General features: G+C 51.4%; 16 protein-coding genes across 16 annotated transcripts; 7 read left to right on the forward strand and 9 right to left on the reverse strand.

Annotated features, from left to right (window-relative positions):
- Positions 1-518: 518 nt before the first annotated feature.
- Positions 519-4026, forward strand: STEHIDRAFT_84651 (uncharacterized protein). The gene is made up of 15 exons (XM_007308363.1): positions 519-676; positions 751-977; positions 1042-1088; positions 1152-1250; positions 1304-1463; positions 1519-1618; positions 1672-1924; positions 1976-2141; positions 2205-2499; positions 2569-2740; positions 2806-2936; positions 3024-3243; positions 3307-3467; positions 3549-3582; positions 3672-4026. The coding sequence occupies exons 2-15, from the start codon at positions 833-835 to the stop codon at positions 3789-3791; spliced, it is 2103 nt and encodes a 700-aa protein (XP_007308425.1). The 5' UTR covers positions 519-676; positions 751-832; the 3' UTR covers positions 3792-4026.
- Positions 4027-5302: 1276 nt separating this feature from the next.
- Positions 5303-5737, forward strand: STEHIDRAFT_65046 (uncharacterized protein; the record flags this gene model as incomplete). The annotated part of the gene is made up of 2 exons (XM_007308286.1): positions 5303-5418; positions 5500-5737. Coding segments are annotated over 2 exons (354 nt in total), but the record flags the coding sequence as incomplete, so codon positions are not given.
- A 450-nt stretch (positions 5738-6187) lies between these two features.
- STEHIDRAFT_124464 (acid protease) lies at positions 6188-10104 on the forward strand. Its single transcript, XM_007308364.1, has 10 exons — positions 6188-6642; positions 6830-6849; positions 6941-6966; positions 7046-7085; positions 7156-7422; positions 7523-7579; positions 7910-7993; positions 8913-9076; positions 9146-9458; positions 9609-10104. Exons 1-10 carry the CDS (start codon positions 6446-6448, stop codon positions 9614-9616), a joined length of 1176 nt encoding a protein of 391 aa, XP_007308426.1. The 5' UTR covers positions 6188-6445; the 3' UTR covers positions 9617-10104.
- Positions 10105-12697: 2593 nt separating this feature from the next.
- Positions 12698-13220, forward strand: STEHIDRAFT_38526 (uncharacterized protein; the record flags this gene model as incomplete). Its single annotated transcript, XM_007308242.1, has 2 exons — positions 12698-13099; positions 13176-13220. Coding segments are annotated over 2 exons (447 nt in total), but the record flags the coding sequence as incomplete, so codon positions are not given.
- Positions 13221-15138: 1918 nt separating this feature from the next.
- On the reverse strand, positions 15139-19295 carry STEHIDRAFT_171257 (uncharacterized protein; the record flags this gene model as incomplete). The annotated part of the gene is made up of 10 exons (XM_007308365.1): positions 15139-15497; positions 15551-16278; positions 16338-16693; positions 16771-17188; positions 17614-17782; positions 17859-17946; positions 18001-18057; positions 18113-18154; positions 18213-18903; positions 18958-19295. The coding sequence occupies 10 exons, from the start codon at positions 19293-19295 to the stop codon at positions 15139-15141; spliced, it is 3246 nt and encodes a 1081-aa protein (XP_007308427.1).
- A 2820-nt stretch (positions 19296-22115) lies between these two features.
- STEHIDRAFT_149438 (uncharacterized protein) lies at positions 22116-22981 on the reverse strand (the record flags this gene model as incomplete). Its single annotated transcript, XM_007308366.1, has 2 exons — positions 22272-22981; positions 22116-22138 (listed from the first exon to the last, which is right to left on the reverse strand). The coding sequence occupies exons 1-2, from the start codon at positions 22855-22857 to the stop codon at positions 22116-22118; spliced, it is 609 nt and encodes a 202-aa protein (XP_007308428.1). The 5' UTR covers positions 22858-22981.
- A 4184-nt stretch (positions 22982-27165) lies between these two features.
- STEHIDRAFT_65259 (family S53 protease) lies at positions 27166-29658 on the forward strand (the record flags this gene model as incomplete). The annotated part of the gene is made up of 14 exons (XM_007308298.1): positions 27166-27354; positions 27449-27709; positions 27789-27938; positions 28005-28100; positions 28161-28274; positions 28336-28357; positions 28416-28471; positions 28536-28654; positions 28722-28789; positions 28843-28888; positions 28950-28970; positions 29032-29417; positions 29483-29538; positions 29602-29658. The coding sequence occupies 14 exons, from the start codon at positions 27166-27168 to the stop codon at positions 29656-29658; spliced, it is 1641 nt and encodes a 546-aa protein (XP_007308360.1).
- A 413-nt stretch (positions 29659-30071) lies between these two features.
- On the reverse strand, positions 30072-31064 carry STEHIDRAFT_160835 (uncharacterized protein; the record flags this gene model as incomplete). Its single annotated transcript, XM_007308367.1, has 2 exons — positions 30072-30774; positions 30832-31064. 2 exons carry the CDS (start codon positions 31062-31064, stop codon positions 30072-30074), a joined length of 936 nt encoding a protein of 311 aa, XP_007308429.1.
- Positions 31065-31625: 561 nt separating this feature from the next.
- STEHIDRAFT_124468 (uncharacterized protein) lies at positions 31626-34662 on the reverse strand. Its single transcript, XM_007308368.1, has 9 exons — positions 34603-34662; positions 34402-34518; positions 34109-34326; positions 33918-34047; positions 33294-33860; positions 33074-33163; positions 32581-33005; positions 32222-32520; positions 31626-32167 (listed from the first exon to the last, which is right to left on the reverse strand). Exons 2-9 carry the CDS (start codon positions 34513-34515, stop codon positions 31908-31910), a joined length of 2103 nt encoding a protein of 700 aa, XP_007308430.1. The 5' UTR covers positions 34516-34518; positions 34603-34662; the 3' UTR covers positions 31626-31907.
- Positions 34663-34920: 258 nt separating this feature from the next.
- On the reverse strand, positions 34921-39482 carry STEHIDRAFT_102773 (uncharacterized protein). The gene is made up of 7 exons (XM_007308369.1): positions 38978-39482; positions 37263-38222; positions 36905-37201; positions 36041-36847; positions 35685-35972; positions 35318-35625; positions 34921-35259 (listed from the first exon to the last, which is right to left on the reverse strand). Exons 1-7 carry the CDS (start codon positions 39410-39412, stop codon positions 35160-35162), a joined length of 3195 nt encoding a protein of 1064 aa, XP_007308431.1. The 5' UTR covers positions 39413-39482; the 3' UTR covers positions 34921-35159.
- Positions 39483-39807: 325 nt separating this feature from the next.
- Positions 39808-41119, forward strand: STEHIDRAFT_124471 (uncharacterized protein). The gene is made up of 4 exons (XM_007308370.1): positions 39808-40013; positions 40090-40319; positions 40398-40527; positions 40601-41119. Exons 1-4 carry the CDS (start codon positions 39915-39917, stop codon positions 40982-40984), a joined length of 843 nt encoding a protein of 280 aa, XP_007308432.1. The 5' UTR covers positions 39808-39914; the 3' UTR covers positions 40985-41119.
- Positions 41120-45327: 4208 nt separating this feature from the next.
- On the forward strand, positions 45328-48935 carry STEHIDRAFT_149445 (uncharacterized protein). The gene is made up of 8 exons (XM_007308371.1): positions 45328-45500; positions 45569-45622; positions 45685-45751; positions 45816-46416; positions 46481-46879; positions 46932-47376; positions 47429-47601; positions 47665-48935. Exons 1-8 carry the CDS (start codon positions 45404-45406, stop codon positions 48694-48696), a joined length of 2868 nt encoding a protein of 955 aa, XP_007308433.1. The 5' UTR covers positions 45328-45403; the 3' UTR covers positions 48697-48935.
- A 240-nt stretch (positions 48936-49175) lies between these two features.
- STEHIDRAFT_124473 (NAD-P-binding protein) lies at positions 49176-51156 on the reverse strand. The gene is made up of 5 exons (XM_007308372.1): positions 50492-51156; positions 50025-50269; positions 49845-49955; positions 49584-49762; positions 49176-49469 (listed from the first exon to the last, which is right to left on the reverse strand). The coding sequence occupies exons 1-5, from the start codon at positions 50808-50810 to the stop codon at positions 49295-49297; spliced, it is 1029 nt and encodes a 342-aa protein (XP_007308434.1). The 5' UTR covers positions 50811-51156; the 3' UTR covers positions 49176-49294.
- A 771-nt stretch (positions 51157-51927) lies between these two features.
- STEHIDRAFT_133948 (NAD-P-binding protein) lies at positions 51928-53283 on the reverse strand (the record flags this gene model as incomplete). The annotated part of the gene is made up of 5 exons (XM_007308373.1): positions 51928-52099; positions 52205-52383; positions 52459-52569; positions 52635-52879; positions 52926-53283. 5 exons carry the CDS (start codon positions 53281-53283, stop codon positions 51928-51930), a joined length of 1065 nt encoding a protein of 354 aa, XP_007308435.1.
- A 478-nt stretch (positions 53284-53761) lies between these two features.
- Positions 53762-56352, reverse strand: STEHIDRAFT_102776 (uncharacterized protein). The gene is made up of 14 exons (XM_007308374.1): positions 56029-56352; positions 55746-55772; positions 55648-55669; positions 55486-55563; positions 55320-55393; positions 55159-55247; positions 54726-55098; positions 54605-54650; positions 54484-54533; positions 54395-54414; positions 54248-54335; positions 54131-54164; positions 53964-54035; positions 53762-53900 (listed from the first exon to the last, which is right to left on the reverse strand). Exons 1-13 carry the CDS (start codon positions 56256-56258, stop codon positions 54024-54026), a joined length of 1143 nt encoding a protein of 380 aa, XP_007308436.1. The 5' UTR covers positions 56259-56352; the 3' UTR covers positions 53762-53900; positions 53964-54023.
- An 803-nt stretch (positions 56353-57155) lies between these two features.
- Positions 57156-58693, reverse strand: STEHIDRAFT_65015 (kinase-like protein; the record flags this gene model as incomplete). The annotated part of the gene is made up of 5 exons (XM_007308284.1): positions 57156-57368; positions 57465-57818; positions 57898-58051; positions 58104-58241; positions 58311-58693. The coding sequence occupies 5 exons, from the start codon at positions 58691-58693 to the stop codon at positions 57156-57158; spliced, it is 1242 nt and encodes a 413-aa protein (XP_007308346.1).
- Positions 58694-59313: the final 620 nt, after the last annotated feature.

Below are 59313 nucleotides of genomic sequence, written 5' to 3' on the forward strand. Positions count from 1 at the left end.
CGAGAACTAGGATATAGATCAAAAGTAATGCTACTGATATAGGGGAATTGGGGCTCTCATAAGATATACGCACCTTGACCTGGCTGGACATTAAATAACTGTTATGTATGAGCAGGATGAGCGACTCGGCGATACCTGTCGTCCACAATGCTCACGATGAGGGACGGAGAGCAGCACTGTCAACGTACCAGAAGTACCCGACCGGAAAATACGGGCCTTGCCGGACTCCTTTCCCTTGACTGCCAGCGTTGGCAACATTCTCGAGAAACAAGAAAGAGATGGGAAGAAAGTCGTGGTACGCAGCGTCGATGAACTTCAAAAAAGGTTTAGTGAAGGAGTCGTCTTTGCAGTGAGAGTCTGAGACACGAGCAAGAGATGGGTATGACGTCGGGAACCGCGCCACTACTGTTTGCCGAGCTCTGGAACGGGCAGCGTGGGAGATGCAAATTACCCCGTTTTGGAAGGCGAGTAGCGATTTCGTCCACGTCCACAACCTGCTCCTAAACGGACCAGGTATGGTATTTCGCCCGATTTTCAGGGGCCTCTTGGACACCGCCGTTGCCGCCTTCTTCTTTTGTTGCACCACCATTTCCGAAACTCAGTGGCGTATTATCGCCCAGTACTAGTCTTGCTCAGGCTGACCTGTATATTTCTAGTGGACTCTGTCAACTTTCTGGTTTGTCAATCTCGAGATATATCATGCTGGTGAAGTCTAACGACAAGAGACTGTCTATCAACTGTCCATTGCAGGAAAGTTCCACTTACGCCACCTGTCTTTTACCGCGACACGCTTCTATATCAATTAGTATCTATTCTACGGCACTTCCAATTAATGCCTTTAGAGAATGGAACGCTGAGTCAAGGGACCAACCGCCTCGGTGAAAAGCTCGAAACTTCGAGTACTGGGATATTCCCTCGACATGTCCAGGGAGAAGTCTTAGGGCCCATTCCGGAGAGTGGCGTCGTGCGTGACCTCGGTAGGCTTTTTGTCTCACAAGAATCGCGCGTATTTTGTTCTCATAGTTTATTTTCATGGCCAAGATGATAATGCTGCCCCTCCTTCATTCGCACAAAGCGAGTTTCAAACCGTACGACACGCCCGCTATTATCCAAACTCCACTATGCGTTTATTGACGACCCTTCATTCATAGATAGTTCGAAGGCAACGCCACGGAAACGATCCTGACGGTCTCAAAATTCGGCATCATCCTTCTCGCTCGCCGCACTTGAACAACGACTGGGAGTTCGCTGTGCGTGATGCCTATCTTCTGCCACACCGCTTGTCTTACCTTCATAATAACAGGGATGGGGTTCAATGAGCTATCTTGACGTGTCTCTACCGTCTGCAGAGACTCTCAAACGGCCGCACAAATACTTTGGACAGCTCAAGGCGACGTCTGTAGCTGGCAACGGTCTAGCTGGTGGTGTATTCTACACTTTTCCGGCAGTTATAGCAGTCGCAGGTGACCCGCATTTAGTTTACTCCCTGTGTGGCCCGCTCTAATCACCCTTGCATAGGTACCTATGCCCCGATATGTCTGGTCTTTGCGGCCTCTCTTTTGTTATTTCTCCGTCCTCTACTGCTCGAGCTCGCCTCTGCTGTTCGCCTGAACGGAGCGTATGTGAATAATGCAATGTCTCGCTATACTGTGTTGATCCTGCCTACTACAGGAATTACATCTACCTCCTGCAATTCTCCGGGAAGACGTTCTCTATCATTGGAGCGACAGCTACTCTCCTCGATGCAATCGCAACGGCCACAGTATCGTCAGCCACAGCAAGCACATACCTCTACGATGAATTTACCTCCTTCCCACTGTCTACCGGCGTTCTCACTATCATTTTTCTGGTGGTAATAGGCGTGGTTGTTGGCGTTGGCGGAAAGGAGAGCGCAGTCGTTAGCGCCTCCGTGTTTGTCTTTCATGTATGTCTCTATATTTTCCTCCTGCGAAAATGTGTCTGACAACATCCATAGCTTGCTACTATGGCCGCGCTCATTCTCGCCAGTATCGTTCATTGGGCACGCATGGATCCAAATTCGTCAGTTCTGCGGGAGAATTGGGCCTTGCGGCCTGAGGGTGTCATTAATACACTCAAGGCTCTTTTCTATGGCACTTGCGTCGCTTTCCTCGGCGTCACTGGTACATTATGATTTTACACCACACCACACTATGACTACTAACTGACCGGCACTCCACACTTAGGCTTCGAATGTACTCCCACTTATATTGAACACATGCAACCGAAGACCTACGCCTCTGTCCTTCGTAATCTTATCATCATAGCGGCCAGTCTAGGTGGCACGCTTTGTCTTCTCTGTTTTGCGGTCTTACCATACAGCGACGTAACGGGAGGAAACGTCCTTTCATTACTCGGAGAGACGATTGCGGGTGGGAGGTGGATGAGAATCTGGGTGGTCATTGATGCGGTCTGTGTGCTAATGGGAGGAGTATTGGCTGGTTTCGTCACCTGTGGGGGACTAATTGATCGACTGGCCAGGTCAGTCCTTGCGACGTCGTCCACATTGAAAAATATAATTACTTGTTTCCACTCATTCGTTCACTATAGGGATTGTGTACTGCCACAAGTCTTCCTGGCCACAACACCCCTCACGAATGGCGCATACGTCGCGACTGCATTCTCCGTCTTGTTGGCAATCTTACTATGGCTTGCTTCGGGTATGAACGTGAATACTGCCTCTGGCATGTTTTCTGTAGCGTTCTTGTTTGTAATGCTCCTTGTACGTCCGCATTTATCATCTCCCTGAAAACCAACACTGATAGCGTTTCGTTGTCTTTATTGTAGTTTGCCACCTCAAACTTCGTCCTCAAGTATAATCGCCCTACTCTCCCTCGAACGTACCGCGCGGGATTATGGGCCCTCACGGGCGCTCTTCTCTCCCTTTCTATAACTTGGGCAGGGAACATTGCCTTGGCGTGAGTACAATATTCTTAGTGCCCTGCGCCACCCATCACGCCACTCCGTTGAACGTGCACTCAATTTACTCATTTTTCATGAGATAGTCCCTCGACCCTCAAGCTATTCGCACCGTCATTTATCCTCATCGGTCTCGCCTTCTTCGTCTTAGGCTCTCAACCCCGAATCGCCCGCCTAGCCCTTCGATTCTTCGAGCCGTCTCCCCGCGGTAGCTGGAAGATAACGAGGCTGCTTAATCGGTACCTTGTGAAATGGTACAAACGGACGCGCGATGCAAAAGTTTGCGTCTGGATCAAACATGACGATGTGTGTTTCCTTGTTCCTTTCATGCCAACGATTTCTCCCACTTTGGTACTGATGTCGTACCAGATTCATATGATGCTACGGGCCCTCCTATCCGTCCAAGCCAATACTCCAGAGGCCTGTACCGTCGTGTTCGTACATGCGTACCCCACCGCTGAAGATATCCCGACTGAACTGGAGCCGAATACGAGGATATTGGACGAGGCGTTTCCTATGGTCACGATTGAGTGCGTGTTGCGTTACATCTCATCTTCCTCGACTATTATTGACGTATGCATATGGTGTTTGTTTGATTGTGGCTCATCCAGCTTGGCATTCGTCAAGGGGACGTTCTCTCCATGCGTAAGCCTTCCATTTCCATCCCCCGTGTCTCTCATCCTCGTGCTCGTTTTCATCCTCCTCATATTTGAATCGTGTATTTGTGCACCCAGCTCGTTCACGCCGCTTCTGAAGCACTCGATGTCCCTACGAGCAGAATGTGCGTACTTCGTCTCGGGAGCGAACATATGTGGGCTTTGGGCGATTACGACGGCGTGAGGGTTATGGGATGAAGCATTTCACTTTCGCAGATTATGTAGCATAAGTTCATGGTTTGGTAGAGATGGTTAAGTTTGAAGTAGTTGTTGTGCGGATGTGATACCCCGGAACGAGTAGTATCCCCGCTTGTGTAGGATAGTTTACGATTACGGTTACGATTATGATCAGTGATGATTTTATGGGTTACATGGTTTCCTTTTAGCGCACACTTGTAGATTACGAGCCTACTTAATGTAGCCTTCATCTCCAAGGAGACGGTGTCCAGTGATCTGCAGGTTGTTCCAGAAGCAGAGACGTCTATGTTTAGTCCCTTCATCTCATCCCAACGAAGGTGGCACTCGTGCCTCGGTGCCACCGTGTCACAAAACAGTTGAAAACATCGCGGTCACGTGCCATGACAACAACCGTGTCAGATTTAAAGATCGTCTGTTTTAGTTTTGATCCTGACCTCCATGGCACCGCGTCCGACACCGACACCTTGACGTGCCAGAGGGCCCCAAAGATCTGACACGCTTTGTATATAGTCAAGAATCAACACATCCTCTCTTTCTTTCCACTCTTTCGTTCTGCCCAAATCTCTACGCCCCAAGCTTCAGTCTACAGTCTCGAACTCGGGCTACATTCACATCATACACCAGCCATCTGTTGTCTTGGTCTTAGTCGTTTCGTTGTCGACTTGTTATGGACGCGTTCGTCGTCGTCACGACACCTTCGACGAGCTCGAAACGCGCCGCTGCGAGCGGCGGTAAACAAGACTCAGGCTCGAAGACTTCTTCCAGCTCTCGATACGCTCCTTATTCTACAGCTACGAATCGCGCAATGACGTCGGACGGGTACGCATTCTATCCCCTTCTCCTCCTTCTCTATCTCCATCTCCGTCTTCATCTCCACCTCCATTTCCGTCCGCGTCCTCGTCTTCGCTCGTCAAAATCATCCGAAACACAAACGCGCCACAGCTAACACTCGTACTCATTCATACAGCATCTCGACCCAGAAGCCTATACCCGCGAAGAAGAAGAGAAAGCCGCTGCTCACAGCGGACGGAAAGACGCCCTCCGCATCCGCGATCCGTAAACACCTCTTCAGCACGCTTCACGAGGAGACGAACCCGATCACGCATTCGGATGTGTATGCGAGGACTGGTACGTCTCCACGCATCTCTTCCTCCTTCAAAACACTCATGATATTTCTCTTGCTCGCCCTCTCCTGACTGTGCCTACCGACCATTCGATGAAAAGATCACGTAACCTCGACAGCAACGGGCCATCAGCGCTCAGATGGGCGGAACGCAGGTTCGACCGCTGAGTATCTCACTCGGCGGAAGGAGAAGCTCGAGGGGCAGTTAGCAGAGGCACGACGGGAGGCTGAACGATCGACATCGCAAGAGGCTGGACAGTCGACGACGCAAGAAGCTGGACGGTCGACGACGCAAGAGGCTGCACGGTCGACGACGCAAGAGGCTGCACGATCGACGACGCAAGAAGCTGGGCCGTCGTCGAATTTGGCTTCACAGGAGCAGGCGGGTAATACTACCAACACGAACGTGCTGAGGAACGTGAAGGCGTACATCGACGGGTTCCTCGAGAATACGACAGACATTGAGATGAAGAAGATCATCACGGAGGCGGGTGGGGAGGTCCTGTATGTGCTTTCTCTCTCTGTCCCTCTCCTACCTTCTATTCGAACCCGACTTACTCACTTCCCCCGCTCCCGCTCCTACAGGTACTCCGCCTCAAACGCCACACACATCCTGACCTCACAACAGCTCAGCGGAAGCAAGACGCACCGACTCCTCACGCAGAAGAAGATGAAGGTCCGGCCGCATGTCGTCAGGCCGGAGTGGGTGTTTGATAGTCTGGATAGGGGGAGGAGGGTGCCGGAGAGGGAGTATTCGGTGTTGAAGGATGGGGGGAATAAGGGGTTGGTTGAGATGTTTGGGGTGGGGAAGGATGCGAAGTGATTTGTGGGTGTTGTTGAGGTGGGTGATGTATTTTTCGGGTTAGGGGTGTAGATGTAAATCTCCGACCTTCACAGCGTATCTATTGATAGGAATTCGACGTATATCACGGACGACCGTCGATAACCCATATACTTGTAGCTTTGTAGAGTCTGGTCAACCTGTAGCTCGTAGTATCCGTATTCTGCGGACCCTCATACATTTATGTGCAGCTTTTAGTCGACAGGTAGCGAATTGATGGCCTCTGCGTGTACTTACTGCCACTTTGATTATTGCCCCTGATTTACTGGACTCACTGCATTTCACTCGTAGTTCAAGTCCGGCGTCTTCCCATCCACGCGCTCGACCCTGCGAACCGCCCCCGCCACCGACTTTCCTTCCCGATCGGGGTTTGGAACCACATTATTTCCTGATGGCGGGCCACACCCATACGCGAAGTCCACCTCCGTATAACCTGCCCGTACCAGACCACATGGATATCCCTCTTCGATTTTCTCCGCCAAGTGCTTCTCCTAGGCCTGTGCGTCGCTAGGTTCAATTGTGGACCGTGGTATAAATACGACCTTGCTTGCTGGCAGCTGGGGTTTTTCCACCCGTCGCGTCCCACACATACTGCGTTTACTAGTTCAGGCTCGCACGACCATAGCGAACTGAGAAGACTACGCTCTTTCTCTTGACTTCCACGTTCACGTCCGTTAACTTCAAACCACCATGCTACTGAAGACATCCACCGTCGGCTTCAGCGCCCTCCTCTCCGCCTCCATCGCACTAGCCGCAGAACCAGCGAAGATCTCCCTGTCGTCCAGAAAGGTAACCACGAGGTCGCCGAGGTCCGTCAAGAACCAGAGGAGAGCGGTGGACAATATCACAGTTCCGTTGGATGATCAGTTTTTGGGGACGGATCTGCAGTGAGTTGTTTGTTCTTTGGTCGTTTCGTATGGAGGTTTGTGGGTCCTCGTTGTGTGGGGTGGGGAGGAGATCGTGTGAGTGGCTTACGAGAGGGAGAGAGAGAGGAAGAGTGAACGCGCGGACGTGGCGATTGGTTGTGAATAGAACGATTGAAGCTGACTGAATTTTTTGGACGACGTGTCATAGGTGGTTTGGCAACATCACCAGTTGAGTCCTCCCAGCGTCCTCCTCGACGACACATCATGATGCATGATCGCTGACCGAGCCGTCCAACGCCGATCTATGTGCACGATACAGTCGGGACACCACCACAAACCCTTCCGGTCAGTCGTCCGGAGCCCCTATCCGCATCCATTCATCTGAATATTGCTGACTGCTAAATGTCTTCCTGTTCTGATTCAGACCGTGTTCGACACAGGAAGCGTAACCCTCGAAGTAACCAGTGCGTCTCTTTCTCCACTCTCTCCAATTCCCCTCTAACCTTCCCTCCTTTGATCATCCTACTCCCCCAGGCACCCTCTGCGCATCCACCTGCCCCAACCAGACCCAATTCAACGCCTCCGCCTCCTCCACCTTCGTCGACGGCGGCTCCGAATCCACCATCGTCTTCGCCACCGGCGGCGGCGTCAACCCTGCCATCGGAGACGAATACACGCTCACGTTGAGGAGCGCGACGGATACGGTGGGTATTGGGGGCGTGTTCGTGAGCGATGTCGAGTTTTTTCAGGTGACGGAACAGACGGCGGCGTTTGGGCCGGATCCGTATAGCGGGATTCAAGGTGCGTTGCAGTCGGTTTGTGGGCGGATGAGAGTTGGAATTTGCACGGGGAGGCGGAGGAGGAGATGGACAGTAATGATGCTGACATCGATTGCGTCTAGGTTTGTCGGCAGATGCGGGCGGATTATTTGCGGGATTGGTAGCGCAGGGATTGCCTTGTACGTTCTTGATCCTCACTCATTGTCATCGCATAACTTCGATTTATCCTATCCTACTCCTATATTTATTTCACTTCTCTCCTATCTCCCCATTCATAATAATATGGCAGTTCTGCTGGCACGCTCTTCTCTATGCATTCACTAATTTTATTTTACGTTCTTAAACTCTATACCCTCGATGCTCGCTCGACGTGGCACTCTCCCTCTCTCCGCACCACCCGACTGGACTCGGAATCGACAATTATCCACCCATCCCATGACGGTGACGGTGACGGAAACACGCTCGAAACTTTGACTCTGGCCCCGACGTTTGGACATCATATCATCAAGCCCTCTTCAGTATGCTCCTCACGCCTGAAGCGGACGGGGGCGCGGAGTTGCTGCTCGGCGGGATCGACTCTTCGAAGTTCAAAGGTACGTGTTCTAGATCTGTTTCTTTCCGAGTCAGTATCAGTATCTTTCGGTGTTTCTTCGATTCCTGTGGACTCAGTCTGCGTTATGTTATCGTATATGTCACTAGTCGGTGCCCGTACTTCGCGGGACAGACGGGCAGAGTTCATGTTCATGCTGTCAGAGAAGTAGTGGAAACCTCCGTGGACTCTGGAGATCTCGCGGGCCACCTACGCTCGTCGGCGAGTGGTCAACTGGACAGTGCACGGTCTATACATGAACAAAGGTCTCAATACGAGTGACCCGGAACATCTCAGACGCGTACGGCGATGCATATGGCATCGCCACCAGTGGCTCATTGGCCTCAAATGTCGAGCGGATGAGATAGCCCAGTTGACTACTCGTTGGAAATGGGGCCCCGTAACACTGAGCTCCTTTGTAATGTTGACTAGCGGGAGCCCTTGCTTTGCAGGGCAAACGGACACATTCGTTATTGTCAGAGTTGTCGAAACCTCCACGGAGGTCTTACGGGCCACTCCCCGCCGAGCTACGTATACGCTCGTCCACGAGTGGTCAATAGGATGACTGCAGCTTCAGGGTCACAGGTCCAGCACAAGGTCCACAAAAGAACCAAGATCTCGACGCAAGTGAGCTGGAACATCCACCGTGGTGTGGCCCAGCTGAGGCTGGAACAAGGAGTCAGACGGCGATGCATGTGGCATCCCCGTCAGTGGCCCACTGGCGTTGACGCTCCAATCCCCGTTCGAGTATCCAGCGAATCAGACGGACCAGTTATGTTGGTTGATTATGGGTGCAAGAACGCTGACCGTTTCTGCTTTCTCGTGTTCGCTCATGTTTGATGTGGCGGTGGCCCGTTCTTTCTGTCCTCTGGTCCTTTCTCCATCGTCTGCTGTGAACTTAAATTAACTTTTACACCACCCAGGCGACCTAATCAACGCGACCCTCCCCGGCTCCGGCCGTACCTGGGAACTTCCCTCCCCCTCCATCTTCGTGAACGGCCAAACGACACCTCTGCTGAACTCGGAGCGGACGGTGATATTTGATAGTGGGACGAGTAATGTTTTGTTTAGTACGAACACGACCGAGGTGCGTCTGATTTGCAAAGTCGCGATTTGTACTCCTTCACGTATTTATGATCCCGAAAATGTACTCCAGGCAATCTACGCCCTCATCTCGCCCCTCATCCAACCACACGCCTCCGAACCCGGCACCTACGGCCTCCCCTGTTCCCTCATCCCCACGCTCCCCGCCTCAATCTCTATCACCTTCACCTCGACGTCCAACGAGCCGTTCAACCTCACCATCCCGTCCGAAGAACTAAGCGTGGGCCCGTTCGCGGATAATGCGACGGAGTGCCAGACGCTGATTAATGCGTTCGACGGGCTGGAATTGGTCGGCGGGAGTTTGTTGAAGCATTATTATACGGTGTATGATGTGGGGGCAAGGACGATTGGGTTTGCGGAGAATGGTGCGTCTGCTGGTTCTTTGGGTTCTGGTTCTGGTTCTTCGAGTTCGAAAGGGAGCTCGTGTTCGGTCGGGGAGGCGGGCGTATCAAGATCGTCGAAGGGAGCGCTGATGTTCTTGTCCGTGGGTGTGTTGTTGGCGATATGTGTTCTAGGCTTTTGACCCGTGCAAGTGGTTCGTTGAAGATCTAGACGTCGAAGAACTCCATGGATCCAAGGGAAGTTATCAGTACTCAGGGCATATATGTAGCGATGGTCATCGTCGCTCCACCGGGGGATGCAAAAGTTGACATCGATACAGATACGCCCGAGTGGGATGGGAACACGAAAACGCGAGCTTGCGTCTATTGGTTCCACATGCTTCTGCAACCGATGTGTATGTGCGGGACGCGCTTTTCTTCTTTCCATGACTGGACGAATATAGATGCTTTTCTCTCTGGACGTGATGTTCCTGGAACCTAATATGCCTATGTTCGGCCTTAATAGTGCTTGTTGCATCCTGCACCCTGAGTAGGGTGGGGTTCTTGAAACGCATAGTCTAACATCCCCGCATCGTCATCGTCCGCGAACCGTACGCGTCCAAACCATAAAACTTCTTCTGATTATTATAGCAGCCCTTGTACGTCAACTCACAGGTGGCTCCGAATCACATACGTGAACCTTTTTCCAATCCTTTTATGAGACCGTTTTCCCAACCAGGCCAAACAGCTGTCGCCGCTACAGCGACAGAGCAAGTCGACGCAGGCGCTTCGTTTGCTTCACGCATGGTCAATGGCCTGTCCCTCCAAGAAACATATTCCAAACACATTTTTGACCACTGAGATGCGTATACATCAAGCACAGTGTACTGCATATGCCCCATTTTTCCGGTTTTTCTTACAGGAGGCGCCGTGAAGGCGGCCATCAGGAGCATCTGGCAGTGGGAGGCGCTGTTAGGCTCGCTCCAAACAGAGCTCTGGAAATCTCGACAGATCCAGCAGCGCAACGGCTGTCGCACTCGACAGCGAAAACACTGTATTGGTATAAGCCTCGTTCAGAGTTGGGGGCGAAAGAGTGTTCAAACACTCTTTCGACGGTCGTTGAACGGGTTCTCGACCCTTGGCGTCAAAATACTCTGATGGCCAAGAGAGAGTATTCGTTCGGCAACTCTCTCGTTTGGCTCACGAAGGAGTGTTTCGACCGCCAAGACTCGGATACGTTCAACGACCGTCGGAAGTGTTTAAAGACTCTTTCGCCCCCAACTCTGAAGGAGGCTTGTGGCTCGCTTTCCTTATGCGGGGTGCGAAACACCTAGTTTACTGGTTCATGAAGCCATCCACGAGAAAACTACCCTCCAGCGCTTGTGCGTGTCCAGACATGGATACGCGCTTTTGATTTGCACTTCCATCCCTCGTCGCTTCCTTTTCCGTGCTGTATTTTCTCGTGTACACGTTCAAGCCAGCGCCAGCTGTCGCCCCATGCGAACCGGGACAAGGGACAATGTGTGTGTTGATATCCGTACCCAAGTACAGTGATCTACTGGTAGTCGTGAGTCACCACGGCTTGATAAACCACCTTCTGTTTTGCAGTCTCGATGATTCAAGAGCATTACGGCACCGTGCCTCAAACTTCGAACCGGGAGCACTCCAGGTAAGTGGTTCCAAATGCCAAGGGCCTCGAACGGCAGTGGTGTCCTCGGTGGGAATTGTTGCCAACTAGATGAGCACCAAGCACTTGATGCGTGCTTTCCATAAGTAATCTTTTGCCTACACGTTGCAAAATGGAACGGCTAGATTGGTGAGCCAAACACCTTCCTTCGGAGTATGAACTTCATGAACCGTACCCTGACCAGCAATCCACGGCCGGTAAGCCGTACTCTTCTTGCTCTCAGCTAGCTCTGAGCCACTGCTCGCAGCTGGAATCATGCGTGCAGCGTGTTTCGAACACCCAAACCCCAAACGCGTCTAACGGAATGACCTGTGGCTTTTCGCGACCTATTCTTGTCGGTGACCATGACCTTCTCTGCTTCTTGGGTTGCTCCCAAATACGACACAGACGGGCGCCGATGTCTAACGCCACCATAGGATCGTGTCCATGGTGTATCTCAATTTAGTCGTGGCAACCCGCATATGCTCGACTTCCTCTCATCGTGCAGACATCAAAGGTCGAGTTTCATGTACATTAAAAGCATCCTTGGACAATGGAAACACATCGTTCACGTTCACAGTTACCGGATCTACCACGTTCCTGACTGCATGCAAGACAGCACCAGCGACCATTCCATTGAAGAGACCAGATCGAGACGGTCACTTCTCTACTTTTGGGGTGTTTTTGGGAAACACTCGCCGGAATTGAGGCTTGGACAGCTCGTATCAGGTTCTGAAAACCTAGAGAGCCGGTAAGACCTGTGTTTCAGCCTCGGCGGCAATCTGCAGCATATCAATGCTTGCGATTCTCGTGCGACCTACAGAACTTGAGAAGGGCAGAGGAAAAAAAGCCCCTCTCTGCCATGTTCCAATCGCGGAAGTCTCTTTCCTCCGCGAAACTGTTTTCGTGGGGATATGCTCCTCATGACTTTCCTTGCTTGAAATTTTTGGAAGAGATCACACCAGTAAGTAAGTTGTCCGGAGTTTATGTCACCGGCCTTTTCGGCACTGTTCGAGAGGTCGACTAGTTAGGACTAGGTAGCGTACGACTCGATATACTCACTAAGAAGTGTTCCCTAGGATAATGCGCGTCAACTCTACCCTCATCAATCCCTCAAGGGTAAATTTCCACCATCTTCAGGCGGACCGCCGCCCCCAACCTCTTATATCCTTACGAACATGAACATCTGATGATACCCACGGTTGACTTACTACTTCTCCCCACCGACGTTCAGACCTCTCGAACTAGCAAAACTGTCATCGATGCAGAGAGTGAAAAGGATCCTGGATTTTTGGACATGTAAGTGCCTTTCTCGTCAATCTTGATAAATTTAATCACCCGTTGGTGATGTTCATTCTTATTGACGTGCGTATTGGGCAGTATGCATATGTCCAGGGGGACTCAGAGTACTTGCAGCTCTCAAGAATGCTTGGGGACGTTTGTCACAATGGTATACCGGTGCCAAAGGACTTCCCGGTCCCATGAGAAGGAATCGAGGGTCGGATTCAGGCTCAGATTCAGGCTCGAATGCAGTGCCAATTGACATGTCAGTTTTCTTTCACTCCAGTCTATACCCTGCTGTTAAAATTGCCATTCCAGAGACCCAGCCGCATTTCACGCGCTACTCATTGGAATTAACAAGTACCAGCACCTAAACCCTTGGAAAAACCTGAACTATTCTATCGCCGACGTCGAGGCAGTCTACACCTTCCTCACCGAAGACCTTAAGGTGCCGCCCTCTAATATAAAGCGCCTGACGGCCAGTGACGCCACAAGAGCCGCCATTCTCCACGAACTCGAAGCTCTCGCTTTGAATCAATCCATCAAACACGACGATCCGATCCTCATTTATTATGCCGGCCACGGATCCAGGGGTCCTCCTCCGGCGGAGTGGAACGTCCACGATGCGAAAATCGAATACATCGTCCCTTACGATTGCTCAAAGGACACGCCGGCAATACCGGATAGGACGATCGCTGCGTGTTTGGACGGCATCGCTAAATTGAAAGGAAATAACATTGTCTGTCACTTCCTTTCACCTTGCGGCTCTGCACTGACTCGCTGGGGAACTTACGAACATTGTTTGGAACTAATAGACCGTCATCCTCGACTGCTGCAATTCCGGCTCCGGCACTCGCGGTTCAAGTGACGGCCGGCGCATCCGCTACGTTGATCTTCCTACCGATTCTATCCCTCTGACGCTCGACAAGAAGATCTGGGGTCCTGGAGCGGTCGCCACTGGCAGTCTGTCTCGAGGCTCAACTTATGCACCGGGTTTTTGCCAGACAGGTCTCGCATCCCATGTCCTTCTCGCAGCGTGCGGCTCGCGCCATATTGCGTCGGATGGGGTCTTCACGCGTGAATTAATCAGTGCGCTCAGTGCGCTCAGGCAGAAGATGGGACACCGGATCTCATACACGATGTTGATGAGTGCGATACCGAAATTGTCGAAATCGTATATTTTCTCTGCTTCCAGTGTATCATTTACCAAACCTGACTATTCTACTCTTGAACGTCTAGTCAAAGTCCCCAGTGCGAAGGCATCCACAAGAACCGTTATCTATTCACCACGACAGCGACACCACCTCGTGAAGCTCGTCTGTATGGAAATCTATACTCGGTGGTGTTCAACATCATGCCGAACAGACGTATCGTGGTCGGCTCACGCGGAAGCGTTCGATTCGAGGCAGAAAAACGTGACATTAGCATACAAATCAACGAAGGAATAGACGATGTAACAGAGAAGTTACTCGTGAGTCTACCCGATCGTCAATATATTGTCGAAGAAGATTCAGCACAATCCTCGACACCTCGCAACGATCCCGATCTAGTTGTCTCTCTCAGCGACTCCGACTATACATTCGACTCTATTTCTGAAGCCCACTCCAACTTCGGCTTCAAACGGCTTCCACACACCATCCCGCACAACGAGTCCGGTCGTCTCAAATACGTTTTCTCCGCAGCCTCGAGTTTCTATTTTCACCTCTACCAGAAACCCCAGCGCAGGGACACCGTGGCCAACATATCGACAAAAGTTGTTCAGGTTGAATTCACGGAACTCAAAGTAATGGCCACAGATAAGGAGCAGGCAACGGAATTCAGACCGTCTAGTGGGAATATGGTCATGGATGGATGGATGGATGGATGGAAGGTGTATGATGGTAATATGATCAAGCTAAAGGTAGATGGCGAGCACGACAGCAAGATTTATGGGATAAAGATTAAAAACGTATCTGGCTCGGATTTATATCCTGCGCTTTTCTACTTCGACAATAGTGATTTCAGTATTCGTAAGTCTTCCTCTCTGTCACCATTTCATGTGCTGACTTCGCCAAAACATAGAGAGCTACTTTCTTCCACCTTCATCCACTCAAGACGGCAAGCCCGATCCACCTCTTCGAGCTGGAGAGTCGCTCAATATTGGCTACGGATCAGGTGGTACGCCTCCGTTCCAATACTCACTTCGTAAAGGGCAGGATATAGACCTGGGATTCCTGAAGTTATTTCTTACAAGTGATTACGTGGATCTATCGAGTATTGTGCAAGACTCTCCGTTTCCGCCGTCGAAGAATAGAGACCGCGGGGCAGAGGAAGAGGACGATGATGTAGACGATAATGCAGCGGGAGAGATATCGCCACTCATCCTATGGCATGAACTTACAATTCCCATTGTACAGACTTTAGAATCAGCGTCTTCATTTACATAGTTCGTAGGACGTAAATGTATTTACATCTCGGTGCCCATCTCGCAACTCAGGATTGAAAGAGACCACAATTTTCTTTTACGACGTCAACCCTTTCTCATCGCCTTCTTTGCTCACTACATCTGGCGTATGACCGCGTTTGGACCATCGGTCCATACCTTCCGAGGGGCACGGTCGTGAGTGGACCTTTATTTCAAAGTTGGACTGGCATCGTTTACTGTGATGAATCATTGATACCGATTGCAGTATCCTTGAGATCGGGTAACATACACGATAAAACTGGCACAATCTAAGTTTTGCGTGTCAAAATGGTTGCTCCATCACAGGAGAAATGTGTTAGGCGTTACCATTCAAACTACATTGGTGAAGATACGCGCTTCTGTACGACAGGAATCGTGACTTGATCCCAGGCCGACGACAGCGGCATCTGAGCCACTGTCTTATTCTCTATAATACTTTGCACATCTCGACCACCACCACCACCACCACGCTGCACCAGAAATGGTGACTCTTGCGCAATACTCGAAAGATCGACGTACGCTCTCGTAAGAAACAACTTCAAGAATCCCAGGTCCATCTTCTGCCCTTCACGAAGGAAGTATTGGAACGGAGGTACACCACCTGATCCGTAACCAATGTTGAGCGACTCCCCAGCTCGAAGAGGTGGATCGGGTTTGCCACCCTGAGTGGATGAAGGTGGAAGAAAGTAGCTCTCTGTTTGGTGAAGGACATCAGCGCATGAGTTGATGACAGAGAGGAAGACTCACGAATACTGAAATCACTATTGTCGAAGTAGAAAAGCGCAGGATATAAATCCGAGGTAGAGTTGTTTGTAATTCTTATCCCATATTGCTTCTCGATCGTGCTGCATATGTCGAGGTACACTTCATTGTCCTCGTTAATGAGGTTCTTGCTCGACGGTCTGAAATTCTGCACCGCCAGATCCTCGTCTGCGGCAATTTCTTCGAGTTCCGTGAATTCGAGAACGACATCCCTCGAGATAACACTGCGCTGGGGTTGGCGGCGGAGGTGGAAATAGAAATTGGTAGCTACGGATAGCACGAAGTTGAGATGATCAGAATTGTGTGCGACGGTGCATGGAAGCCGTTTGAAGCCGAGCTTGGAATGAGTTTCGGAAATAGCGTCGAATGTAATGTCGTGGCCGCCAAGAGAAACGAGTAGATCGTTCGAAATTGTTGAAGCCGGCGCTGGATCTTGTTCAACAGTACATTGATTGTCACGATCCAGGGCCTCTCTAAACTTCTCTGCCTCCTCATTCAAGCCCTCGCCAAACTCTAGACCAAATTGTTGCCCGGTCTCCTTCCGACTGGCATCCCCGCGTAAACGTCCGCGTCCCATAGAAACACGGCGGTTTGGCGCAGTGATAGCCACCGAGAAGGTATTACTGCGAACGGCGGCGAGAAGAGAGACTGGAGCTACTATAGTCGTGAATATTTGACGGCTCTGATTTATGCCTTCACATTGGGGATGTTGACTGTACAGCGAGAAGTAAGACATTCATCTGCGACGATGACAGAGAAAGAGATGTTTTACTTAGAAATTTCTGGGATGACCATCATTAACTCCTTGTATGTGACCCCGTTCCTCCAGTTCTCCTGGAGTGCCTTGATCAATGCACGCGTGAAGACTCCCCTCTCGTCTTCTGCCGCAGATTCACGCGAGCCGCATGCTGCGAGAAGGATATGGGAACCGAGACCTGTCTGGCGAAACCCAGGTGCAAGAGTCGAGCCTCGGGCAAGCTTGCCAGGGGCGGCCGCTTCAGGACCGCAGATCTCCTTGTCGAGCGTCGGAGAGATAGTATCGATAGGAAGATCAACGTAGCGTATGCGCTGGACGCCACTTGAGTCGCGAGTGCCGGAGCCGGAATGGCAGCAGTCGAGGATGACGGTCTGTTGGTTCCAAACAAGGTTTCGTGAGTTCCCCAGCGAATCAGTGCAGAGCCGCAAGGTGAAAAGAAGTGACAGACAATGTTATCTCCTTTCGACTTAGCGATGTTATCCAAACACGCAGCGATCGTCCTATCCGGTATTGCCGGCGTGGCCTTTGAGCAATCGTAAGGGACGATGTATTCAATTTTCGCATCATCGACGTTCCACTCCGCTGGGGGAGGACCCGAGGATCCATGGCCGGCATAATAGATGAGTATCGGACTGTCGGGTTTGATGGATGGATTTGAAGCGAGAGCTTTGAGTTCGCGAAGAATGGCGGCTCTTGTGGCGTCACTGGCGGTTAGGCGCTTTATGTTCGAGGGCGGCACCCCAAGGTCTTCGGTGAGGAAGGTGTAGACTGCGTGGACGTCGATGATAGCGCCTTGTAGTGTAACATGTTTAAGGCTCGGGTACGCGTTGATCCCGATGAGTAGAGCGTGGAATGCGGCAGGGTCTCTGAAATGGTAACATCAATAAGAAGGAGCGCAGTTGGACTACTGTGTTTCTTCGACCAAGTGTTAGCCCAATTAGGAGACTCTAATGGTTTGGGTTGGCCGACAAGCTTCGATTCCTAATCGAAGCTCATCGGTCCCTGATTTGCCAGACAGTGATGCGAGGCGAGCAATTGGTCGAAAAAGTACGATAAAACTGACATAGTTGGGGTCATTCCTCGCAGTCTCTGTCGTCGAGGTAAGTGAGGTCCTTCAGCACGGAGTGGCAAAAGTGAGCCCAATGTTGCAAAGGCGCGATTAATTATTGCAGGTAGATTGAGGCCTTAAATGATACGTAATTCACTGTGAATAATAGTGGACGGTGAAGAGTGGCACGATAAGCAGAGCGTATGCTTACGTTGGTGCAAACATGACTGTAGCATTACTGACAACCACAGCGATAGAGAGATGACAGTGCTGAACATATACCATATAATTCTTGTGTCGGGCGGATCCTGCACCGCGAGCTCTTGTTCCTGTTGTAGAGAGCTTGTGATTGGCTGCCTATGGTGTCTTCGATCCAGTATGCGGTGTTTTCGTTCACTTGATAACGTTCCGACTAGGTACATTACCCGGGCATAGCGTCGAAACAGTTCAGCAATACACAACTGACAGTTACAACTGTCAGCACATACCTCTCTGCGAAAAGCCCGTTGATTGCATATCTATGGACAGGCTGCCACTTGAAAGCTCACGACGGATGCCGGATGGGGTGCATACAGCCTAGCAATAGTTTTGAGCACAGAGATCCGTCGACACATAACCGGTATGACCTACATCATCGAACAGTTCGAAATCTTTGTCGTGTACAATGGCTATGGAAGCATCGGACTTCTACTTGGAATTCAGCAAGGATAGAACTGACAGCACGACGAAAGGAAAGATGTACCTCGAGAATATAATCCAACAACGAGACAACCAGCGGTTTGTACTGGGATTAACACTGAGAGTGAATTGAAGCGGGATCAACTATAAAATCTAATACGCACACCACTATTTTTCGCAATCGGGCTGACTTCGAACACGTCTTCTTCGTTTTGCGTTTCGTTTATTGAAGGAATGGCAGCGTCACTATTGCCATCTCGTTCTTCGGGTAGGTCGGAAGGCCCAGCCATTGCGCGAATCTTCTTGACGGTTCGAAACACTCTGCGTTTCACACGATACCCTCTAAGGAATATACATTGGTCTCGCGTCGAAGACTCCGTCTGCCCATCCCCACTACTGGATGTCGTCTCGTGATTTTCCATCAAAGTCCTATCCTGGGAAAGAGGTGAGAGCGTCGCTTCGATAGAAGTTAGAAGACCTGGTCGTGGGCCCCAGTTATGCTCCGCATTGCACTCGTTCTTCCAAGAGACGTGCATCCCTGCACCGCCCGCTCCGATAGCAGTGTTCACCTGGAGCTCTATTGCCGCGTCAGCCTCATTGTGCATGAATGCAGCAACAGCCCAGGATGAAGCCAGATCGTAACCCGTCACAAGAATAAGATCCTCCATTTCGAGCTCGAGCCCTGAACCTGGCCCGTTTGCGAAAGCAAGCCAGCTCTCGCAGTTTTTTAGGATATACGTCTTGTAATCTAGTAGGGAATGGGCGTCTGTGCGAATTGCTTCTTTAGGGATCACTTGAACGGCGCCTTGCGTCTTATGGCAGCTGAATGAGGCTTGTCCTGTCAGAGGAGCGAGGCTTGAAGTCCCCAAACTTGAGTATGATGCTGTGAAAGGACCGTAGAGAACTCACCCCAGTGGGAGTTTGACATCCATACCCCCGACGCGAACCGTCCGAGAGAACCGTATTCCTTTGTCTAGCCAGTCCGTACGTATGTATCGCGGCTTCGGTATGTGTTCAAAATCTTCTGGGAAGTAACGAGACTGCAGTGGATCGTCGGAGGGGAGATGGACGTTGAATAAAGGGGTGAAGCCGCCGTCACGGACGAATCCTACGTCTCCGAGAGATACTGGCAATCGTTGATGGTAATAACGACCTTGCACCTCTCTAGGTACAGGATCTGGTCTCCAGAGAGCGTAGCCCCACTTCCGGCAAGCGAGCTCGTCGGAGTAGACTTCGTGACAAGCCATAATCTCAATGTACAGTGCTGGACGTGTGGAAGAAGTGTGGATGCTGGAAGCTGCCCTACAGCTGTGTGCATGCTGGACGCTGCACGTACTTGTGCGGATGTATAAGGCGCCCACAGCAGTGTGGGAATTCGGCCACGCTGCGTTTCTCATGAGATACAAGTAGGTTACCTTTCGTATTCGTTGTGTGTATGATCGTATATACAACGGTGCTGATATAAACGGGCTGCGCAATATGATGCCCACTATCATTAGCAACATAATGGGATAGTGGTCCAAGCCCAGTCGCAAAGACGTTAAGGCCCAGAGAAATGAGGCGAGGAAACTGGCAAAGGGTAATTCCACAAGGGAAGCAACGTGAATCAGAAGCAGTATCATGTTCAACGCTCAGGTCCCATGCGGCAACCCCAGCCACTGGTCAAACGATAGTATTCTTGTAGCAGGCATTCATGCACTGCACCGGAAGGGGGAGTATTTTCTCCATACCAAAAAGACCGAGTATGCGGTGATACGCACAGGGGTGAGCGGTGCGCCCACTAGAATTTCTATTAGATTGAGAAACCGATCGCTGGGCTAGGGGATATCGCTTCATGTTGGCCAGAAGACCTCAGAGTCTCGTTAGAGATAATACGCACAGGAACGGACTCGAGGAGTGCAGCTTTGACAATAGAGTGTACATGATAAAGGACGAAAAACAGCGAGAAAAACGCCGATTTCCGGTCGTCGACGGCATTACCCGAAAGCTGGGTGGCGTCACGTCCTGCTCGCCACACACACACTCGTACTTCTCCTTCCTCGGCGTTCACAGACCAAAGCCCTCCGGGCATTGCCTGATACTATCCAGCGCAGTATGGTGCTCCGTTCTATGAGCATACTCAGACTGGTGTGCTGGAAGTGAGCATGGAGTACAAAACAAGGGCTGCTAAGTAGTAGCCATTCCCCGAGCCTTCAACTGCAGTGTGCCTGTTCTCGAAACAACATTACCTTTTCTCTATCTGGCAAAAATGTTGACACCCTATGTTTTATTCTCTGTTGCATCAGCTGCCAGCACCTTGCAAAGTTCCGATGATCTGAAAGGAATAGGTACTTCTTTCAGAGGATATATGGCCAGGACTTCCAGTGTTCTCGTAAGCGTAGATGGGCAGAACTCAATCCAGTGGGGGAATCAAGCTTGTGCAAGTACCGGTGGCATGACCCATGAGTAGATGACTGACTCGAAGGCGATATATGGCTGTTCGAATGGTGACTTGAGTAATATGGCCACTGATTCAGAACCCGCGACTGAAGTTAGTACATGGCAGCGCCCGTTTTTGTGTCAGTCACTTCGCTCGGGCAGAAACGAATAGAAGCAGGGTTCTGTTCATTCTGCACGCTCAAAATCCTCCAGGAAAAATTAAGCGTGCATTCTGTACCGACAGAATGCGCTGTGATATTGTCTGATGAGCCCGGTACACAAGAACACTGTGATTAAAAGCCGTGAATGATAGCTGGCTCATCCCCTACTCTATTGTCGAGTTCCACAGTATTTACCAACTCCCTCTCGTACTGTAGATAGTTGACTAGTACCGATACGTTCAGCGCCCCTGGCTTTCGCCGGCGCTATACAAATACAATTGATTTTAAAAAAAAATGATAGCTGGCCATGGTGTGTATCACATGCTATGGCTCATGCAAGCTCTCGCAGACTTTGCGCATTTCGACGAAGGGCCTACATCTCTATCTAACTTACTCAGACTCTGTAATAAACACTCACCACTATTCACCTATGGGCAGCCATTATATACAGAAGCAGCCTATTTTCTTTCGTTCGTCAGCATCAAACTACTGAAGCTCGGTGTTGTTGCTCAAATGCAGAGATGCAGAGAGGTATCATATACTATAAAGATGATTGAATAGAATGTATTGAAGTCAAATGCGCAGCGGAGTGCAGCGCGGAGGGGTAAAGCGGACCACAATTGTCACCACATTTCCAAGCCAAGTATGCACAGCACATGCAGTCCGCCAAGAACTAGACACAGATACGAGGGAGCTCGAGAAAACTGCACTTGTGGTTTGAGGAGCGGGTTGTGGTGGCGAGAAGGAACACGTCGCTGAGCCGACTTCCGGGATATCGACGTCATCGACAAGCCACGGTCACCGGCAAGGCCTCGACCCGAGAGCCAGGCCCGTGTGGCGTCGTTCTCACTGCTCGCCACACACCCATTCCTCCCCCTTCGTTTACAAAACCAATTCGACTTCAGACGCACGACGCGCGATGCACAATGCAGCGGCCATGACAATGATGACAATAAGAAAAACCAAATCGTTCATATAAGTTTATGCAACTGAACCAGTAACCCGTAACTTGTGACAAGGATAAGGATTGTATGGATTGTATGATACGGATATAGGTATGTATGTATAGCGTGCGTGCGTTCGTGCGTTTGATGGGTTCGATGGGTGAGGGTGAGTGAGGTGAGTTAGTGAGGTGAGTACTAGAACAGAGGAATCAGGAATCAGGATGGACCAAGAGACGAAAAGACGAGAGATTATGCAAGGTTTTGAGGGATGAGGGATGAGGGATGACGGTGTGGGCGTGGATGTGGGTGACGGTGGATAAAGAGGGGATGGTACGAAGTACAATGTAACAGACAAACCAAACCAGAACAGACCAGGCGAAACAGAACAAAAAAGGAAGAGAAGAATGCAAGACGAGAGAAGCGAGAACGAGAAGTTGAGAGGAGAGGAGAGGCGATTATGTGTGAGTACAGGAGCGCTCCGTAGACCATAGATGGGAGGAACGAGCGAATCGAATAGAGGTACACGATATGACGACGCGGTGATTTAGGGCGGCGGAGGGTCCGAACCTGGAGTAATAGCCTGTGGGCTACTAGTCGCAGATAGTTTTACGCGTTCACTGTACAACGGACAACAACATCGACCAGTCAGCCTTCATTCCCAACAACGCGTCACCTCGACGAAGAAACAAACTACACATACCTTCAACAACACCAACCTTCTCCATCTCACCCCCCACCAACTCCACCCCTCCTTCCCCATCCGCTCCCTCCTCAGCAACCACAACACACGACGAAAGCCCACTCCTCACATACTGCCTCGGCCCAAAATACGTCCTCCGTCTCCTTCCGCTCAGGCCCGCCCTGTTGAGCAACAGCACAGCAACGGCTTTCGCGCGTGCTTCGCGTTGTTCTTGGGCTAGCGTGGTCGAGGGGGAGAGGAGTTGAGAGGGCGCGGTGGAAGTGGAGGTTATGGAGGTTCGGCCCGGAGGGGAAGCGGAGGCGGAGGAAGAGGGAGAGGCTGCGCTGGCGTACGACATCACGGGGGCGGTTCGTCGACCGGACCTAGCACCTCCATAGCCGGATGCGTAGGACGAGTAGGTAGCAGCAGACGAAGACGATGACGTGGAGGTGGAGGTGGAAGTGAGGGGTGCTTGGGAGGGAACGGTGAGGAGGGGGAGCGGGACCCGTTTCGGCGTCTGACGAACGGGCATGCTGATCGTCCTGCTCGGACGAATCATGGAGATATTGTGCCTCGGCATGAGCGATACGGCGGACGACATCGACATGTTGCTATTATTGTTGTTGTGAGTGAGCGAGGTGGTGTGTTGTATCCTGGAAGCGGAGGCTAGGAAGGGTACGTTTGACGCTCTGCGCGATGGGGCGGGGAGGTCTGTGTAGTATATGGTTGGGATACGGGGGAAGGAGGAGGAGATGGTCGACATCGCGCAGTTTATGTATGATGCAAGGGGGTGGAATGACTAGGACAGGATAAGGAAAGGCAAGGTCCGAATGTGACGAGTGACCCGGAAGGGAGAGGGTTGCGGTTTGATGGCGCGGTTTGACAGAAGTGATGGGAAAGAGTTTTGGAACGACGGTGAGGTGATCAACAGGCGAGGCGAGAACAAGGAAGAGGCTGGGAACGTGCGACACCGTGCGGATGGAGATTGGGAATAGCTTCCTGTGGCGATGGAGTCGAGTGGGGCGAGGTGGGGCGAGGTCCTGTCTTCTGACTGCCTCACAAATGATCCCGTCCTTCCTCTGAGAAAACCTTGAAGCTTTCTGTTTCTTTTGGCACGAATGATGATAGAGATGTCGAGAACAATACGGAGTATAAGGAAGGTAGGGTTTATATGGATAGAAAAGGAGCGGTGCTGTTGCTGTGAAGGACGGGTAGTGTGGCGACCGACGGAACGTAAGATGCCGTAAAGTGACGAAATCGGCGATTCTCCGTGATCGGGTCTAGGTCGTTCAATTCTGTCACGGCCGACGCCGGGCGCAATGCTCGACCCTTTTCGGACACGCTCGCCTCTCACACCTTCGCTCCCTCCTCCATTTGTTCTCGATATCGACGGCGAGGGCGACTGTCACCTCATAATAAAGACGAGAGGTGCTCTACTCTGCGACGACCTGCTTCCTTCACGACTGTCACCCTTCTGTACGACCGAAAAAAGTGACGGCCCTTGCCATGTCAATCCATTTCGATGAACTTCCATACCTGGCCTTGATATCGATCCTACGTTCCTCGCCTAATCATATGCACGCAACGCCAACGGTTCTCCAGCGCTCTTCCTTTTCTGTCGTGCTTGACTTTGTGCTCATTCCTGCACAAATGTACATAACAAGAAAAGCACGCGTCCTGCGTCCACACCCACGCCAATGCTATCTTTACGCCCTGAGCTTGTGCCCCCAATGTTAACCTCTTTGGCCTCCTGACGAGTCTTACTCAGCCCACGAGTTCCTTCGAGTTCTTCCGACTCTCTTCCCTCCTGTGCTTGCTTCTTGATACAGTAGAGGACCAGTGTCCTTTTGTTGTCATTCTCGTTCTCGAGGTACTGTGCTCTAGGTGAGATCTGGGGGGCTCGAGGATCTATCCTTGCTGTAGTGCAGTGCTCTCTCACTGCGTACGTACGTACCCGGTATACCTTCGATTCATTCTATATCTGTTGAACGACAACGACAACTCGAACATGAATACGATGGAACAGAACAATGCGGTCATCACACATCCCTGTGCTCGCGCAGATGTCGGCATCCTCACATCTACTTGAACCCAAATCTACATCTCACTCTGACCCGCTCCTGTGCTCGTGCTCACACACTTGTACATATAATGTTCCGTCACCAACCCTATATGTATCTGATTTTCCGCCATTCGAACCTTATATCTGATGTGACTCTGCGGTGTACCACCACCACCACCACTGTTGTTCTGCTGTGTTGTGTGCTCTCGCACGTTACCTCGGAGTTTCCACCAACTGAATTCGAAGTGATGAACCGTTGAAGGTCTAGGTTGCAAGCTTGACGGGATATCCTCATACGGTACTCTTCAGTTCCTTTCTGAATCTGCTGTGCTCACTCACGTTAATGTCGTGCGTATCCATCTCGGGCCCGAATTCCTGCTCCACTCATCCTTCCGCAGAACATCCACTACTTATACGTCAGGAACGAACGGAATTGATGTTGGATGTGTGTGGGGTTGTCGCTGTATCCTGGTATCGCTATTGGACTCGTTCTTGTTTTCTGCAGTCCGAAGAGGATTTCTACGACCGTCCAACGTTGAACGCCCAACGCGAGCGAGCGATGATTCAAACGCATTGAAGTTGGAGTCGGAGTGGTTTCGCGTTCGGATCGAAGACGTGTCTACCTTCTGAATCCACTGGCATAAGAGTTCTCATTATCCAGCTTCTGGATGCGTCTCGTTCTCTTTCTTTGTCCATCCGTCCTTCGCTAGAAGTTTGTGCATGCTCACACCACGCCATCTTATCTCTAGAGCTCTAGTATCAATCACTCGAAGATCAATACCGTGACGGTGTTTGAGCGGCTTTATTAATATCAGACTGTCGGTGTGCATACTTACAGTGAGCCGCAGAAATGTAGGCTGAAAAGCTCGCATGCATGGTATGGGCTATCATGCCTCTAGCGTCGCAGTCGGAAGTCTTACTGTGCGATATTCTCCTCTACACGCCCTTCCCTCTTGCGCCAAATAGTACTGTGTTGACTAGTCAGTATCCTCTGCACGGAACAGAGTCGAGGAGGACGTCGATACGAAGAATGTGGCACTTATGGCCAGGACGCCACCCGAGGGCCGACATGATTCCGTGAATCGGCGAAATTCGTGGATGTCATGGTCATTCTCTGAGTCGACTCTTCGGATCTCTTCCGAACGGCGCGTGGACTTCTCCTTTTCGTCTCTTCCTCTTCGAACTCCCTGCTTCCCTCTACAAACAAACTAAATAGCGAACCTCTGTTTTCTTCCTCCTCAGATCGTTGTTCGCGGCAAAGTTTTATTTCACGGGATTTACTACGACTAGATCTGCACACACGAGCGACCGAATGGGACAATCATAACGTCGGCTGAGTGTAACGCATCGCGGAACGAGAAGATGAATATTCCAGTATGGATGGTGAGGTCGTGCTGCTATGCCCGATATCGTGTAGGTGCACCAGAGAGTTCAGAGCGAACTGTCGTTGAATGAGTTGGTAGAGATTGAAGCGCGAAGGTTCGACACTTGGAGGTGCGAGAAAACGGCAGGCTGGAGTCCTTGAGCTTGATACCAGTGGTGACATGTTTGATGCTGAAATAATGGGTAGGCCAAAGAAAATAGTGCTATGTAGGGACGAAGAACCTGGGCGATGGGTGCACTGAATACTTATATCTTCTCCCTTTCGTGGTGCCAGTGATGGAACCCCACAAATTTAAAGTACTTACCGGTTCTACCTCCACCGTTTTGCTGAATGAGTTCATCCTTAAATTGTGTAAATCGAAGTAAACCCTTGCTCGTCGTCGAGCCACACCATGTAAACTGTGCCACCCCGGCGGTTCATTATGAGCCGAGTCGACCACGTGGCTCGGCATGGCCACCGTTTCTATTGCTTGGCGCCGAGACCTTGGCTCGGGTGCTTCGACCGTGGCTTCCAACAACTTGACGACCTCCATCGACTGCTGCATCTGCGCAGCCAACAGCTGTTTCTCTCTCCATCGACGAATCGCAGCGAGCTCAAGGTTGGTATGTACGACGATTGAGAACGAAACAGGCCATCATCCTCCCGAGGACCCATGCCTAACCAGTCTTTCTGTCGCTGAAGAACACTGGAGAGCATCGCCAGCCTGATATTTTGCTGTTCGAAGTGCCCGAGGGTCGCTCAGGCTTGGCTCAGTGGCCTGGGCGAACCCGAGACGCGGCCAGCATGACTGATTGACGCTTTCCGGAAAATATCCTGTCTTGGCTACTTGTGATGTTCTGACTGCGCTTTCTACCAGACAAACGGTACGGGATAACATCGCAGCCTGGTCATTTGACTGATTCCAAGATACGCAGTCCTATCCTTTACACTATTGCAGGAAGAAAGGTGCAAGGAGGATACCTCTGGCTCCCACTGTAACCAACCGTTCAGCGATACTTTGCTGCGTTTGGCTTCAAAATTTAACCATTTTGTCTGTAGGCGCGCCATCACCCCGCATGACCTTACATAAAATGACTTCTGTCGGCCAAGCCTGTTCATCTGTCGAGCACGTTGCAGCGAGACCGCCGTGCCTCGCTCACGCAGCGTCGTCGGTCACGGTCGCTATGGTGTTCTCGATCTCATTGCCGCGCGAAGGTCAACAGCCCTGAGATTCCTATTGGCTTACCCCGCACTCCTCCCACCTCCCATATAAGAATCGCGTTCATGTCGGATCCAACTCTCTCCCTCGAGTGTCTCTTCCCTTTTTTCCTTTCTTTTTTGGCACTTCCTCTGTCATCTGGCACGGTCCAATGGCTAGAACGCTCGTTTTTATTCTTCTTGCCTCTCTTCTCTCGACTTTGGCAGGCTCCAGTCCCCTTGCTACTAGATCGTCCTCTTCGTCTTCTGGGTCTATTCTCGCCCGCCATGCCATGCGAGTCCACGAACGTCGTAATGCAGCCCCCGGTGGGTTCGTGAAGAATGGAGCGGCAGATTCGGCGCATATGCTCAACCTCCGGCTTGCATTGAAGCAGAACAACATCACGGGGTTGCAGCAGCAGTTGTTGGCGGTCAGCACGCCTGGTAATGCGCAGTACAGGCAGTTCCTTTCGAAAGCGGAGGTACGTCAATCCCCTTTGAGCCTTCCTAATACCGATTGTTATTGTATGGTTCTATCTCTGTGGCGACGGCTGACGTTCGTCTGCGTGCTCATAGGTGGAAGCGATGGTTGCGCCCTCGAACGAGTCTGTAGCTGCTGTTCAAGCTTGGCTCACGAAGAACAACATCAGCTCGCAAACGCTGTCCCCTGCTGGAGACTGGATCGGAATCAACATCTCAGTCCAACAAGCCAACACTCTCATGGCCGCGGAATTCACGAACTATACCCACTCGACCACGGGTCTGAACGCCGTCCGAACGCTCAATTATTCGATCCCTTCGACGTTAACTGAGCATCTTAATTTCATTCATCCCACTGTCGGGTTCGTCTTTTTCCCGCGATGTTGCGCTAATCGCAACTTATGCTTACTTTTGTTGCCTCAGCTTCCCCCTCCAGGCGACTAGCCATGCCCCCGTTCTGATTGCTCCCATGCCCGCAAAGAGGAAGAACAAGAACAAGGCCGCAGGAACTGGTACCGGCACCGCTACAACTTCATCTGTCACCGGCTGTGACCCAGCTGCCATCGATCCTACCTGCTTGCAGAACGTAAGTTTGGAGTACTTTAGATACTTGGTAACCTGAGTAGTTTGACTTATCCGTGGTTTAATTCAGTTGTATGGAATTCCAACGACATCAGCTACGCAATCGACGAACACGCTCGCTGTATCCGGGTTCATCAACGAGTTTGCGAACGAGGCTGATCTTGCTGTGAGTCCCTGTGTTGTGCTTTAGAGACGGTACTATTGCTGATCGACTCGATCGATGAAGTCGTTTATCACGGAGTTTAGGACTGACCTGTCAGCGACCAATGCGACGTTCACGGCTGCGTCTGTCGATGGAGGGAAGAATACTCAGACCCTCAAGTTGGCAGGCGTGGAAGCTGTAAGCCCTTTATTATTCGTCCATCCGTATCGGATCCTGACATCGTCTTCTTTGAATACAGGGGCTCGACATCCAGTACACTGGTGAGGGTCACTTTTGCTCGTCGTAGTGTCTAACGACTTACGAGTGTTTATTCATCAGTCGGCATCGCCTCTGGAGTCCCTACTACTTTCGTCTCTGTTGGAAGCAACAATGCGGTATGTGACTTTCGGCTTTCTTCTCCTTGCAGTTGACCGAAGTAGGCTCATTCGCATCATACAGGACGGTGTTGGTGGATTCCTTGACATCATCCAGGCCTTGCTCGCTGAGGATAGCCCGCCAAACGTATTGACCACCTCCTACGGCTTCAACGAGGAGGATTTCACTGTATCTGTCGCTGAGTACGCTATCTTATAAATCCAGCACGTACCCCATTTGCATAGATGCTCATGTAAATTATCATTGCAGTACCATGTGCAATGCCTACGCCCAGCTCGGTGCGCGTGGGACCTCGATATTCTTCAGTAGTGGCGATGGTACATAGTTTTCCTCGCTGGTTAATGGAGCTATGCTCACCCTTCTACGATAGGTGGTGTGGCAGGCAACGCGGATACATGCGATACTTTCGTTCCGACGTGGGTGTCTTTCTCTTAACTGCGGATTGCATCACGAACTCACGAGCCCTTACGATTACAGCTTCCCTTCGACATGCCCCTAGTAGGTATCTTTCCTCTGTGCTCACGCTGGCGCACCACTGACGAATCATCGTCGTCCCCAGTGTAACCTCCGTAGGCTCCACCACTGGCATTGGCCCCGAAACCGCAGCCGACTTCTCCTCCGGTGGTTTCTCCAACTTCTTCGGTATCCCAGACTACCAAGCCGACGCCGTCTCCACCTTCCTCACTGCTAACGGCAACACCAACGACGGACTGTTCAACTCTTCCGGCCGCGCGTTCCCCGATCTGAGCGCACAGGGAACGAACTTCCAGATCTTCGTGGAGGGACAGCAGACGAGTGTCGATGGGACTAGCGCGAGCAGTCCGTTGGTGGCGGCGATGGTCAGTTTGTTGAACGATGAGTTGATCGCCGCGGGGCAGAGTCCGGTGGGTTTCATGAACCCGTTGATCTATAGCAATGCGGACGCGTTTACGGATGTCACTGCTGGTACGTCGTGGATGGTTGTTGTAACAATGGGACGAAGTATGGTACTGACAAGTCGGGCTTCATAGGTGATAACCCTGGGTGCGGCACGAACGGTTTCACCGCTGTTGCAGGATTCGACCCTGTAGGAGCAATTCCTTGTTTTGTATCTGTTACGCTATCCTCTAACGCTACGCATTTTCCATAGGTCACAGGCATGGGGACACCGCTTTATGCTTCGCTCAGGACCGCTCTGGGCCTCTAATCTGCCACGGTTCAAGACAAAAGGTGGCGACTGCTCGACTGATCTAGTGTATTGTATTTTCGTATTTATTCGTCTTGTTCGCTCTGAGGGTTTGTGCGGGTGCTAGAGGGGATCTGAGGTGCTGTACTTGGTATCGTTTCGAAAATTCATTCTGCTTTATCGCATGGTCTCTTTCCATAGATCAGTGTACCAGCTGTCGAATGAATCGGGATGCGTTGACCAACCTCCTCCTTAGACCGTGTCCCTGAGACAAAACCCGATCACTGATGCACTGCAAGATAGGTGATCGTAATAGTACAAGATCGAGCCCCGGCCGTTACCTGAGCCTATATACCCGCTGCCTCACCACTCCTTGCACTGCTCCTCGACGCGCTACACTACCAGCTCTGCAAGGCTCCGACGCAAAGACTATTTCAAACCTCCAAGGGAAGGTTGAATGTCGCCCGCAGGTTATTCCAAATCTTCTGCCTCCCTTCTCGATGTAACTTCTTCCAATGGGCAACGCAATCTCTACAAGCCTTGTCCTCCACCGAGGCATCGATGAAATCGTCCAGACTATCTAACGCCCGTGGATTTCCCACATTCATACGCAACGTCTGAGAAAACTCCTTCATAGTCCTCCAAGCCTGCTCGCAGCGGTCTGGGCTGGCGCACAGAGGAGTGGTAATGCGTGGCCCAGGTATAAGGAAACCTAGCGAATCCTCGGCCCTTTGTTCCACCAGGGAAGAACGTCCTTCATAGCATTTCGCAAAGATGGCTTCCCGAACTTCCGAAGAGGAAGCAGAAGCGTCACCGGTATCGGGTGTGTTCATGTGTTCGAGAAGATTGTGGGGAGAATGTGCACAACATTCGTATAGGGCGACAGGAAGAATATCTGTGAGGTTGTACTCGAGGGCGAGACGCGCGACTTGATAATCCTGGTCTGGCGACCATCGTATGCGTCGAAGAGAGCTATCGGATTCCTCGATTTTATCGTATCCTGAAAGGGTGTCCGGATAACAGGCGCGAAGACGTGACTGGGCCTCGCCGAGGAGATACTCCATGTCATATCGTGTGCCCATTCGAAGGAGTGACAGTACGGTGTCGAACGGGAGTTGTACTGCTTGGGAGTAACGTCTGAGGCGCAGATACCTGTCAGTATTCACTCATCGCAAATAATAGAAAGTTGAATACCTGTTATCATAAATACTGTACAGCATGTGAGCGATGTCGTCGGTGGAAATCCCGTCGAAAGTGACAGTAGGGCAGCCGTCGATTTCGCCGTCCGACGCGATGATGTCTAGCTCCATTACATGGGAATGACGCTTGAGAAGGCTGCGATGAACCTTGAATGGTGCATGATCACTTGGAAAAATCATGACGTTCCCGTCGTCGAAATAGAGGTCAGGGTGGTGTCGGTCTGCCATATTGCCTATATACCAGGGATGTTGGCAAGATTTTGGTACTCGAAGTTCACAAGGTTTAGACTGATTCAATTTTTGAACAATCAGATTCGCCCGTCAGTCTTCCTCATAAGTAAGTAAGCAACTAACTGACCGTGAAGAAGTCTGATACAAGCTGCTGTACTAGCAGACGAAGAGGTGAAGGCTGGGTTAAAAAGCCTGCGTTAAAACGAACAGAAAGGTGATAGCTTGCATTCCCTCACATATACAGGTATCGTTAGTCGGACAACTCTCAATTGTGTTTTCAGCTAGTACTGCAAGGGTGAAATGATTGACGAGAGCTAAGGCAAGAAAGGAGAGCGCTCGAGTTTAGAATTTGAACACGCGTCGCGACACGCGTCCGATCACGTCCCTTCGAGGGTGTGGCGAGATACGCATGGGTGCCACACCCGCACTGAGACTGCACTCCACAAGCCAGGACCAACATCGTCAGGTCAAAGCTTCCGGAATGATTCGTTGACAAGCCTTTTCTGTAGTCAAGAGATCGGGAACACAACAGATGATACACCAAAGATCCAAAGAGCGGAGAAATCATTGGCCATGAAGAATAAACATGCTTGAGAGGCTAAATACATCTACTCAACCTTCCTTAGAGGAATCATTATAACATGATCCTACCGGTTTCACCTTCCCCGACCGGTCCTCCGTGATCCAAGCTTCGCAGCACGCGCACCCGGCGCATATGTGTAAGACTTCCGTTCCCCTTCCTCGACTCCGACCAATCCGTCCTCTTCTACGCACTCTCTTGTATTCGGCGACGGCACATCAGAGGATGCACCATCGTTCCTGACAACGTTATTGCTATTCTTAGCGTCCATCCGTTCCTGAGGTAGCACTTGAACGTCTAATAGTGGTGGCCATTTTGGTGTACGGAAGAGCGGAAGATATCCCTCGTTCATCATGGATGGGCGACGACAATACATCGCGGATCAGAGTCTTGGAATCGGGAAGATATTCTTCATCAGATTCGTCGAGAGGAGAGACAGGGGGAAGACGCGTGCTGGTGGAGAGGCGGTGCGAAGTCTGGAGGTCATCGTCGCTCAGAGACAGTGATTGCTGTCTTTCAGCTAGTCAACCTCCATGAGTATGGGAATGAAGATATAGAAAGAATTCTGAGTTACCGTTAGGTCCATCAATTATCCCGTGAACCTCGTCAGAGTCGTCCTCAGAACCAATGTCCTCGGCCTGTCCTTCCAACCCATTCTCGTCGATAGGCTGCATTTTCGCCACCACATCAGTTGACTTGCCGGAATGTGCTGTCTGCTGAACGGTGGGTTCGACTGAATGGGAACGAGAGCGAGTGTTGCGATAGGGTGGCTCCGCGTCGACAACATTGGCGAAACGTGAACGATGGGACTTAGCACGTCCTTTGCCCTTCTTCTCGACGACGACCTCGACTTGAGCTGCAGCACGCCGACGACTATTTACGAGATATAAGCTATCGGGTCGTTCAATGTAGAAAATCAAAAAGGAAACATACGAAGCAGCTGTCACTTGCACAACCTGTTCTGGCTCCTCTTCAATCTCTTCATGGTCATCCTGTTCGATCTCTTCCTGATCATACATCTCTTGGTCTTCAATCGGCAACTGACCATCGAGCATGGCGGCGATCTGATCCATGTTGGCGTCGTGATCTTCGGCCACTTGGTAGAATGGCTCCTCTGCTCCATCATCCCCTGACTCGAATACAACGTTTTCGTCGTACTCGCCTGGTCCATCGTCGTCCATGTCCTGGTCGTCATCGGCGAGCTCGTCTTCCTCGTCTTCCTCGTCAATGTAAGGAGTCTGGAGTCCTTGACCGGGCCCCAGTTCGAACTCGTGAGCGATATGATCGGTCTGTCCATCATCTTGATCCTTCTCGTTCTTACTCTGAGGGGGAGTCTCGTGGGCCATCGGCTGTGACACCTATCGCAAAATGAAAATGGCAACTGGTCAGCGGTTTCGAACCTGGTAGCAAAGTAGCAGACAACTACCCTGCGTCGTTTCTCGGGCGGGGCACCAGCATCGTCCCGCAGATCAACGTGGGCATACTGAGGCCTCCGGGGCTGTTCGCCGTCGCTCCGCTATTGAATAAGAATGAGTATATGAAAACGCATACATTGGGACAGAAAGTTCACCTGTTGTGGGTAAGAGGGACGTATGAGCAGTCAATTTAAACCAGGCCGTGGTAGGAAAGTATAGAAATCGACTAACCTCGGATCCCCTTGCACGACGCTTAAGGGAGGCCTGCACCGGTGCCTGCTCGTGCTCGTGCTCTGCCTCGTGCTCCTCATTCTGCTCGTACTCCTCATCTTGGTCGTGTTCCTCCACTTGTTCGGACTCTTGCCCTTCTTCCTGCCCTTCCACTTCCACTTCCTGTTCACGCCCTTCCTGTTCCTGCTCTTCCTGTTCCTGTTCCTCTTCTTCTTCCGCCTCTGGCATCGTATCGTTGTGACGGCCATTGCGATTGTCCCGTGGCGCTATGTGCTGCCTGCGGCTTGGTCGTTGCCTTGTGTGAGGCTGTGGCTCATTCTCGGTTGCCATGGTGTTATCGTAAACTCCTTCGATGTATTCCTCATCCGACTCGCGGTGCAGTTCCCGCCGGCCCCTCCTGGACCGCCCCTTCTGACCCGTCATCGGAGCCATACCTTTCGCGTGTGTGTCGGGTGGATATTTCGCGACCACATCAGCGATATCCTGATCCAGCCTTTCTTGATGAGCTCTATAGCGTTCACGCCACGAGCGCCAAGGATGCCTTTTGGCCCACTGATTATGATTGGTCTGAAGGAGGCAGTGATGCTTCAGTACAGATAGATAATTAGGAGACAAAGTACCCACGGACGCATATTTGCAGAGATCTTGATATTCCTTGTCACCCATGCGGGGGTGCTCAGGATATGGCATTCTAAGAGCTATCCAATTGACGAGATTTCTCTCGTCCTCCGGGGTAAAGGCCACGCGCGTAGACCTATTGTTGCCATGAATTTCATGCCTCGAATAAAGACGAGTGAAACTGAATAGATACTTACTGGTCATTGGCGTAGTCTGGGGCATGCTTGTACTTCCTAGTCTGGATACAATAATCCACGAAGTTGGACATTTCGGCCCATACGTTGCAGGAGGAATTGTACAGGCGTTTCATTGCCGGTAACTGATCATGCTCCACGAGTACGACGTATGCCTTCTTGAAGTCCCTATAAATATTGCCAGGACTTGGCTGCGTAGGGATGATACGCCCTCCATGCTCCTGAAACACCAAGAAAGGGGTTGAAAGATGCGAGATAAGTGACAGACGGTGAAGTTGCGAAAGCATGATATTGACCTCGATCTTCCGCCGAAGGTCATCGCGCTTGTCCTCGGCGACTTTGCCTAGATAAAACCGGACGCGGTGTTCCTCCGGCGGGTTACCCCTAACACTGGTGAACAACGTCGACATATCCTAGTAGTATAGCAAGCATGAGTAGCTGCTTATCTAGAAATGGTGCAGCATATAACAAGCGAGAAAACCCATCACCGTACGCACCGGTACTTCTTCGTCATAGTCGGATTCCGAATCTTCCTCTGGGGAACTAGTCCTCTGTTCTCGAGCGGTACGGGCCATTGTATGCTCAAGGATTCAACGGCGGTTCGTTTAACAAAAAGATTACTTTGGTCAGCTTTCCATAGAAGCGAAATGCAGTTCGAGGGAAAGTTTAAGTGCGTGTTCGGTGTCAAGACGAACCAAAGTCGCGTCCAAGTTCGTTTCAACGCGACGTTAACGGTGGTCCGGCAAACGCCGGGTGGCGCCATTCGATGTGGCACCATCGTTGCAACGACGTCGATCTCTCTCCATCGAGTGAGTAGAATTTCATTCAAGAACGTTCAATCGTTATATTACAGGCGTCAACGTAAGTGCATAAGCAAATCATGAGAACCGTTCCGGGGTATAATTATAAAGACATAGACATATGCTCGAGCAACTAGCATTACAGAAGCAGACCCGTGGAGTGGAATGAAGAAGCCGTGGTTGCCAGCAATCATGGAGGACAGGGAGAAGGGCGAAGTGAAGTACAAGGAAGAAATGCAACAAATTGAACACAATCATCGCATAGTTGGAGATCTCGGACTCCTAACATTGTTCTCGATGTCCGAGATTTGTTGGATCCGTTTATCAGCCAGCTCTCGCTGCCGTTGCAACGACCTACACGATCTCTTCGTCAGAAAAAAAATGCTTGCACGGTAGGAAAGGAGAGACATACTTGATCTGTGTCTCTAACTCGACGATCCGCTCCTTGTATCCTTGCTTCTCCCGCTTCACCTTCTCCTCCGCGGCCCGCAGACGCGTCTCGTACTCCTTCACCCGGGCCTCCCATTTGTTGTCCGCTACCGTCGTCTTCTGGTTCATGTTCGCCATCTTCTCCTCTGCGGAGGCAAGTTGGTTTTGAGCATTGGTTAGGCGACGTTCAGCGTTGGTAGCTCGGGCCTGCAGCGCTCGGATCTCGTTCGAGTCTCCAACTCCTGGACGGCGCATACTCGAAAGCTGAGCCGTGAGCTCTGCGTTCGATGCCTAATCAACCAGCGATTCAGTACCCAGACAACATTGGGAAGTAAAATGACAGAACGCACCCGAATCGCCTCTATCTCCCCATCCTTGGCGTTCATTTTCCTCCTCCAAGTCGACTTGGTATCAGCGTACGTCTTCAAGCTGCCCTCGAACTTGTCGATCTGCTTCCACCTATTATCCAGCTGCTTCTTGATATCGCCCAGCTTCTCGGCGTATCGGGTCTCTGCGTCCTTCACGCGTTGGTCAAACTGAAGCTGTATCTGACTGAGCGACTTGAGCCGGGTGATCAGGTTGTCGTGGAAGACGCTGAAGTTCGTGAATGGCTTCGTCTCCGCCTGGCCGCCCTTCTTCTGTTGAACAACCAGATGGACGTAAGTAGATGCATGAAAAATGACGTGTGTTGGATAATCGTACGCACCGGTGTCTTGTCAACGCCCAAGATCTTATCCATATACTGGTAGATCGTCAACAGAAGAGTGTTCCTCTCCGTCAACTGATCCCTGTACTGACTCTCCGCTACCAACAACGACCTCTGGTCCTTCGACAGCCTCTGCTCCAAGTCATGCGTCTTCGACCTCAAGCTCGCAAGCTCCGTCTCCGAAGCCGTCAAGCTCGCCTTCGTCGAGTCCAACTTCTCCGAGAGGTTCAGTCTGGCCTGGGTCTGAGTCGCTAGTTGAGCGGCGAGCTCCCTGTTCTCTGCGTGGAGGGTATCCACTAGACCATCCCGCTCCCGACTCTTGGTCTCTCTGTCGTCGAGATCCTTCCTCGCACGGGTGAGCTCATCCTCCAGCCGCTCAAGGTCCCGCTTCATACGGTCGACTTCGAGCTGAAGAGAGAACCTCGCCGTCGTATGGCTCTCGCCCAACTTCTTCGACTCGGCCTCCATAGACTGCAGTGCAGACTGAAGGGCAGCGAGATCCGCGTCCCGTTGAGCGAGCAGAGATCGAGTCCGGTCGAGATCGGAGAGGGCGTTGTTAAGGGCTGACTCCTTCGCCTCGAGCGCCCGTTGTTCGCGTCGAAGCTCGGCGTCGTGTTCGCGGTCGGCTTTATCGAACTCGCCCTCGAGGTGCTCTCGGTCCTCGCGCTCCTTACGGATTTCTTCGACGAGGTCCTCGACATGGCGGGCGAGCTCCTCTTGTCGCTCCCGATGAGCACCGATGTCATGCTTGGCGTTCTCATACATTTGGGACATCTCGTCGAGATCCCTCTTCGTGGAGGCTAGTTTCTGCGTAAGGAAAAAGTGTCAGCTGGAATGCTATCATGAAAGTGGAGAACTGCGTACGCCTTTCAAGGCCTCAGTCAGAGCCTCCAGCCGTTCGCGGTCCACTGCCTCGTCTTCTCGAAGGCGGTCGTTCAGCTTTTTGAGCTCGTCATGCTCTTCTTCGAGCTCGTAGATGCGATGCCCGAGTTGCTCGACCTCCCGGTTGGCGGCAGCGATCTCCTCGTCCTTCTCGTCTGACTCCTTCTCGAGATTGGCCAAGGCGATTTCGAACTTCTCGTGAAGATCGTTGGTGTTCGACTCCAGCTCGGCGACATGCATCCGGAGCTCTTCGCATTCAGAGTCACGCTCTGCCAGTGCCTAGAGAAATGAAATGCTCAGTGAAGAAATTCGCGATAACCGAACACAACCATAAACTTACGTCTCGGAGTTCCTCCACCTGCGCCTTGCCCTCGTCCACCTCCACCCTCCATGTCTCGTCGATCTCTTCCAGAATGGTGTTATGCTCGTTGAGCAAGTCGGCGACTTCCTGCTGCTTGAACTCGAGCTCGTCGTCCTTCTGCTGGATCTCGATCGTCGCCGCCGCCAACTTGTCCCTCAGCTCATTCAACCCATCCTGCATTGCCTCCCGCTCCTCTCTCTCTTCATATATCTGCGCCCGACTCTCGCTCCTTTCGATAGACTCCGCCTCCCTCCTACGCTGCAGATCCTCCACCTCCAACCTCAACGTCTCCATCTGATCCATCAAATCCTCCTTCTCATCGTCCCTCAATGCCACAAGATCAGCATGCTCCTCGATCGCAGCCTTCAAGTCCTCATTCTCCGCCTCCAACTCCGCCAACCGCCTCCTCATCCTATCCTTCCGCGCCTCTCCCTCCTCCCCAGCGAACGACGAATCCTCCCGCCTCTGCAGCTCATTCTTCAGCCGGTCCAGCTCCTCCGAGTTGTCCATCAACAGGTCCTTCATGTTCGTCAACTCGCTCTCCAGCTCCTGATTCCTATCCTCCGCATCTCTCAAGGCCATCTCCAGCTCCTCATCCACATCCTGACTCGACTCGACCCTCCGTCTCCTCAGTTCCCTGATCTCTCTATCCCTCTCCTGCAACAGTTCTTCCAGCTCCCTCTCCCTCCTCGACGACCCTCCCTGTGCACCACCACCGCCGCCGTTCTTCTGCGACCTCTCCAGCTCCTTCTCCAGCTCTAACACCAACTTCCTCAACTTCTTCAGATCCATGCCCCGCTGCTGCACCTCGATCTTCAGGTTAATATTCTGCTTCAGCGCGGCGTCAATCTGGTCCGGCGCGAGCTGGGCGAGGCGTTCCTCGAGGAAGTGCACTTTCAGTTTGATATTGAAGTTTTCTTTTTTCAGGTTGTCTATATGCTTTAGGAATAAGAATATGAGAAAGAGTTCGGGGCGGCTGTATGCGAGAGAGAGGAGAGGTGTATGTGTTGGGAAGCCCATGGCGCGTATGGTGGCAAAGTGGGATGAGGGATAGATAAATGGAATGGACGTGGGGCGAGTGTGATTGGATGGCTAAGACGGATGTATGCGAGATGCTAGGATTGCATTCGGGACATAGTTAACTGCAGAGTGGTTTATATATGCGCTTTGAACATATGTGAGAGCGCGATGACCACGTTCTGATTGAGGGTGAGGATAGGGGGAAACCATCGCATCAGAGACGGAATACACGTGTTCGACGCATTATCTGAACAGGGCGTTTCGGCCACGGAGAGGCAATGAGGAGATGTGGGCATGCGAGCAGCAGTGGACAACATGCTTCAGCTACATTGCGAAGGCTGTGCTCGCACCATATAATCATTTCGTGTGAGCTCGTTTTAGGTTGTGGCGCTCTAGTGCCACAGGCGAATGTCGCAGTGTATAGAGTGGGAACCCGAAAAGAAATCTGTGAACATGAATGCCACAAATACAGTGGCCATGGGGAAGACAACGTTGCGGAGATGATATCGAGAATATCGAGGTATATCGTCGTAAATGACCCTAGTTTTGCGCGGCTCATCTTCGCAGAGACGACGGGATACCACCAAAGTACGCAGACGGGCACCATACCAAGAGTCCAGCATCCTGGATAACAGTGCAACATCTTCGCAGTGTAATAAGATATTTAGACACACCTTTTCTTGGTCTCTCAGCGTGAGGTTTACACTCTTCCCAGCAGCTGCGCCGCCCGCCCTCGACCGCTTCCCCCGACCATTCAGAGCTGACTCTGCTAGGTCTTCTGGGGCCTTCCGTGCCGTTCCAAGGATATCCTGAGTCGTCTCGTCTCCACCCTCTTCGTCATGACTGGCGAGCCGTCGTCGGGCCACAGGAGTAGCAGTAACCTCGTCTATTCGACTTTTTGAATTGCGTCGGAGATGGGAAGCATGCTGAGGCGGAGATGGTGTGGTAAGCGGTGCTGTCGATGGTGCGGTCGTTACGGACGATGTAGAAGGTATCCTGAAAGACTTTGCTGGAGTCGAGAAGTCAGAGATGAGTGAACCTAGTGAGAGATCCGGATTGCCGAGAGATTGCACAGACGAGTTGCCTCGACTGTGGTTGGCAAAAGACATGTTTGGGAATGAGCGGTGCTATTCCCTCGTCGTCGATGTCGATGAGCTCGTGTACAAGGCGTAATGGTATGAAATTGGGTGAGGGGAGATGGTACAGAACCAAAATCCAACCAGAGTCCTGTGCCAGACCATCGGACTGTTTCACGGTCACGTGTTGGTGTTTAATGGGGCGACGCGCCACAGGGGGCCACAGCAACGCTTTCCTCTCTTCCACTCGTTGCATGCACACACTGTGCTAAGCTTTCTGTCTTGTAGAGACCTTGGCAGCCACATAATAACGTCTTAGTCAGCTGCCTTCTCTTCAGCCATAATTCACCGCAACGATACCTCTGTTTATCCAGAGACGACGTCCCTTCAAGGACAAGCGAAATCCGAAGCCGGTGGCACTACAATATCCGACTTCACGACAGAGACTCACTTCCTGACTTGTACTCTGTCAGTCATACTAGCCTCACTAACACCAGTGCTTATACTGTGGCTCCTTCTGAAAGCTCAGATAACGATGGCAAATCTATTTCGGACCGAGAACGGGTCTCGCATACGCTTCTACTTCTACAACATCCCCGACGACAGAAAGGCAGAACTGACAGAAAAGATCCAGGTAATATAATTCGCGCCCATCTTTCAAGCTTCGTTAATCCCACCGCTTAACTAATTCCATGGTGTTACTTTGACAGGTACATGGCGGCCGTGTAACGAAAATCGAGCCCGCCGTGCACCCAGACGCCGATACCAAACAATTCGTAATCCTCGTAAACACAGACGCACAGCTCTACAAACTACGCAAATCATACGAAGGCAAAGAGAATGTCCGCATATCGAAGACCGGTGTTGTAGACCTGAGCATCAAGCGTGGCTCTTACAGTCGTTCTTTGCCTCCGTCTATGACTCCGAAGCCTCCTGTAGTGTTCGTAGATTATTTCTCTGCTTTTCTGTTAAACGTTCTGAACCGTGGATGGCCGTGCGACTACTTGTTTTTCCACAGGGAGAGGGTCCCGTATACGGCAGAGGACGAAGAGAATATGGTTCGATGGCTTGCTACACGCATGCCACACAAAGCCGACGGTGGACGCGCCGGAAACCTCGAATGGCAAGAGCTTTGCTCACGCGCGGCAGTGCGATCTAATTCCTCTCATACATCCTCACCGTCCAGTTCTGATATAATTTGCATATATGTGTACGAAACAGCAATACGGCGAGAACGAATGGGCGAAACGCCACACCTGGCAATCATGGCGAGACCACTACAAGCATAAGCAAACAGACTTGGACTCTAGGATCGATAAACTCGTGGAATTGTATCCTCCATCGTCGGATAGGAAAGGGATGGCTCCTGTGAAGCGTTCGGTGAAGAGGCTGAGGAGGTCGGATGCACTTGGTGATGACTCGGATGGGGAAGTGTTTGATCTTAGCGATGATGGCACAGACAAGGAGCAGATGAGGGAGGAGGCGGTGGAAGCGGAAGAAGAGGAGGAGGAAGAAGAAGAAGAAGAAGAAAACTTGTCAGGTAAAGAAGCCTCGGGTGGGGTAGGGAAAAATAGAAAGAGAAGCCTGACAGGAAAGAGTTTGTAGACGTGCTCCGATGTCGCCAATCCTTATAAGTATTCTCCACCGTCCTTTCTCCTCACTCATACTTACACTCTTACTCTAAACTTCGTCCGTCCGACTCATACGACTTTCATTTTCTATAATCTCATAGTGGCCCTCGGATTTTACATTGACGATATGGCACCCAATTGTGGGGTATTGACATGAATCACGCTGGTGGCGCATGGACGCCGTGGTCCTCAGCGCAGACCGATACTTGCTCTTTGGCCTATACCGAGCCTTGGGGATGGATTACTGATCAAGTCGTCCAGACATTAAAAGTGTTAAGCCGGTCATAATCTGGAATCGCTTCTCTGGTAATTTTCTCGGTCCTGCGCTGGCTATCCATCGGCTTCCTGGACGGCCTCGCTTACGAGGGCACTCACTGGGCTGGCAGGCACTACAAGGCACTTACTGTTATATGTCTTGCTTCCCGCGATCTGTATAATAATACCCCACGGACCTGATTTCCTCCCAGTTTCTTCAGATATTCGGCGAGGCTCAGACCCATCCCGAGTTCATCAATCAGGACTTTACGAGTCTGGAGAATCGACTTCCGTGTTTCAAGACCGCAGTGACCAGGTGTTCATTCGCACTCTCATGGACATTTTTATGAAACAGAATGCCTTGATATGGACTCAGTTCCTTGCTGTCGACGAGCCGGGAATGATCATGATGGAGTTTTGGTGCACGCCACTTTGACGCCACTTTGTCCAAGGTGCGTGGCGGTGCAGTGTTATTTGGTACGGCCGAAGCCGAAGCCGAAGCTCCGTGTCCCTCCGCTTTTTGGACTTCCTTTTGAACTTCAACCTCAATCTGCACAGTCGCTCGAGGCTGCCCCATATATCACTCTATAAAGCTCAATAAAGCTGCACTCTTCCTACTTCGCACTCCCCTTGTTAACCTCAAGATGCTTCTTCCGCTTGCAGAGATACCTGTGAACGTTATTGCTTCAAACTCGAACCAGTCATCTCGAGCCGCTCGTCGAAAAGGTCCACAGCTATGTCGTAAGTTCAGTTAACGTCGGGTAGCTTCTATTTGAGTTGAATATCACTGATTTCCCTCTGCCATAAACCGAAGCAGACAATCCTAATATCGTGTCATCCCATGCCGATCCGGGACGGCATGACCTGCGTAGGCATTCTTTGCATGGTTCCAAACGTTGTCTTTTCGCGCTTTATTGATTGTTAAGGGCGTTGTTCAATACAGCTACCGGGCGCGAACATAACTTGGCCACATCAGAAGAGGTGGAACAGCTGGTGTTCCCTCACCCCTCGTATGGCTTCTCGTGACACCCCTCTGAACAATCGGCACAAAAGCACTGACACCTCGTCCATTCACAGGAACTGGGACAAATTTAACCACAATGCTGAACTCGCAGTAGCCAGTGAAATCGACGGTCATGCTTACGGCAAGACGGAAGGCCTCATCGATAGCTTTCTCGGCGACGAAACCCAGTTAATCAATGAGATCACCGAGCACATATACGGTGCCCTCGTCAAAAGCAAAACCTACGATTCCAAACAACGAATTTGGAAAGACATTCCGACGCAGCCTACAAACGATAAAGTCATCTACATTCCACTCGCGATTGTTCTGAACAAGATAATCAAGTTATGTGATGAGACAGAGTACGAGATCTATTGGCGCGACGAGTGTTTCTCTCCGCCGGAAATAAAGTCTCATGAACGTCGGCGCTACCTGATCAACGAAACACGAGCTACCCGCCTACGGTGGCGTGCCATTCATAGTCTGATCGAAGTTGTGAAAGACGAGGACGAGCCCGCCGGTTTACAGCTTTTGCGTCATATACATTCGACGCTGAAGGAGCAGCCTGACCGGCGGTTCATGTACGGCTTTGTGTTTGCGCGGCGTGCGTTGTCATTATGGCAAGTCGATCGAAGTGGTAGCTTAGCGGCTCGTCCATTCGACGTTCACAGAGTACAATTTCCACTTATTTCTCCATAATTCCCGCATTTAACAGCGTATCCTCTTCCTTGAATAGGACCCCAAACAGTTTATTCGTATTATCATAGGATTACTCGTAAAGTCTCCGGAATCACTGGGCTGGGACCCGACGATGCTTCGGTTTGTCATCGACGAAGAACACCCCAATGGCCACGCTCTTCCGTCTTATTCTGTCAAAGACGCTTACTCCGCTTCTGGCCCATACACACACATGTGGATCACCACCGTCGACGCCCCGTGCTCGGCCGCTGGTTCCTCACATAAAACATCTACTGTCAGCGAGATGGATCAAACCTCGAGCGATACCCCCAAGCAGCGTTTCATCTTATATACAGCACTCAGTCTGGCTCGAACGGAAGTTCTTCGTGGACGGGTTACAAGGGTATGGCTGGCATGGAAGTTCGAAGACATGGAGAAACACCAAAAGGATCGCAAGGTATGTCGTCACTTCCTCCACTATCAACCTCTCCAAACTTACGCTCGATAGGTCTATGTTTTCAAGGACACATGGAGAGCCGAACGGCCCGGGCTTGAGGGAGATGGCTATCCTGAAGGTCCTGGCGTCGCGAAGATCTACTCCTATAGTGTCGTTCGAATCAACGGAAGACGAGATGACACTCTGAATTTCATTCGCGGAGGGGTCGAACCATATGAAGCTCGTGCGTCCCTAATCGCGACCGGTGAGAATGAAGCCCAGAGGTCTATCAGAGGTAATCCGCGGAAACGATACCTGTATAGCTTCCCCAGCATCGTGCGTGACCCGCTCGCGGACTTCTCGCCACCAGATATTTTGGAGAAGGTGATACCGAAGGGCGGGCCCTGCAATCGTCTCCACACGCGCTTGATCATGGAGACTTATGGGCTGCCACTTACACGGTTTCGATCTTTGCCCGAGGTAGTTGGCGCATTGCACGATTCTATCCAAGGTAGGTTATCTCTTCGATCTTTGTAACGTATCACTCACCATCTTCGTCTGCAGGCCACGAGTTTCTTTGTTCGCGAGGGATTCTGCACCGTGATATCAGCCAGAGCAGCATCATGATCATACCGGAACCTCAAACCGAGCGAGGCTTTCGTGGAGTGCTTATTGACCTCGACTTGACCATCGAAACGAACATCGAAAGATTGGATATTGTCGGGGACGAGCAGAGTGTAATTTTGATAGATTTCCCCTAAAGCATTGATGAGGCACTAACTTCCTAGACTTTAGGGCACGAAGGCGTTCATGAGCGGAGAGCTTCTCACGGGAGAGGCGTACACGGTCCCGCAGTCCAAGCCACTAGTACTTTCCGACTTCAAGTTGACAGCAGCGACCGCTGAATACAAACCTAGATCGCCCTCCGTGGACATTGCCGTCAGTCATGATGTCGTTCATGATCTCGAGTCCCTTTTCTGGGTTTTGTGCTGGCTATGTGTCTCGTACGAAGGCCCGTCTACTCGACGCACCCACGCTTGGGACAAGGACGAGGCCGTTACCGCCAACCTGAAGGGAGCTATCCGGGCAATGTTCGAGTCGACGGACGCCAGACTTCTCGCGAGTGAAAAGGCCTTGTTCCTCATCAGTGCTCCACAAAAGTCGGAACTCAGGCGGTGGTGCGCCCCCTACTTCCACCCCTTCCTCCCGCTCGTTACCGGGCTTCACAGTACCCTCAAAGATGCTTATGCCACGAGAACATTCACCAAACTGCATACCGAATTTCTCGAACAATGCGCAATCGCGGAGACAATGCACGAAGTCCCGACCTGGAACAACACCGATCCGAAGTACCGCTCCATGGAAGAAGCCGAAGTATCCGCTCGTCAGCGCGAGCAAGATGGACCGCCCACCGAAGACAGTAGTTCTCCGAAGGCATGGAAGCCGAAGGAGGAGACCCAGAGAGACGCACAAGCCCGCCATAAAGAATTCGACAGTAGGGGAAACAATATCGCCGTAGAGCGAGGTGGACCGTCATCCTCTGGCTCGGCTCAGAAACGCTCTATGCGGTTCGAGAACTTATCAGGTGAAGGGCTCTCGGGAGGCGGAGGGAATAATAGAAAGAGAACCCGGACGGGAAAGAGCTCGTAGACGTGCTCCGATGTTGTCATTGGTCAATTCATATTACTCGTCGTGATTCGTGACTTTGGTCAGGTGTTCGTTAGTACTCGGATTGGCATTTTCATAATATGGAACACATTTATTTCATGTCGACGAACCAGATATGGAGTTATTTATGGTGCACTTATGCGCGCCACTTAGTCCAGAGGCGTGTGGCGGTGTGTAAGTTAGGTGGCGCGGCCGAAGCCGAAGCTCCGTGTCCATGACCACGTTTACCTTTATGGGCTTCCTTTTGAACTTCGACCTCAACGACCTCAACACGAGGCCGCGCCATATCTCTCTCTTTGAATATCGACAAAGCCGTAGTCTTCCCACTTCCCACTCACCTTGTCTACCCCAAGATGCTTCTACCACTTGCAGAGATACCTGTGAACGTCATTGCTTCAAACCAACCATCTCGAACCACTCGTCGACGCCCAACAGGGCCACCGCTGCGTCGTAAGTAGAGTTTCGGGTTGTTTTTACTTTAATTGTATATCGCTGACTTATCTCTGTCACAATCAAAGCACACAATCACAATATCGCGCCATCTTGTGCGGGTCCGGAGTATCATGACTCGCGTAGGTATTTTTTGCAGGCTTCCAACACGTTGTTTCCTCACGCGTTTCCTGATTCGACACAGTCATCGCGCCCGAGTATAACTCAACCTTTTCAGAAGAGGACGAACAGTTGGTGTTCCCCCACCACTCGTATGGCTTCTCACACCCCTCTAAACACTCCGCACAAAGGTTCTGACACCTCGTCCCTCGACAGTCACCTTCGTAGCTCTATCCGCGATGCTGAAGATGCCGTCACGAGCGAGATGAATGGTCATGCCTACGGCGAAATCGAAGGCCTCATCGATAGCTTTCTCGGCGATGACGCCACACTCATCAACACGACCACCGAACGCATATACAGAGCCCTTGTCAAAAGCAAAGCCTATGACCCCAAGGGAAAAATTTGGAAGGGACTTCCGACGAATCCCAAGAACGAGAAAATCCTTTACACTCCACTCACGGCTCTTCTTAATAAGATACTCCTGTTATGTCCTGAGGCAGCGTACGAGGTCTATTGGCGCGATGAGCATGCATCTCCTCCGAAATCAGACTTCCAGGACCAGAGTCGGCCTGATCTGATTAACGCCACACGAGCCGCCCTCCTATGGTGGCGAGCCGTCCATAGTCTGATCGAGGTCAAAAAGGAAGAGGACGACCCTGCCGCTTTACAGCTTTTGCGTTATATACGTTCAACGTTGAGAGAGCAACCCGATCGGCGGTTCATGTACGGCCTTGTGTTTGCGCGGCGCGCGCTGACTTTGTGGCACGTCGATCGGAGCGGTAGTTTGGCAGCACCTCCATTTGACATTCACAAAGTACGTTCTGCATTTGTTCCTCCGTAATGACCACGCTTGACAACGTATTCTCCTCCTTAAACAGGACGCGAAACAGTTCATTCGTATCATCGTGGGATTGCTCGTAAAGTCTCCGGAATCACTGGGCTGGGACCCGACGATGCTTCGGTTTGTCATTGACGAAGAACACCCCAAGGGCCACGCTCTTCCGTCTTACGCTGTCAAGGACGCAAAACCCGCGTCTACCCCATACCGGCGCATGTGGATCACCACCGTCGATGCCCCATCCTCCGCCGCTGTCTCCTCTCATAAGTCATCTACTGACGAAAAGACCGATCCCACCTCGAACGTTATACCGCAGGATCGCTTCATCTTGTATACGGCACTGAGTCTGGCTCGAGCGGAAGTTCTTCGTGGACGGGCCACAAGGATATGGCTAGCTTGGAAGTACGAAGACATGGAGAAAGATCAGAAGGATCGCAAGGTATGTCGTCACGCCCTCCAACCTCTACTTCATTCAAACTCACACTCGGCAGGTCTTTGTTTTCAAGGACGCTTGGCGAGATGAGCGGCGAGGTCTTGAGGGAGATTATTATCGTGAAGGTCCTGGAGTCGCGAAGGTTTACTCCCACAGCGTCGTGAGAATCAACGGAAGACGAGACGATACCCTAAACTTCATTCGTAGAGGAGTCGAACCATCTGGGGATGCGTTACTGATCGCAACCAATCAGACCGACGGCCGAAAGTCTTTTGAAGCTTATGAAAATAATCCATTCAAACCAGATCGGTATCTTTTCCCAAGCATCATGCACGGCAAGGCTTCGGGCCCCTTGGAGGGAGATATTCTGGAGACGGTGAAGCAGAAGAGCGGACCTTACAATCGCCTCCACACGCGCTTGATTATGGAGACGTATGGACTACCACTTCCACGTTTTCGATCTTTGACGGAAGTAGTTGGCACATTACACGATTCTATCCAAGGCAGGTCCCTCTTCGACCTTCACAACCCATCACTCACCATCATCGTCTCCAGGTCATGAGTTTCTTTGCTCGCAAGGTATCTTGCACCGTGACATCAGTCAGGGCAATATACTTATCATACCAGAACCTCATACCGAGCGGGGCTTTCGTGGGGTGCTCATTGATCTCGACTTTGCCGTCCAAATGAAGACTGAAAGACGGGCTACTATTGGGGATGAGCGGAGTGTAAGTCTGATTCATTTTCTCTCAGCATCGAAAACGCGCTAACTTCCTCCATTGATGCCGTAGGGTACAAGAGCGTTCATGAGCGGCGAGCTTCTCGTAGAACGCGCGTACAAATCTCTGAAGCTCACGTCGCAGTCCTCCTTCAAATTCACAGCAGCGACCGCTGAGCTCGACCTTGAGGCGGATCCCGAAGTTAACGTTGCGATCAAACATGATATCGTTCACGATCTCGAATCCTTTTTCTGGGTTCTGTGCTGGCTATGCGTCTCGTACGAAGGCCCGTCCACTCGACGCACCCACGCTTGGGACAAGGACGAAGCCGTTACCGCCGACCTGAAAGGAGCTATCCGGGCAATCTTCGAGTCAACGGACGCCAGACTCCTCGCGAGTCAAAAGGCCTTGTTCCTCATCAGTGCTCCAAAACAGTCGCAACTCAGGCAGTGGTGCGCGCCCTACTTCTGCCCCCTCCTCCCGCTCGTTGCCGGACTTCACAGTACACTCAAGGACGCTTATGCCACGAGAACCTTCACCAACCTGCATACCGAATTTCTCGAACAGTTTGCTTTTGCGGAGACAATGGGGCGAATAACAACGTGGAACGACACCAATCCAAAGTACCGTTCCCAGGAAGAAGCCGAAATGGCCGCTCGTCAATGCGAGCGAGATGGTCCGTTAACCGAGGACAATAGTCCTCCGGAGGTATGGAAGCCGAAGGAGGAGATAGAGAGAGACATAGAAGCCCGCCGTAGAGAATTCGAAAGTAGGGGAAACACTACCCCCGCAAAGCGTGCCGGACCTTCATCCTCTGGCCCGGGTCAGAAACGCTCTGTGCGGTTCGATGGCGATGACTCGGCGGAGGACGCCTCTGCTGCATCGAGCAGTAGTCTACCTAGGATAACTTCGAAACGGCGGCGGGAAGCGGACGACGGCGTCGTTGAAGGTGATGGCGCCCATGCGTCATCATCCGCCACTGGTTCTCGCCACTCTACTCGTTCGAAAACCAAGGCAGCTCAAGACGGCCGTACTGCGACAGCTACTGGCTCTCGACCTGCGAAGGCGACGAAGCCGCGTTCCAAGAAGCGTGCCAGAAAGTAAACCATATCACCCACCGTGGGCAATGCCCTGATGTCTTTCTCATACCTTGCTATCCTTGTTTCCTCGCTTCGCTCCCATCGCTATTCGCCCACACTATTCCATCCGTGGTTTAGTATCGCTATCTCTCCCTGTCCTACAATTGCTTTCTCAAGTACTCTTCTCGCTGAAATCGTATCGCACCGTCTCTGTATATCAAATTGTTTTCATTGCGTCGTTGACTGGTATGCAATAGTCATTCTAACACAAGTCCAACTAACGTGAGTATGCGACGGTTGAGATCGTCAGGTATTGACACTCCACTTTGGGAAGCTTGAAAAGGACCTTCGACTGAGCACTGAGATGTTTTTTAGAGTCCTATCGTGGACAAGGCCAGAATTATCGTTCTAGTCCATCAATCGACCGTAAGGTTGTCCACCTGCTTTGACCAAATCAATGGCTAGGCTGTGTGGAGGGTCGTCGTCGTTGTCGATACAAACTAGTTGAGCAAACACAACTTGAACGATTCATTCCCAGATATAGAGTACATACACCGTACACTTTACTCGTCCCCATCACTCGTACAATCCCCGGGCCTTGCGGCAGAACCGATATTCATCACTCACTGCGCAACCCGAATCACAATCTTACCCGAATGCTGCCCTTTGCCCAAGTACTCCACAGCCTGCTTCGTCTCCTCAAAGGGAAAGACTTTGTCGATATGCGGTCTGATCTCATTCGTCTCTGTGAATCTGAGCATGTCTTCGTGCAGTTGTTTCGATCCGACATTGATCCCGCTATGTATGTAACAAGCAACATAATTGTAAGCATGCTGTCACGAGCGAAGAGTATGGTGTGGTATGGCACGGGCTATGGCACTGTTCGAGAACATCGAGGAGAAAGAGACTTACCGTAAATATGCACCCTTCACTAACGACAACATCGGCACATTTGGGCTCGCTTTCTGTTCGCCACCCAAAAATCCGATACAACTGATCGACCCGCCTGGCACGACACAGTTGAAGCAGCGTTCGATCTCGTTGATGCCGACGTTGTCGAGGATGTGGTCCGCGCCGCGGTTATTCGTGAGCTGTTGTGTCGAATGAAGCAATCGAGGCACGATTATGAGTAAAGCTGTCCTTAGATGCTGCCAGATTTTTGGCGAAACATACCTTAAGGACTTCCTTATCCCAGTCTTGGTTCGTCTTGTAGTTAATCGTATACGTAGCCCCCAACTTCTTCGCAAGCTCTAGCTTCTTGTCCGAACTCGACGTGATGATGGTCTGATTTTCACCACATCAGCCACCACATTTCCCTGCTCAGTACGTTATTCAAATAGGGGAGGAACACACCTTCGCACCGGCCTTGCTCGCAAATAACAATCCCATGATACTCACTCCTCCCGTTCCTTGGAACAACACCGTCTGACCCGGCTTCAACGGGATACCGCCATAGAGCGCGTTCCACGCTGTGACGCCGGCACAGGGGAAGCAGGCCGCTTCTTCGTAAGAAAGGTGAGATGGGATGGGGAGGAGGCCGGTGGATAGGAAGGTACGATAGTTCTGGAGGACGCCGTCGATTGGGGCTCCGAGTCCACCTGTGTTCAAAAAAAAAGAGTATATTGGGAAACGAGCGTCAGTCAATTGTGACAAGATGGAGGAAGTCGGAAGGTTGAAAGAAAGATAGGGGCTGATGTGGCGCAAAACAAAGGAGGAAAAGGCGCGCTGTGGCGCCCGCCGGCGCGATCGCCACGAAAATAAATACCCAACAGAAAAATGACGATGACTGTATCCGTAAGATTTCAGACGATATTACGCACCATTCCAGTCCAACTGAGGCCCGTATAAATTCCCCTGATCAAGATTCGCCGTAACTCTATCTCCGACCTTCCACTGCGTAACACCCTCGCCCACCTCTACCACCTCTCCCGCCATATCGCTCCCCATAATCGGCTCTTTCTTCGTCGGCAGCGGATACAAGCCGTGAGCTACGGCAAAATCTCTGAAGTTCAAAGACGCGGCGTGGATGCGGACGAGAACTTCGTGGGTTTTGGGGGAAGGGATTGGTGCGGTGTGTTTAGTTATGCCGGAGGGGCCGGTGGCGGAGGAAAGGCGGTATGAGATATTCTCTTCGGCCATGATGCTTTTGGAGCAGATATTCGGTTGTAGAGCCTGGTGTTAGTGAGGAAGAAGTGTGGTCCCGTCGCTGATGGTTCTCTAGGCCTTTATATACAGACGGATGAGCAGTATGACCGATGAGATGAGCACGACGCTGAGGTCATGACAACAGATAGGCACATCATCAGACACGGATGACCGAGGCTCCTATACGAGGGAAGATTCGAGAGATGGTGGATCAAAAGATCTTGGGATGTGAACTTTGGAGCCAATAGAGCGAAGAAGTTGAGGAAAATGTTTCATGCAACAACCATTTGTGGAAAATTGACACAAGATGGAGTCGAGATGGAGCCTAGGGTACATCATAGGGAATGTAAGCAAGCGCGGTGAGACACCAGGAGAGCCTCTCGAGGCGATGTAGACGAGCAGCGGATGGGGTTGAGTCCATGCTGGCCCATGGCGCCGACAGTCAAGAATGTGAGCTTTCTGAGTCGTGGGACTGTGGCGAGCGTCATTACTTTCTGGGCCACTTCAAGGTCGTTCGGAAAACCAGGTAACTTTTCGGCCAAAAGTTAGAAGAAGTAACTTTTGGCTGAGAAAAGTTAGACCTCGAAGTTACTTTGTTTATAGCCATCCTGCAGTTACGTGCGCGTTACTTCTTATGCTCGAACATAGCCGGCTACAAGGACATTATTCCCTGCGTCACTCAGAGCGAAGACCTCACAGTGAATGTTTACTGCACCGCACGAATCACGATCTTTCCCGAATGCTGCTCCTTGCCCAAATACTCAATCGCCTCCTTCGCCTCCTCAAACGGGAAGACGCGATCAAGGTGCAGCCTGACCTTGTTCGTCTCGACGAACCGCAGCATTGTCTCCGAATAAGTATAGTACAATATTTACTATCAAGTTTGGACTGATGTCCTCAGTGTTATCGGCTCCCAGCCAGGACGGATTTTTGTCCGGGAATGAGAAGAATGATCAAGACATATCTGGATTCTGAATTCGACCGTATCAAACAGTCCTACAGTCACATGCCCGTTACTGCATATGCTCGAACAAAGCCAACCAATAACGACTCAATGCACGGAAGTATCATTCCCTACACCACCCAGAGCGAAGACCTTCGTGGATGTTTATTACGCCACCCGAATCACAATCTTGCCCAAATGTTCTCCCCTCCCCAAATACTCAACCGCATCCTTCGTCTCCTCAAACGGGAAGACTCTATCGATGTACGGTTTGATCTCGTTAGTTTCGATGAAGCGGAGCATTTCGTCAAACAATTGTTTCGAGCCGACATCGATCCCACTGTGTAATGAGGTCAACACGATAATCAGTATAATGTTGTAGGATATTACCAGTGAAGAGTATGCCGCGATATTGCATGTGTCGAGAAGAATAAAAGAGACATACCGCAAGACCGAACCTTTCCTCAAAGCCATCATCGGCACATTTGGGCCCACTTTGTGCGCTCCACCCAGAATCCCGATGGAACTAATGGATCCACCAGGCGCGATACAGTTGAAGCAGCGTTCGATCTCGCTGATGCCGACGTTATCGAAGATATGGTCCGCGCCGGCATTCTTCGTGAGCTGCTTGAGCAAAACGAAACGGTCAAGGTCTCTAAGTGAAGGCAGAGCACAAAGCACGGAAGTTAGGAGACGTACCTTCAAGACTTCTTGGTCCCATTCCGGGTTCTTCTTGTAGTTGATCGTGTGAGTAGCACCCAACTTCTTTGCGATTTCCAGCTTGTCATCGGAGCTCGAGGTGATGATAGTCTACTCCAATCGCATCAGTTACTGGTCCCTCTCCTGCCACTGAAGTACTATGAAAGGTGACGTGCCTTCGCTCCCGCCTTGCTCGCGAATTGCAGTCCCAAGATACTTACGCCTCCTGTCCCCTGGAACACTATGGTCTGTCCCGGCTTCAGTGGAATACCACCATATAATGCGTTCCACGCAGTGACGCCAGCGCAGGGGAAGCAGGCTGCTTCTTCGTAAGACAGGTGAGGAGGGATGGCAAGGAGGCCGGTGGTCACGAAAATGCGATAGTTTTGAAGAACGCCGTCAATTGGGGCGCCGAGGCCACCTACACAAATAGATGATGATCAGTACCGCAATGACTCATTACAGACAGGGAGAAAGGCTAATGAAGATAACCGTCTGAAACTGACCCTTCCAGTCTAACTGAGGACCATACAAATTCCCTTGATCAAAGCTCGCGGTGACCCTATCCCCGACCTTCCACTCGGTGACGTCCTCGCCCACTTTGACCACCTCACCCCCCATGTCGCTGCCCATGATCGGGTCCTTCATGACCGGCCACGGATAGATACCGTGCGCGACAGCGAAATCTCTCCAGTTCAGGGACACGGCATAGATGCGGACGAGGACTTCGTGAGCTTTGGGAGTGGGGATCGGGGTGGTATGTTTGGTGATCCCAGAGGGGCCTGTGACGGAGGTAAGACGGTAGGCAATGTTCTGCTGAGCCATGCTGCGTTTGGAGTAGATTGTTTGGAGGCTAGTGGAAATGTTAGTGAGTGTGAAGGACGAGACAGCTGGCTCTTATATAGGTTTTCGTGGATGGTATGACAGCCGAGCTAGACAGGGCGTCGAGGTGCATATCATCCAAGACGGAGAGCCACGGCTGGCGTGTGAGTGAATAGTGGGGAGATGCCAGGTCGAAAGTGACTAGGATGCGAAAATTGGCGGTGATAGAGCAAAAAGGCAATGAAAAGCGCTTGATGAAACAGGCCTCTCAGGGATCTTGACGCAACACGGAGTCTGAGGTGCATAATATGGAAGGTAAGTCAACTTCGAGAGTCAACTTCGAGAAGAGCGCAAGGGAACGTTTGTAAGACGACGCAGAGGAATAGAGTCAGTCTGACACGGATAAAGTGAAACCTAGTCCGTGCAGATATTATTTTGTTCTGGCCGGTAAGTCGAAGGGAGGGAGTAGTTATCATGACGGAGGCATACTCGTTCTGGACACCATCCTGTATAATAAATTTACAGCACAGTCTTGACGATACGAAAGATCATACATATGCGACCATGGTCGACATAACGCAGACTTTTGTTAGAATATCGTGTGATCACAATCCCCGTGTCTGCCCCCGACGCCGAGCGAAACTGTCAGCGAGCGCTGAGAGAAAGGTTAGTGCATTACTCACTCGCTTTCGCACCCCACAGCCAACACCCATCCTCTGCATTTTACACTTAACCCTCCTCTCTTAAAAGTACGCCTGAAATGAATCCAGAACGATGGGTCAGAATCAGTGCTTGAATCCACACAGCCCAGGCCTAGAAAGATAACAGTGATGGATGGCATTTCACGTACCGCAGCGTTGGGTGGGCTGCCAACACCCCCGAGCCTGTTACATTCGGTATATGCATGCATCAAGGCTCACGTCAGAGCTACCACCCTCGAACAGAATGGGGAAAAAACCAAACGTACACATTCAAAGGCCACGAAGAGAAGAAGAATGTGTATCGCTTGGTCGAGGCGCATATGTCGGACAGGGCTTCGAGGTCAAAGAACTCGCCTGTGAAAGGGCGTCAACTCAAAGATCCTGCACCTCTACTACAAAGGATGAAAGCGTACCGATGGGCATACCCCATAACCTGAGAGTAAAGTAACCATCAGCAAGCTCGACAAGAGATGGCACAAATAGATAGCGAACAAGGGCATACCCGAGAAGAGTTTGATGCATATGGGGTACTCCTTCCGGCGTGGGCCATCGCTAGATTGGATTCATGATAAAACAATCGATGGGTCCGAATCCAAGTCCATCAAGTCGAGTGGATTATTCACCTCCAATGTAGGTTGATCAGACGCCACAGCCGCGAAATGATTATCCCTGCCATCAGAGAGATTGATACTTATTAGCATTCATGAAAACTTGCCACGCAGACCGTGCCCGTTTCATACTCACCACAAAAACCGCTTCATCTCCTCGCTCTGCTCAATCCCTGCGAACTGTTCCCCCTTTCCAGCTCCGATACCCCCATGTACTTCGATTTCACTCAGCCTTTCCCGCTCCTCCACACTCGCTTCTTCAAACCTACGTATGAACCCCATCCTGATTAGTAAGATATCGCCGCGACGGAACGTGACGCCTTGGGATTGAGCGCATGCGAGTAGTTCAGAGACCTGGATAGGGTGCGAGGTCCAGGGGTCGTAGGGGAGGTTGGCGAGGGCGGAGGGCGGAGAGAAGGGGGAGGTAGTGGAGGAAGAGACTTGTGATGATTGAAATCCGACAAGGTCGAGGAGGACGCCACGGCCGCAGATTCCGTGCTGGGCCCAGTCTGTCGTGTGTCGCAGAGATTAGGGCCGGTCTGAAAGGAAGTTTAAGCAGTGGTACATACTATGTATCCCAAGCTTGATCAACTCTGGGTCGACAGTCCCCGGCCCATTAAAGGAGATTTGGCCGTCTGGGAGCGAACGCGCTGGGACACTAAACGTGATGATAGGTCATGAGTTTGATTCGTGAACGGCAATGCCTCTAGAGTACATAAAGGGAACGCACCCTCCATAGCACATCTCGTGCTCTATGAGCGGGAAGTGCTTCATTCCGTCCCACTGGGTTCCGGATTGAGTATTCTGGACACCGAAATACACAGTCACAACAAATGGAATCATCTCGTGAGTAACAAAACAAAGATTTCCACGAGGAAGGTAGGGGTGTAACGCACGATATGCAGCTCGTCATCACGAACAGTAAATGCCTTCATCCACGTACGGTGTTCTGGTGCCTTGCGATTGAAAAAGGGCTACCAGCACCAATTTCAGGTCACGATTTTCAAGTCAACGTTTACCTCAGACATTCAATGGCTGACTGAGCACAACTGACGAACCTTAGCTGGGAAGTTGATAGGCCTAGTCAGGTCGAAGCATATGGCCCATTCGTCAGCAACAAGATTCATAGGTCAGGCTTAGAAGGCACTGGGCTCACCAGTTCAACGCGACGGTCTTGCCAGTTCTAGAAAGGTTGAATGAAAACGATGTCCGTTAGCACAACCTTTCAATAGCCACCGCCACAACAACGATCAACCGGCACGCCACAAACTCCTATTCCCACACTCGCTGCCCCACAGTTAATAATTCCCTCTCATGCAGTTTATCCCCATCCATTTATTTCCTGTACCATACCGCTAGAACAGCCCCAAAACCGCACACGACATCAAAGTACCCGAGGATAGATCGAAGAAAAACCAAGAATAAATGGCAAGACCCACCTAACCTCCTCTTGCGCCCCCCTCTTCACCACCCCCTCCGTCAACAAATTGATTGTCCCCAACTGATCGTTCGGGCCCCATACATCCCACGCACAACCTACAAAGTTCCTATACTTCGGGAGCTCATCGAACGACGGGAGGGGTTTCTCTGGCTCCTCTTTGTTCATATTGTTGCCGGTGAGAGAGTCGGGTTGAAGGTGGGCGAGGACGGATTGGAGACGGGAAGTCATTTGTATTTGTATGATCTCTTGTTGGCAGGTAGGATTGATATTGGAGGATTTGTTCGCTCAGGGCGAGGTTCCCAGTACGGACGGGTAACAGTCGTCGCGCGGGAGTTGGGAGAGAAGGTTCAAAATCCTGCACTGCCGCCACCATCAACTTTTATACAACCCTAAATCCAGCCAACAGCCAACGACAGAACGAACATCCGCTCGGCCGCGGGCACCTGTGCCTGTCCAACGAGAACATGCCGTACTCCATTGGAAGCGAATCGCGTACTGCTCTCGGCCCATGAGCGATCCAGCACGGGAGCGTTCTCATGCTCCATTCCATACAGCAGCTGAGGTCTCTCAGAAGGACCGAAGAACGATGACGACAGACATCCACCAATGCCTGGATGACTCATGGCTAAACGGGATCTTTCAGTGGGTCACCGCTCGCCCGAGTGACACAGCTGGGCGGGGTGTGAGAGGTCATAGGAACATGAGGAGATAGACACCAGAACACCCAGGCATCGAAGAGCTTGAGCGGGACTCCTCGTATCCGCTGTTGTGGTCCATTCAAGGGCCTGCACTGTATTGCTCTCAAGACCTCGGATCGGACATGTACCTCCAATTAGATGGTGGGAGCGATTCACAGACGGCATTCGCAGGCCTGACTTCTTACGGTTGTAGGGCGCCATACCATCAGTGTAGCTTCGTGAACACGATTGGTCGAATGTCTGGAAACGATCACAGAGACAAGGGTGAAGAGTGAGACACAAAACTTCAGCCAAGATTACTGCACAAGAACACAAACACAACCACAAACCACAACACACGAGGGCGGTTCGCCGGAACTCCCACCCGACTCCTCGCCACACAGAGACGCCTCTACTTTCCCTCAAGCCATTGACCCAACTGAGCGATCTAGGTGCCTCGTATGAACTGATGCCCCAGTGCCTCCTTCGGCGTGATCCTCCTCGCCGGATCTAGCACGAGACATTTCTCCAACAGGTCCACAAAGGAGCTCACCATCTTCCTCTCATCATCCTTCATCGCCTGTGCGGCCACACCGCTCGGCATAAGTCGCGCACGAAGATCGCGCGTCGGTTTAGCCAGGTGAACCTTCTTGATGACGTCCTAGAAACAGGAGACACAAAAACCGAATACAACATCAGTAGGCATCCGACAAAGATCACGAAGGAAGAAGGGTGTGAGAGCAGACAGACGACTCACATTCCCCGTAACCCTATCAACATCAACACTCAAAAACGCCCCCATCTCATCAAAATAAACATCCCCGAACCTCGCTCTCTTCACCATCTTCCCATTGAACCGTCCCCTGCACTCCTGCATCAGCAACAACATCTGATTGTTGCTCTTCCCTGGGAACAGAATCTTCCCCGTATAGAGCTCGTACAGCGTGCATCCGATGGACCAGATGTCGAGCGCGGGGTCGTAGGGGATGCCAAGGATGATTTCGGGGGCGCGGTAGAAGCGAGAGACGAGGTAGGGTGTAATGTCGTTTTCGGAGGCGTCGGACGCGGAGCCAAGATCGCAGAGCTTGAGCAGGGTTTTCGAGTCGTTGACCTGCGAAGAGTGGTATCATGACGGAATAGAAAGTCAGCGGGCGTGTGCAGTCAGACGATCGCCTAGGGGACAGACATACCAGAATATTGTCGGGCTTGATATCCGCGTGCATCACGTTGCACTTCCTTAGAAGACTCATCGACAAGAAAAGCTGGTGAGCGTAGGCCCGCACCGCGCGAATATTGAGTCCGACATCTTTTCCGAACCGTTTTACGACGTCCCGCAGGTTCATGCTGTAAATGGATCAGGGATGGGGCGAAAGTTATAACATAGAAGCCCGCCCACCTCAAAGACTCGAAGACAAGACAGAGATGCCCCCTGTGCTCGAATGTTCGCTCGAGCTTGACTACATGTTTCTTATCCTCCGGGTCGGCCTGTCTAAGCTTGTTGAGCATTTGGACTTCTTTGAGCCCCGCTTTATACCTGTGCAAACAAGGAAATTGTTGTAAGCTTACAGTGAAGAACAGGAACAAGGAAAAAAAGACGACTCACATCGACTCTTGACTCCTAATAATCTTAATCGCCACCTCCCTCTCCTTCCCACTTCCGCTCCCACTCGCTCCATCCGTCTGTCCTCCCTGTCCCTGCAAATCATCCTGCAACACCCTCGCCCTCACCACATTTGCAAACATACCCTTGCCCAAGGACGAAAAGACTTGATACCGACCTCCATCCAAGATCTCACCAAGGACGATCTGGTAATAGCCTTCTGAATCAGACGCGGTATCGAGAGTAGAGGTGATAAGGACTGGTGCAGGGACGGTCGGTTTCTGAATAAGGGAAAAACGCAGAGATGATATGTTAGCCGAAGCCTCCTCGTAATCAAACAGGAACACAGAAGAGTAAGAACATACCGCGACCTTCTTCCTCTTCATTTTCTTCGCCTTCTTCTTCTCACCACTCGCAATCGCAAACATGTCATCCAAGTCATCCTCTTCCTCCTCTTCAACGACTTCCTCTTCCTCTTCAATCATCTCTACATCCGGTACCTCGCTGGACTCCTGCTTCACCTGAACACCATTACCATTACCATTGGTATACACATGCCCATTCCCTCTGACGCGTCGTTCCTCGTCCTCACGGCGATCAAGACTGGGGTCGTAGTCGGCTGCCGAGATTTGTTGCGTGCCATCTGCATGTCCGCTGACCGTAGCCGCCTGAGCTTGGGCTTCAACTTGGGCGGACTCTTCGTCGCCCGCTTTAGCAAGCTCGAAGTCATGTGGCGTGGGCGACGCGGAAGCGGAAGCACCTAACGACCCAACCAGCCCAACAAAAAGTCAGTCAATCAGATACGGAACTTACTAGTCGAGGAAGGTGTAAACTTAGAACACTTACGCGTATCGTCGACATTCATCTTTTCGTCTTGGCCATCTACCTTTACGACAGGCTGCGATTGAGACTGAGACTGAGATACGGTTTGATCAGCATCAGAAACATTCATATTCTGAGGCGGCTGGACCGCACTGCTCTGAAGTCCCGTTTCCATCCCGGTCCC

Source organism: Stereum hirsutum (genome assembly GCF_000264905.1).
Source record: "Stereum hirsutum FP-91666 SS1 unplaced genomic scaffold STEHIscaffold_15, whole genome shotgun sequence".
NCBI classification, from domain to species: domain Eukaryota; kingdom Fungi; phylum Basidiomycota; class Agaricomycetes; order Russulales; family Stereaceae; genus Stereum; species Stereum hirsutum.

Coding starts and splice junctions, on each gene's coding strand:
- STEHIDRAFT_84651 (XM_007308363.1), top strand. CDS start 833: ATGCCTTTAGAGAATGGAACGCTGAGTCAAGGGACCAACCGCCTCGGT. Junction 2,142..2,204: donor CGCTTTCCTCGGCGTCACTG/GTACATTATGAT, acceptor CTCCACACTTAG/GCTTCGAATGTACTCCCACT. Junction 2,937..3,023: donor GCAGGGAACATTGCCTTGGC/GTGAGTACAATA, acceptor TTCATGAGATAG/TCCCTCGACCCTCAAGCTAT.
- STEHIDRAFT_124464 (XM_007308364.1), top strand. CDS start 6,446: ATGCTACTGAAGACATCCACCGTCGGCTTCAGCGCCCTCCTCTCCGCC. Junction 7,580..7,909: donor GGTAGCGCAGGGATTGCCTT/GTACGTTCTTGA, acceptor CATATCATCAAG/CCCTCTTCAGTATGCTCCTC. Junction 9,077..9,145: donor TTAGTACGAACACGACCGAG/GTGCGTCTGATT, acceptor AATGTACTCCAG/GCAATCTACGCCCTCATCTC.
- STEHIDRAFT_124468 (XM_007308368.1), bottom strand. CDS start 34,515: ATGTCGACGTTGTTCACCAGTGTTAGGGGTAACCCGCCGGAGGAACAC. Junction 34,048..34,108: donor CCAGACTACGCCAATGACCA/GTAAGTATCTAT, acceptor TGGCAACAATAG/GTCTACGCGCGTGGCCTTTA. Junction 33,164..33,293: donor GTCGTGCAAGGGGATCCGAG/GTTAGTCGATTT, acceptor CTTATTCAATAG/CGGAGCGACGGCGAACAGCC.
- STEHIDRAFT_102773 (XM_007308369.1), bottom strand. CDS start 39,412: ATGTCTTTTGCCAACCACAGTCGAGGCAACTCGTCTGTGCAATCTCTC. Junction 36,848..36,904: donor TGACTGAGGCCTTGAAAGGC/GTACGCAGTTCT, acceptor TTCCTTACGCAG/AAACTAGCCTCCACGAAGAG. Junction 35,260..35,317: donor GAGTTAGAGACACAGATCAA/GTATGTCTCTCC, acceptor GAGATCGTGTAG/GTCGTTGCAACGGCAGCGAG.
- STEHIDRAFT_124471 (XM_007308370.1), top strand. CDS start 39,915: ATGGCAAATCTATTTCGGACCGAGAACGGGTCTCGCATACGCTTCTAC. Junction 40,014..40,089: donor AACTGACAGAAAAGATCCAG/GTAATATAATTC, acceptor TTACTTTGACAG/GTACATGGCGGCCGTGTAAC. Junction 40,528..40,600: donor AGCTTTGCTCACGCGCGGCA/GTGCGATCTAAT, acceptor TGTACGAAACAG/CAATACGGCGAGAACGAATG.
- STEHIDRAFT_149445 (XM_007308371.1), top strand. CDS start 45,404: ATGCTTCTACCACTTGCAGAGATACCTGTGAACGTCATTGCTTCAAAC. Junction 46,880..46,931: donor AAGATCAGAAGGATCGCAAG/GTATGTCGTCAC, acceptor CACACTCGGCAG/GTCTTTGTTTTCAAGGACGC. Junction 47,602..47,664: donor CTATTGGGGATGAGCGGAGT/GTAAGTCTGATT, acceptor TTGATGCCGTAG/GGTACAAGAGCGTTCATGAG.
- STEHIDRAFT_124473 (XM_007308372.1), bottom strand. CDS start 50,810: ATGGCCGAAGAGAATATCTCATACCGCCTTTCCTCCGCCACCGGCCCC. Junction 49,763..49,844: donor GGGATAAGGAAGTCCTTAAG/GTATGTTTCGCC, acceptor TCGACACAACAG/CTCACGAATAACCGCGGCGC. Junction 49,470..49,583: donor GTGAAGGGTGCATATTTACG/GTAAGTCTCTTT, acceptor TTACATACATAG/CGGGATCAATGTCGGATCGA.
- STEHIDRAFT_102776 (XM_007308374.1), bottom strand. CDS start 56,258: ATGACTTCCCGTCTCCAATCCGTCCTCGCCCACCTTCAACCCGACTCT. Junction 55,394..55,485: donor GTGATGACGAGCTGCATATC/GTGCGTTACACC, acceptor TTCGGTGTCCAG/AATACTCAATCCGGAACCCA. Junction 54,534..54,604: donor CTGATCAACCTACATTGGAG/GTGAATAATCCA, acceptor AATCCAATCTAG/CGATGGCCCACGCCGGAAGG.